We start from the raw sequence: 62,255 nt of genomic DNA, 5'->3' as shown, positions 1-62,255 counted from the left end.
TCTCATCTCCTGAGGAGCGCACGTGATGGGGAGGGGGGGTAAGTGAGGCGACACAGGTCACCCCCAGCCAGGGCTCAGCCAGCCGCAGCTTGTCTTCTGCAACGTCGGATGCTGCGTTCTACGTGTGTCTAGTAGTAACTCAAGCTTTTAGTTAGGTTGTTCAAATCTATATGTAGGGCTTTGGATTTGCTTGCTCTATCAGTGACCCAGAGAGGAAAATCTCTAACTACGATTGTAAATTTTCTGTTTCTTCTTTTACTTCTGACAGGGTTTTTAAAAAATTACATGATTAAAAAAAAAAGATGTCACCATTTTAGAGTATATAATTCAGTGGTTTTAGTATATTCACAGTGTTGTACAACCATCACTACTGTCTAATTCTAGAACATTTTCATCACCCCTAAAAAACTGTACCCCTTAGCAGTCACTCCCCATTCCCCCATTCCCCATCCCCTGGCAATCACTAATCTACTTTGTCTCTGTCTCTATGGATTTTCTCATACGTTATGTTTCATATAAATGAAATCAAATATGAGGGCTTTTTTGTCTTTTTTTTTTTTTTTCCACTTAGCATGTTTTCAAGATTCATCCATGCTGTAGTGTGTATCAATATGTCATTCCTTTTTATGGCCAAATAATCTTCCATTAGGAATATACCATATTTTATTTATCTGTTTATCAGTTTATGGACATTTGGGTTGTTTCTGCTTTTTAGCTATTGTGGATAATGATGCTCTGAACTTTTTTGCACAGTTTTTTGTGTGAGCATGTGTTTTCAATTCACTTACGGCAAGTTTTCTGTTAGAATTGTTAAAACTTCCTGGTTGGTTGACCCTTTTATTTTTATGAACTGCCCCTCTTTATCTCTAGTAGAGATCTGGCCTTAAAATCTACTTTGTCTGATAGATCAGTTTTCTTTTGGGTAGTGATTATATAGCATGCCTTTGTTCCTCTTTTACTTTCAACATATCTGCCTTCTTATATTTAAGGTGTCCTTCTTGTAGGTATATAGGTGTTTTGGGTTTTTTTTCTTGCTTTAATCCAGTTTCTAATTTTTAATTGGAGTATTTACTATGTTGACTGATATATTTACGGATATACTTGGAGTTTATCTTACTCTTTGTTTTAAATATTTATTTTGAAATAATTTCAAACTTACGAGACACTTTATATTTATTTCTCTCCCCCTCTCCCCTCCCCTCCCCCCCCCCAATGTCTGCTCTTTGTGTCCATTCATTGTATGCTCTTCTTGTCCACAGCACTGGGAATCTGTGTCTCTTTGTTGCATCATCTTGCCACATCAGCTCTCTGTATGTGCGGCACCACTCCTGGGCAGGCTGTGCTTTTTTTGTGTGGGGCAGCTCTCCTTGCAGGGCACACACCTTGCGCACAGGGCCCCCCTATGTGGGGGACACCCCTGCGTGACAGGGCACTCCTTGTGAGCATCAGCACTGCGTGTGGGCCAGCTCACCACATAGGTCAGGAGGCCCTGGGTTTGAACCCTGGACCTCCCATATGGTAGGCGGATGCTCTATCAGTTGAGTCAAATCCGCTTCCTAGGATACTTTAAAAAAGAATACAAACCCCATACAGAGAACACCAACATCCCCCAGCTCCCAGATACCCAGATCCACCAATTTTAATTTTTCCATCTTTGCCATTCCCTCTCTCCTTCCCTTCCTCCCTTCCCCTTTCTCTACCATCTATCTATCTACTGAACATTTGAGAGTAGGTTGCACACATCAAACGCCTTGAACACGTAATACTGTAATACTTCCATTTCCTATGAACAAGTATAATCACCTTAAGTGTAGTTATCAAATTCAAGAAATTTAACATTGATAAAAAGCTTACATTCTGTATTCCCTTTTTTCTTATATCCCCTTTTGAACCTTCTCTCCTCCATTCTTAGATCCTTTCCAGTGTCACTTATTGAATTTAGTTGTCATTATTTCTTTAGTCTCTTTTTTAAATTGTGGAAAAATATGTACAATATAAATTTTCCCATCCCAGCTCCTCCCAAGCATACCAGTTCATGAGATTTATCATATTTACAGTGGTGCAGTATCTTCACTACCATCTTACTAGAACTTTCTCTTCATGGCAAATAGAAATCCTATCTCATTGTGCATTAATTCTCCATTGCCCCATCCCCCTACCCCTGGTAATCTGCTTTCTGTCTTTATGCATTTGCATGTCCTATGATATTCTTTGTGGTTACCATAAGTCTTAAATTTTATGTCCTAAATCTCTATCAATCTCATTGTTTTGATTATTTGTTTTCTTTTGATCTCTCCTTTCTTGTTCTTTTTGGATTTTTAAAAAAAGATTTATTTCTTTATTTTTTCTCTTCCCTTCCCCTCCCACCCCAGTTGTCTATTCTCTGTTGTCTATTTGCTGCGCCGTCTTTGTCTGCTTCTGTTGTGGTCAGCGGCATGGGAATCTGTGTTTCTTTTTGTTGCATCATCTTGTTGTGTCACCTCTCTGTGTGTGCGGCACCATTCCTGGGCAGGCTGCACTTTCTTTTGCGTGGGGCGGCTCTCCTTACGGGGCGCACTCTTTGCGCGTGGGGCTCCCCTACGCGGGGACACCCCTGGGTGGCACGGCACTCCTTGCGCGCATCAGCACTGAGCATGGGCCAGCTCCACACGGGTCAAGGAGGCCTAGAGTTTGAACCGCGGACCTCCCATGTGGCAGACGGATGCCCTAACCACTGGGCCAAGTCTGCTGCCGATTTTTTTTTTTTAATTTCCCTATCTTAGGCTGTTGGTTATATATATATTTTTAGTAGGTACTCTACGAAAAGAAGTCCATTTTAAATGAATACTTTTACCACTTCCTAGACAGCCCAAGAACATTAGAACACTCATTGTTCACCTCTTGTGCTATTTTTTGTCATGGATTTCAATTCTCTTTGTATTTGAAACCACAAAAGACATTATTATTAATGCTTTATACAGTCAGTATTCATTTGTTTCCTTTTTAGCTCCTTATTTTTATTATTTTTTATTCATTATTTCTTCCTAGATTTCTCTACATCTATCTAGGTTCATTCTCCTAAATCTATCTTTACTATTTTTTCTTTAGTATCTGAAATACCTTTTCCATATCCAGTCCATATCTTTTGGTGACAGTTTCTCAGTTTTTGTTTGCTGAAAGAGTCTCCATTTTGTTTTTCCTTTGAAATATATTTTTTTAAGTCAAGAATTAGAGGTTGGTGCAGTTATGTCCTTTCAACACTTTGAAGATGTCATTAGCTTTCGTTGTTGAGAGGTCAGCCATCGGTCCTACTTTTGCTGCTTTTAAAATTTTCTCTTTCCTTTGGTTTTCAGCAATTGTATTCTGATACACTTATATTTATCTTGCATGAGGTTCATGGTACATCTTAAATCTGATGTGTCTTTCATCATAACTTCTGCCCTCTTCTTTGTCATCTCCTTCTGGGACTCTAATGATATGTATTTAGATTTTTCTACTATGTCTCTCCATTCTCCTGGCTCTTCATGATTCAGTTTGAATATTTTCTATTAACTTCTAATTCATTACTCCTGCCCTTGTTTGTGTTTAATCAGTTGCCTATTGTGTTCTCGATTTTAGCTATGGTACTACTTGGTCGTAGAATTTTTTTTTTTTAAGATTTATTTTTATTTATTTCCCCCCCCTCCCCCAGTTGTCTACTCTGTGTCCATGTGCTGTTTGTTCTTCTGTGCCCACTTGTATTCTTATCAGCGGCACCGGGAATCTGTGTCTCTCTTTGTTGCATCATCTTGCTGTGTTAGCTCTGTGTGTGGCCCCACTCCTGGGCAGGCTGTGCTTTTTTTCGCATGGGGTGGCTCTCCTTATGGGGCACACTCCTTGCCCTTGGGGCTTCCCTACATGGGGGACACCCCTGTATGGCATAGCACTCCTTGCGCACATCAGCACTGCACATGGGCCAGCTCCACACGGGTCAGGAGGCCCTGGATTTGAACCTTGGACCTCCCATGTGGTAGGTGGATGTTCTATCCATTGAGCCAAATCTGCTTTCCTGGTCTTAGAATTTTCATTTTACTGTCAAAAAGTTTCCAGTTCTTTACCAAATTATTGATTATGTCATCTGTTTTCTTCAGTATATAATTGCACTGGTTTTAAAGTCCATGTCTGTTGATTCCAGTATCTGCTGTTTTTGTACATCTGGCTTTGTTTTATTTTTTCTTGCTTTGGGTCAGTTGGTTTTATCTTGTATTATTCCTGGTAATTTTTGATTGTATGGTAGACATTTTATATGAAAAACTGAAGAGATATAAAGGACTGTGAATCTTTCAGAGAGGATTGACTTTTGCTTTTGGCAAATGTTGGGTTCGGATAGATTTGATTCTGGGATTCATTCTTTGTGAGGGCTGATGTATTTCCGATTAGCCTTTACCTCAGGGTATAGCCTTTTAGGGGTTTTAAATGAAAATCTGTTAATTTTTTTAAACAATGGCTCCTCCTTCAACTTCTGCTCAGCCTTTAGCCTCTAAGACCCTGCTTATGATGTGGCTGGTGCCTTGGAGACATCGCCAGGCCTGGTCGTCTATCTAATCTCTCTCAACTTCCTTTTTCTCTGGGATTTTAGCCTCTCAAGTCCTTGCTGCATTGGTAGCTCTCTGATGCCTTAAAACAGATAAAAAATATATAGAGAGATTTTTAAACTTCTCTCAGCAGGAAGGTTGGTTTGATACAAACTAGTCTGGCATAGTCAGAAAGAAAGTCCAGCTATAGCTTCTATTATTAAACTTGTTGGGGTTATTTGAAAATTCTTTAAAGAAAGACGTCACTGAGACTGAAAGCCTTTGACAAGTTCATAGGATGGGAGCCTCTTCTCAGCCCTTCTGTGAAGAGGCTTCTAAATTAAGGAGCACCTTTTATGTGCAGAGCACCTGCTGTGAGTTGCAGGAAACAGTTTCAAGCCATGGAACTGCGGGTGGAAGCAAGTGGGACCTTGGCATAGGGGGTGGTAAGGAAGGTCTAAGAGAGTCAGAGAACCCCGGGCCAGAAGACAGGTCCAGGGGATGCAGTGTGAGAACTGGCAGTGGAAGAGGACCCGGACATTGAGACCCCAGGAGAGTGATCTGTGTCTCTGCCCCACTGATGCAGGCGGAGGTTCTCCCCCCACGGGGAAGAGGCACTACAACCTGGTGAACGGATACGTCACACACGTCAACGAGCCCCCTGGTTTTTTCTAGCCGTAGGGTTTTGTTTTTTTTTAAAGCTTCTGCTAAATATTTCTAACTTCCTTCTGAATGTAGCCCCTGGTGGTTCCCCAGGCTTTCCTAGCTTGACATAGCCCAAATGAAATGATCTGTTGTGTCTTTTCAATTTGACCTCATCACCACCTCCTCCTCAGTTCTCCGCATCGTAAGAGAAGTCAGGAACTTCATTTCCCAGGATCTCCTTCCCTGAACGGCTCCAAGTTAGAATTTGCCGGTTTTACTTGAGAAATATATTTTAACTCTGAGGTGCCCCTCCATCCTTCCCACTGCTACCCTAGTTTAGGGGGATGGCCCCTTATTGATGTCCCTCAGTCAGGGTCCCATTAGAAGACTGAAACCACACAGTAATGTCAGCAGGCAAAGTTTAACATGAAGAAATAGCAACTAACAGGATTGGAGTAATGTGGGAGTGGTGAGTAAGAAGTAAAGAGGACTCTAAGGAATATAGGAGAAGCATGTAAGGAACAGCCACCACCCTTGGGCTGAGATAGTGCACTCTAAGGAGGTGTGCCCCCCCCATCCCCTGCTAAGCTCTCAGCCTTGTTAGGGAGGGCATGGCTGTGGCCCTGAACAACAGAGAAGTCTCTGATGTATTACCCTGGCAGGATGTGCTAGAAATCTGCCCTCTAGGATGCCAGGGAAAGCAGTGCATGGAGCTGTCTCACTGGAAGCACTCCCCCATTTGTGGGGGCTGCCGGGAGAAGCTGCTGGCTGCTGCATACTGTGGGATCTGGGGGCTCAAGGAATCAACCTGTGCTACAGAGCCTGATGTTAGAGAAGGTGCCTGCACTGCAAGAGCTGGGTTTTGAGTAAGCTGTGGGCTCTGCATGCACGGCAGGAGCTGGGCGTGCTGCAGGGGTCTGCTGAGAGGAGCCCAGGGCAACTTGAAAGGAAAGCCCCTTCCTCCTCCATTGTCTCTCCAGCACCCCCTACTGACAAAGCTTAACATTGCACTAGCAGGCAAAGACAACTTGTTTAAAGGGCCCAGTTCTGATTTTGAATAGCAGGCAATGAAGGCTTGATTTGGAGCTGAGAGCAATCATTGGCATGCTATCATTCAGCCATCATTCAGGCATCCTTGTGAAGGGCAGCATAGCTGAGTGATTGCGTGTGGACTCTGGAGTCAGGCTTTCTGGATTCAAGTTTCAGCTCTGCCAGCCACTATTAGTGTAATCTTAAGAGATTTATTTAATCTGTCTCAGTTTCCTAAGTAAAACTGGGGTAATAATAGTACTAACCTCCTGGAGTTATTGTGCTGGTTGAGTTAATATTTGTAAAGCACTTAGTACCTGGGGCCGAGTGAGCAATAGAACAGCCTTTATATTTTGCTACTATTACTCTCTCAAATCCATCCTTCAAATTGCAGGGTGCATGCATTTTGCTCCATAAGAGTGTGTGTGGCATAGACATTATATTCCTTTACTCCTCTCTCCGCTGAGATGAGGACAGGCACGGGGTGCTAATATAAAAAAATGTCTTCTTAGTAACTCATCCTTCATATTGCAAGAAACCCCAGCAATCTGGCTTTGTCATTTTGTTGCTCAGAACCCATCTGTGGCTCCCCATTATCTTCGGGAGAGAGTCCAGCTCCACTTCCCTGGCCAGGAGGCTCTCAATGCCCTGCTCTGCCCACCTCACCTCTCACCACACCCTGGCTCTAGTGTTCCCTGGTCATTCCAAGCTTCGAAGTTTGCCACCTTGCGCCCTACCAGCTTCGCCTCTGCCCACCTTTGCTGATTTTCTTCCCTCCTGGAATATTGTCCCTCCTCCTCTTTCCTTGGCTACTTGCCCTTTAACCCTCGGAAAACTCAAGCATCCCCCATCCTCCCCCGAGCTGGTTGCAAAGTGCTCTTTTTCCAGTCGTTCCTGAAGCTGTCGTCTGCTGAGTTGAATGAAGTGCTTCTCTTCCCTGGGGTCTCCTGCGTGTCGGGGATGTCCGCGTGCCCTGAGCTTAGGTACCTCTGTGCTGTCGGTACCCTGCCCGCTCTGGGCTGTGGTTCGTGGTTTCACAAGACTGCGTCACTGTTCGCTGTGACCCTGAGCACCAAGTAGTGCCACACGGAGATGAATGGAACAGTGCCCTGCAGCCCTAGAAATGTACTTAAGCATCGGTTTAGAGGGCCTGCTGGTGTAATCTAAAACTCCTTAGATTAACTCAGAGTGACCGAACTTGTTTTAAATTGATAAAACTGCATTTCTGGAGGAGATGTCAGCTTCCGATGGCTCTATATTTGTGGGCATCCCAGAAGTAGGACCAGGGAAGGGGGAAAGAGAAGGACACAGCCCTGCGATGTGACCAAGGACTTTAATTGGGGGCAGCTGCTCCCACAGGGGCTTTCTCGGAAGCTGCAGTGCGTCTCATTGGTGGCACAGGGATGGCTCAGACGTCTTCTCCTCCTCCAGGGGAGTTTCCGAATTGGTCCTCATGACTCCTGCTCACCGCCCTCTTCCCGAGGAGGAGACGCTCCCGGCAGCTGTGCAGCCTCAGAGACCCGTGCGGGTGCCGCCGGCTACATCTGTCAGGGCCTCGCAAGGGTGCACATTTTGGTCAGCCCCCAGTTGGGGTAGGCGTAGTGTGGGGGCCTCCTTTTCAGGCTACTCCTGCGCAAGTCTGGATTCAGATCTGGCAGAACGAAGGGAAAACTTTTTCCTGGGCACGGGCTTGGAGGTTTGCATGGATGAACCATCTTGGTCCTATCCTGCTCAGGTGATTTCTCAATTATTAATAGCCCTTACACACACACACACACACACACACACACACACACACACACCTGCTTGAGCGAAACCTGACTCCAAACTGGGTTAAGGAATTGGGGTTTTAGAGTCTTACTTGTTACCTCTGCGTCATCTCATTCCATCCTCCTACCAACCTGAATGGTCGGCAATGCATCCTTATCCCCACTTTATGGATTAGGATGCTGGAGCTCAGAGAGGGGGCGTGAGGCTCAGTGATTCACCCAAGCTCAGGAAGCAACAGGGCAGGATTCTTCTGGTGCGTGGGACTCGAAGGCCAGTGCTCTCAACTACTATCTAGTCTCGTTCATAGGTTTGGGTGACTACTCCCCTTTTCCACCCCCAGAAAGCTGAAGGAAGCCCGAGCGTGTCCCAGCAGGAGGTGGCTGGGGAGGCTGAGGGCTGGAGAATTGACTCAGGTGTTCTTGCCAGCAGCCATACTCCTGGTTCTGGAACCTACCGAAGGACCGTGGCTGATGATTCTGTTGGGACCTCCTTTGGCTGTGGGCATGAACAGCGGTAGAGGACCCCTCGCTGTCCTGGCAGCAGCAACAGAAGATCTTTGAAGCCAGGTTTTGATGGGCTGTGGGAGGAAGAGAGGGCTTGGGTGCTTCTGGCTCTGCAGCCCCGAATTCCAGAAGCCCGTGGGTATTTAAGCAGTGAGTCAGACTGGACCAGTCTCGCCCGATGGGTCACACCCCTCCCTTCTCCCCAACCTCCCTGTGACTGGCAGGTCCAGTCCCCTCTGCCTGGGCCACATCTCCAAAGTCCAGTTCCTTCTCTTCTGGACAAAGCTGTCTTGCCTGTGGAAAGATCTTGGAGCCTCTACTCTGCTAGCCTTTACCTGTAGGGGTGCCTTGTTGAATCAGCTGATCTCAGGGTCCAGCACAGTACTCTGGGCAGGGCTGTTTCCTAAATGAACATAAGACTGCTGCTGAAGAATGCCAGGCTCTTCTCGGCCAGCTCCTACAGCAGAACCCAGCACATGTGGCCGTGCACACGGCTCAGCTCTCATGCAGGAGTCAGGTTTGTGTGCTGCTCTCTTGGCGTGGGCTCCGGGGCTGGTGCCTTAATCTCCTTGAGCCCCATGTTCTTATTGAGAGAATGGGAACAGGCGTACCCACCTGTGTGTAAAGTGACCGCTGCGATGGCGGATCCACGTATGCGCAGTCCATGCTCCTTCTCTTTCCCCTTCTCTCCCCTGCATGTGGCTTCATGGCTTTGATTTATTTCAGCTGACCCCAGCCCCATGGGAACATGACCGTGAAGCTTAGCCTCACAGGTTCAAGCCCTGGCTCAGCCACTAAGCTGCTGCGTGGCTTAGGGCTGGCCTGTCTCTGGGCCGAGGCTCTCCATCTGTTGCTGGAGCTGCATCAGCTTTCCTAAGACCCTTCCAGCTCTGATCGCCCAAGGTTATAAGCCCTTGTCTTACTCCCAACCTCCTTTCCCTCCAAGCCCTGGGCCATCTCCTACTCTCAAAGCCCCACTCTGAATTTTCATCATGGCCTTGGTCACCGGCAGCACCCCACTTCACCCCATGGCCTCGTCCCTGGGCACCAGCTTCCTCTCCTCCTCTCCCTCCCCCCCCACTGCTTCCCCTCAGGCCAGCCACCATCATCTCTCACCTGGAAGGTGCAGTGGCCTCCTAACTGGTCTCCCTGCTTCCATCCTTGTCTTCCTTAAGTGTCAACACAGCAGTCAGAGGAATCCTCTTAACAGCTGAGTCAGATCATGACATGCCTCTGCTCAGTCTCCCCGTGGCTCCCCATATCATGTGGAGGGAGCGAAAGCCCAAGTCCTTCCCGGGGCTCTCCTGAAACACTTCATAACCTAACCACACCCTCCCCCCAGTTCTGCCCCCACTGTCTTTTCTGACTTCATCTCCCACCTCCTTCTCCTGTGGTCCCTTCTAGCCACACCAAACAACTGCCTGTGCATTTTGCTCCACCTTCTGCCCGGGATGCTCTTCCCCTGGAAATCCACAAGACTTATTTCCTCACCTCCATTAAGCTGTTGCTGCAAGGTCCCCTTTTCTAGGAGGCTTTTTCTGGCTTGCTCAGACTACTACATTCACCCTATTTCAGTTGGGATTCACCTTGTTTCCCTGCCCCACGCTCTTTTCCACACCCCTTGTCGCACTGACATATTCTAGAACCGATTTATTTGTGTGTGCCCAGTCCTCCCCCACTAGTAAGCCACACAAGAGCAGGAAGTTTTGTCTTGTTTGTTCACTGCTGCATCCCCAGTGCGGGGCACAGGGCAGGCAGTTAACAGATGCGGAATGGCTGGACGAACCTGTTTTTATCTTCTTCGGGTTGTGGGATAAACAGTTGCTATCACTGTGGCCAATGGGGGCCAAGGTGAATTCCGGGACCGTCACAACTTGGGGGCCACTGCTTCCTCAGCCTCGTGTCAAGCGGATGGCTTTGTGGACGGCTGGTGGGTTTGCTTTCCAGCCTCCTGCTGGCCCCTCTCTTCCTCAGCGCCTTCAGCCTAAACCTAAATCCATGCTTCCTATCCGGGACAGGTCCCCCAGTCACCTTGTGTCTGGAGCCAGAAATGAGGAAGCCTCTGCTCTTCCTCCCACACTCAGTCTTCCATCAAGACCCCCGTCTGCAGCCCTCCAGCCCCACTGCCCTTACCAGCACCCCTGAACTTACACTCTGGTCCTTGCGCTCACCTGCAACCGGAAGACCTGCCCCTAATGCAAACGGCCTCAAAGCCCTCAGGGGCGCCCCTCTTCTGGGGCTCTGAAACACTTCTGTGATCTGATTCCAGTCAACTTTTCCAGTCCCATTTATTCCCAACCTCATGCTTTACTTCAGCCACAGGAGCTGCTGGCCGGACCCCAATCGTGCTCGCGTTCTGTCACCACTGTGCCTTTGCACAAGCTGTCTCCGCCACCTGAGCTGTTCTCTCCACGATCCTTCACACATCACATTTGAAGGCTCAGCTCTGGTGTCACTTCTCCAGGAAGCCATCTCTTAACCTGGGCTGGATTAGGGGCCTTTCCTTTGTGGTCCCGGAGACCCCTGTGCTTCCCTGTATCATGGACCTTCATTGTACACTCTCGGCCTAACTCATAGCAGGTGCTCAGTAAGTACTTGTGGAGTGGTCTATTTTATCACAGCCTCTTTATTTGCCTGCCAGAGTCTAGACTCCAGTCAAGGAGTTCTCATTTTCATTTGTTCAGCATATATTTATCAAGATCTTACTAATGCCAGGCACTGAGTTGCCGGGCTACTGCCGTGAATGAGAGAAGTGGATCCTCTGCTCTCAAGGAGGCAGGGATGGGTCCAGTTCCCCTCTGGATCCCAGCGCTCATGCAGGGCTGTGTACAGAGTAGGTGTCCTCTCGGTGGCTGAATGAAAGTATGAGCCTTCTCTGACTGTTGAACCACCCCATACCCAATTCTATTCCCATCCCCCCCTTGCTATCAGGTTTTTAACGCCCTGCCATAGAAATGGACAGGAACATCCGTCATTCTGGACTTCTCCATTTCTTCCAGTGGCTTCAATCTTAGAACTTAATAGGGGAAGAGAAACAGCTACGAGGTAAAGGACGAGGACGTTCATTGAGCATCTTGGGCTGGTCTTTTTACATCTTTGAGCATGTTTAACTCTCATCACCACATCCAAAGCAGGCCTTGGCCCCACTTTCCAGCAGGGGAACCTGAGGCTCAGGAAAGTAGTAGCCCCAAAGCTCATGGCCAAAGGAACCACCAGGATTTTGTCTGCCAGTGCTCGAGTCCTCCACGGTCTTACTCTAGAGTTAATGCCGCGGGAAGAGAAATGTTCATGACCACGTCTCCTCCAAAACTGGAAGGCAGGCAGTTTGTAAACAGAAAGGCTCCACCTGAAGCTTGGCTGAGCAGTGCATGTTTTTGTGTTAGACAGATTCAGGAATTAAATTCTTGCTGTGCCTTTCTGCATAATTTAGAGCAAAATAACTCTGTTGGACCTCAATTTTCTATTCTGTATGATGGGGATGGCAAAAACCTACCCTAGAATGTTGTAAGGATTGTGAGATAAGGAGGAAAAGGCTTAGTGGGGTGTCTGGCACACTGTAAAGGCGTAATAAGTGTAAATGATGCTGTATTAGAGATGCTGGCTGGGGAGGGGGTGGGTGCACTTCCTACGACCAGGGCCCCCCTCTAGATGGAAGCAGGTGCCAGAGGAAAGGGCCCTTGGCTTTTCCCCTGTGGGCCATGAGCTTCAGATCTCTGATGACCCCACAGCACTCCTACCAGAACAAGAAAGATAAAAAAAAAAAAGGCAACAGGAAGTCTTCCGGAGCCGGAGGAGTGAGCCCTTTGGGCTCATTCAGCACAGCTGGGGAGACTGAGACCAAGAGAGAGAAACAGTGGGGTGAGGTAAGTGAGGGGTGCTGTCTGCTTCTTGTAGCAAGTGACTGGGGGTCCAGGAGTGATGGAGACATCGTCCCTTTTGGTACAGAAGTTCACCCCCTCCCGCTGTTAGGGCTGAGCCTTGAGCCTCACTCACCTGCAGCTAGCAGAGCAGAGTAGAGAGCGCCTGTGATGTCACAGAGCTGGAGAACAGGGAATGTCGGGGCAAGGGGGTTTGCACTGGACCTCAGAGGCAGAGAGGAGGGAGGGAGGAGGTCTGTGGACTCTCACTCCAGGGGTCCTTCCCTCCGTCCTCGATGCCATGCTGTCCATCATGTCCAGCTGGTGGGCTGGGGTAGTTTCCACATGTCTCTTGTCCTCCTTGGATTATTGGGCTAGCTGGGGCAGGTTCTTCTCATGGGGGTGCTAGAGGCATAAAGAACAATCCCCACTGAACAAGTACATTTCCAGGCTCCTGCTGGTGTGCCATTTGGGGAAGTTTCCATTGGCCAAACCAAGTCACGTGACTGAAAGCCAAGAGGGAGGAATGCACATGTATTAATATTTACCAAAGTATATCTGGCAAAGAAGAGTGAAGAACTGGGGCCAATATTTCATACAATCACAGGGAGATACCATTCCTGTCCTCATCTTACAGATGAGGAAACTGAGGTACAGAGAGTTTCTTAGGTATATTGGTCAAGGTGACAGCAGGTACCTGGTAGAGTGCGGATGGGCAGAGGCTGGGGCATTTTAAAAGTGCAGGGCTGATACTGTTAAATTGCTTTACAAGTGGGTTGTACCAATTTAGTTCCATCTCCACTAGGACAGAAATGTTGGTGTCTTACCTGTTGCCATCACCACCCTCCTCCTGCTCTGGCCTTTGTGTTATGGTGACAGAAACCTGTTCCAGAGCTAGGCTGCAGAGATTCTCCCCATGTGATTAGACTGGGCCTGCCTGAATGATCAAGGATATTTTTTCCATCTTAAAGTGTGCTGATTAGCAATCTAAACTGACTCTTCAACCTTAAACATTTTTGCCCGATGAAGTAACATGTTCACAGCTTCCAGGGATGAGAATGTTGACATCTTTGGGGGGCTATTCTTCTGCTGTCACAGTCCTAATTCAAAAAACAGGAAAAAGGAAAAACAAAGTAACCAAAAGAATGCACAAGGAAGCAATAAAGGTAAAAACAAATTATTGAAGTAGAGTATGGAAAAACAGTGGACCAAATTAATAAGTCCAAACTTTTATGCAAAAAAAATTAACAAGTAGAAGTACTGTCTAGCTTAATCAAGAATAGAGGTAGAAAGCACAAATATATATATATATCATTAGGAAGGACAAGGGGGAAAATAATAATTGAAACAAACCTATGGAAATACATTTGAGATGCTAGATGTAGTAGATAATTTCCTAGGAAAACAGGTTCATGAATTGACCACATTAGAGAAAAAAATCTTAAACAGACCAATTTCCATAGAAGAAATAGAGAAAATTATCAAGGAACTACTCTCCCCCTCAAAAGGCAACAGGGTCAGATGGTTTCACAGGGCAATTTTACCAAACTTTCAAAGACCAGGTAATCCCCAAGCTACTTAAATTATTCTAGAGTATTGAGAGTGAAAACAACTTGCAGATTCTTTTCATGAAGCCAGTATATCATATTGATAACTATCTGATAATATGAAAAAGAAAATCACAAAGCAATATTACTTATGAATATTAATACAAAAATACTAAAAGTTTTAGTGAACAGAAGCCAACTCTATATTATGAAAGTAATACACCATGATCAGGTGGAATTTATTTGTGAAATATAAGTTTGGTTCAATTTGAGAAGGGAGATTATATGATTTTTCCCCCCATAGATGCTGAAAAAGCTTTTGGTAAAATTTAGCATCCATTCCTGATAAAACCATTAAGAAAGAAAATAAAAGAAAGAAGGAAAGAAAATGGAATTGGTGAATATTTTCTTAATATGATAAGATCTATATGCCTGCATCTATATCTGCATCAAGTACTTCTATGTCTGTATCTATATCTATATCTATCTATATCTTAGTTCTAAAGTCAGTTTCTTACTGCACGGACAGACACTAGAAGTACTTCCTTTAAGAACAAAAGCACAGATATCCACTATCCTCACCACTATTTAACATTGTATTGGCAGTATTAACCATTGCAATTAGGCAAGTCAATTATAGATATAAGAATTAGAAAAAGAAGTAGCTAAAATATCTTTTCCTGTACATGGTATAATAGTATTCCTGATAAACCATAGGAGTCAATGATGAAACTACCTCAAACAATAAAAGAATTCAGAAGGGTACCAGGACATAAAATTAATATACTGAACTCACTAGTCAATATGCACAAATAATGCCTAGTTCCAGGGATGATAGAGAAAATCCCATTTACAACAGCTACAAGAAATATTTAATACTTAGTAATAAATTTAATAAGAAATGTGCAAAATTTGTATGAAGAACATTTAACAATAGTCCTGAAATATAAAAAATAATTTTGAATAAATGAAAAGACATTTTTTTGTTTTCAGATAGGAAGAATCAACGTCACAGAGCTGTCAGCTCTCCTTAAGTTAATTTATAATTTTAGCACAATTACAATAAAAATACTGTTACAGTTTTTTTTAAAGAGTTAGAGAAGTTTATTTAAAAAAAATAAGCATGTAAGAATAAAACAGGGTGGTACTGGCAGATGACTAGACTGACCAGTAGAATAGAAGAGAGTTCAGAAAGAGATGCAAATACATATGAAAATTTAGTGTATGATAAAGCTGTCATTTCAAATGACTGGGCCAAAGATGGTCTTTTAAATAATTGGCTGGAATCACTAGCTAACCATTTGGAAAAAAGATAGTTAGATCCATACATCATACATACATAATAAACAGCAAATGAAACAGATCTAAATATAAAAAATAAAACAATACAAACATGCAAGGAAACATGGGTGGATTGCTCTATAAACTGGGTAGAGAGAAAGGCTTTTAAACTATAAACCCAAATCCCACATGCAATAAAAGATTAATAAATTTGACTCCAATACCCAAACACCATAAGCAAAATCAAAAGACAAATGGCATCCTAGAGAAATTATTCACACTTTTAGTATCAAAAGGTCTACTATCTCCAGTATATAAAGAACCCTTAAAAATGAAGGGAAAGTACCCCCCAAAACCCCTACCCAAACAATAGAAAAATGAGCAGAAGATATAAACACAGAATCCTTTATAACAACACATAAAAATCGCCCTTAAACATATGAAAAGATGTTAACTTTCTTTAATAGGAAGATAAATGGAAATTATTAAAACCAAAAGGAGATACCATTTCCCACCTATCAGACTGGCAGAAGTTAAACGTTGGTGAGGGTATGGGGAAATAGTCTCTCTCATATATCCCTGATGGGAATGCAAATTGGTACAGCTTTTACAGAGGGGAATTTGGTAACATCTATCAAAACTACATATGTCTTTACTGTTTGATTCAAAATTCCACACCTAGGAATTAACCCTAAAGGTACAATACCTAAACATAAAAATATGTGTGCAAAAGGTTATTCATCACAGCATGTATATAATTGCAAAATATTGAGAATAATCTAAATGCTTCTATGTAGGAGAATGGTTGAATAAATTATGGGACAGCCACACAGTGCAGACAATGTAATCCAGAAAAGAATCAAGGAGATTTCTGTGAATTCATCCTAAGTGTTTTCCAGGATATATTGGCAAGGTAAAAAGAGCAAGAGAAGATGTTTCTATAATATGCTACCTTTTATATAAGAAAGAAAAGGAAATAATGAGACATTTATATATTTGGCTTTTTTTTTTTTTTTGCCAGAAGAAATATAAGAAATATAAGAAACCAGTAAGATTGAGACTGGCTACCCCCAGGAAGTAGGTGGAAGGGTTTGGGGAGTTTTCTTTGCATGACCTTTTTGTAAAGTTTTGATTTTTGGAACCAGGTTAATCCTTTAATACTGAAAAATAAAACAAAACAAAAACAAAAAACACACTAAATCAACAAGGACCAGTGGAAAAAAAAATCCTGAAGTTAAAAAGAACAAACAAATGAACATAACTATTTTTCAAATGAACGTTATAGCCATGCTGACAGGGTTAAAATAGAAAGAAGTCAAGTAAATTTTGAAGGTGGTATTTGGCTACAAATCTTTAGACAATGTTCAAAAAGGGCTGCAACTGTTCTGAAACTAATTTCCATGTATTCCAGGATTGAGCAAATGGTTAAATATATTGAGTATAATGGAATCAAGATCTTTCATGGAAAAGAGAATGACAAATATGAAAAGGGGGAAATTACCCTAAGTCCTGTGGTGTTTGATTGGAATTAGAGGTATCAGAATGAAGTACTGGTTTTCATTCTTCCTCTCCTTCTCTGTCATCTATGTATAGACATATGTGTGTGTGAATTTCCTAGCGCTGTCCACTGAAAAGGACTAAAAGTAGCAAAGAGCTTCTTTAGTGCCTAGATATTGGCTTCTAAATATTCTTCTTCACTAAAAGGAACCAGGGCTCCTTGAAGAGATGGTTGATTCCAGGAAAACGTGTCTAATCTTATGTGTCAAAAAATAAATTTAAAAGGATGGGGACATGTTAAAAGAACACAGGAGCCAGCTCCCAGGAGGCTTCCAGTGGTCAAATCTAGGACAATTTAAGCATCAAAATAAATAGTGACAGTAAAGGAGTGTAGCCAACTTAATAAAATAAGAATTTCATGCATCTAAACGTATATAGACAAGGAAGCATACAAGCAAATAGATAAAGGGGAAGAAGGAAAGTTTTGCCTTACAATAGAAGAATGACCACCCAACATGGAATGATGGAGCCAGAAAAATCACTGACAAATAGCATGGTAACAATGAATTCTGGCAAGAACCATTTATGGATGTGTAAACTGATGGGTAAAAGTTAGATATTCACAGAGGCTCTAAGTATCTTCCCCCAAATTACTTAATTACAAAGGGAAAAATAGTTACTTGCAGTGGAGAAACCTGGCAGCAGACCCCACTTTCACCAAGTTAATTTCACCAGTGATGGGACCTATTTACATTCTGTGCCTCCTGATATGATGCATCGAGAACAGAATATCCCTTTGATATTCCTGCCAAAAATGCAGATTTGACTCTAATCATAAGAAAATGTCAGATAAAACCAAATTGAGGGACATACGGTAAAGCAATTGTGTCTTCAGAAATGTGAAGCTTGTGAAGACAAAGTATGTTTCAGATTAAGGAGACTGAAGCACCATGACAACTATATGTAATTCCTTGGTCGGGATCCTGGCTCAGCAAAAAAAAAAAATAGTCATAGAAGACAGTTCTGGAGTAACTGAAGAAATTTGAATAGTATTGGTCTCAATATTAATTTTCTTTTGGTAATTGTACCGCAGTTATGTAAGAGAATATCCTTGTTGTTAGGATATATACACTAGCATTCAGGGGTAAAGGGGAATGATGTGTGCACCTCTCAAGTGGTTCAGAAAAAAATATGAGAGAGATGAGAGAAATGATAAAGCAAAGGGGAAAATGTAAACAATGGCTAATTCTGGGTAAAAGGTAAACACTAATCTTGTAACTTTTTTGTTAAGTTTGAAATTATTTCAAAATAAAAAGTTACTCTCTACCAACCTCGCCCCCCCCCCCCCGAAAAAAAAGCTATCCAAAAGGTTAAACAAATTATTAGGTTAATTAAGTGTAGAATATATTTTAAAACGATAAAACTAAGAGTTACTGCTTGGTAAGGGGGAAGCGGGAAAGAGGGGGGACACAGTCCTGTGATGTGACCAAGGACTTTAATTGGGGGCAGCTGCTCCCGCAGGGGCTTTCTCAGAAGCTGCAGTGCCTCTCATTGGTGGCACAGGGATGGCTCAGACGTCTTCTCCTCCTCCAGGGGAGTTTCTGAATCGGTCCTCATGACTCCTGCTCACCGTCCTCTTCCCAAGGAGACGCTCCCGGCAGCTGTGCAGCCTCAGAGGCCCGCGTAGGTGCCACCACTTAGAATGCTCACGGCCTCCCGATGAGGCACGGCTGGAACGGCCACCGGCCCTGGGAGTAGCGGTTTAGGTCTCTCTTGTGAAAACCTTTTTGGGAAACCTGATCATTCAGATCTGAAAGAAGGAAGGGGAAAACGTCCGGGATAAAGGCCTCTGAACTGGGTCTGGATGAACTGTCCTAGTTATATCCATCTCAGGTCACTCCTTAGATTCTCAAATACTGCTGGAGACAAGGTGGACCCCAGCCTGGGACTCGGAGGTCCCTTATGATAGGGAGAGTTTCTCGCAGTAGATTTTACATTGTGCTCTATCGGTGATTCAGTGAGGACAGGGTGTCTTGCAAAGTGCAGTGGCATGGAAAGTGGGACACTTGGGCACATCCTGGCTTTGGCACGGACATCACTCCCTGATTGGTTTCTGGAGAGTCCCCTCCTCTGCTCTTTGGGACCCTAGATCTCCCTTAAGTACAATGAGAGGGTGGGTCTGGAACCATGGAGCCCTGAGATGGGCAGGAGGGAAAGAAAGGGAGCAGAAGAGACAGCGGGGCTGCCAGCACTCCACCCTCTGCTCAAGCAGCACAGGTCTCCTTTGGTCTTCCATAGGAATTGGACTTTGTGTCAGATTTTATTTGCAAGGAGGGTTGAGCAGGTAAGAGCTCGAGAAGGACTGGACTGGGTGATCATTAGCCCTCAGCAGTCCAGGCTCTTAGGCTGAGCTACATGATGTGTTGATGCCCAGCAATGTGAATACATTCTCTTCCTGGACTGTGCCTCTGCGCTGGACAGAGCATCTGCCCTTCCTGGACCCAAAGGTACCTCACCCCCAGCTGAACTTTTCTCAGCCACAAGCATTTACAGGCACTGTTCACATGCCACACGCCTGGCTGGGCTTTGGGGGGACAACAGTGAACAAAACCGACGTGGGATCTGCCTTCCTGGAGCTTGGTGTTGAGTGACTGAGGTTGATATAAACAAACAATCACACAGAACGAATATGTGAAAAAGGGCTCAGAAGAAAAGGTATGGCTGTGTGTCCTCTCCCTTCAGACCAGCTCCTCCTCATGGAATTCCTTCCTTGGAAAATCTTGGAGTCAAGTCTCCCTTAGACAGTGGATATCCCGATGTGCCCTAGACTGGCTGCAGCCTCTGGGTGGGAGATGTGCTGTCTCTTCTACCACCGCACTTAGGTGAGCTCAATTATCAATGGGGTCTGGCCTTCAGGATCAGGCCCCTGCCCCTGGGGGTTCCTGGTTGGTTTTGGGACCCCCATGACGACTTACCCTCAAACTCACTGCTGCTGGAAGAGATTCTCTTCTTTGGATGGATCAGGGGTTGTCCCAAAGGCAAGGGGGATGTTTCCTTGGTGTGCTTGGAATTTTGTTTGTCCAGCTCATCCTTTTGAAGCTTCAAATCTGGCAATGATAATTCCATGTTTTACATAGGGGAGGCTCCGGAGAGATAATGGAAGTGAAAGAATTGTGCCAACTCCGATATAGTACATGTAAGCAAATGGCTATTATGGGGTGGCTGGGTACCTGAATCTACCTCCTCTCATCTCCAAATGCTCCTTCTCATAGGCAGGTGCTGGATTTAAAATATGTATTTACTTTTAGACATCATTTCTTTTTTCTATTTATAAATGTTATGCATATTCATTATGGAAAATTTAGGAAAGAGTATAAAGTAGGTGAAGATGCCCCCAAACACCCCTTCCTTCAGGTATAAAGCAGCCTTTCCTATGTATGTTTTTACATAGTCTATCACATATTACATAGTCTATACATATTATGTATGCCTTTTAGTTTTTCACATATCATAATAAACATTTTTCTCATGTCACTAAAATTTAAGAAATGATGGTTGCCTACCATTCTATTTTATGGATAGGTCAAGATTTTATTTAATCTTGGATGTAGAATGTTTAGACTGTTTTCAGTTTTTATTACCATAAATAATGTGATAAACATTATTGTATAAAAGTCTTTTTATACACTTACATTCCTTCTAGTAACAATCCAGGAGTATAGGATTTTGTCAACAGATGTGGCTATGTTCTGTAATAAATAACTCTGCTATTTACTAGCAGCAAATCTTGAGAAAATTTGTTTAATCTCCCTCTGCTTCTATTTTCATACTTACAAAATGGCGATGATGGTAATATCCACTTCTTAGAGTTATTGTGAGGATTAAATAGTATTATTCTAAAGGGTAAGCTCTGAAGCAGTATGGAATTCATGTGATTATAGCAATGTCCCTATTGCATGTGATTGGAGCTCAATAATTATCATTATCTTATTATTATTTTTATTGATAAAATACTTCCAGGGGAAGTATTTTAAGGTCCCTTACCTGTAGATTTCTTTTTTTTAAAGATTTCTTTTTTATTTATTTCTCTCCCTTCCCCCCACCCCCGTTTTCTGCTCTCTGTGTCCATTTCACTTGTAGATTTCTGATAAACTATACTGTAAGAATTTTTTTCTTTCATTACAGAAATGTAAATGTTATCTCATTTACTCCTCCCAATGACCCTGAAAAGTAGTCATGTTTTAGGCGTATTACCATTTTACAGGTCAAGACAGTGAGGTGCAGAGTGAGAGGTTAAGTGATTTGCCCAACTTCAGTGGCAGACCTGAGATTTGAGCTAGCATGTTTGGCTCCAAAGGCAAGGATCTTAAGCCCTATCTTAATAGTCTTTAGGCAAGTGCTTCTCAAATTTTATTATACATTCAAATTTAACCTGGGGATCTTGTTAAAATGTAGGTTCTGACTCAGTAGGTCTGGAATGGGGCCTGAGAGTGCATGTCTAACAAGCTCACAGGTGATGCTGATAATCCATCTCATTTAGATTGGATTGCCACTCAGAAGCTGAAGGAACTATGGGGGTATCCCAGCAGGAGGGAAGCTGAGCAAACTGAGGTCCAGGAAGGCCATTCATGGTACTCTTATCTGGTACCTACTGCAGGTTGATGGTTGATGCTCTTGGGTTTGACTGGCAAGCTTGGAAGCCTTGATGTCCCCAGGCTCCTCACAATCCCTGCAGCATAAACAGAAGATCTTCGAGGCCAGTTTTTGGTGGGCTGCTGTAGGAGGAAAAGGAATGGGAGCTGTGGACTCTGGGACACGAATCCCAGATGCCTGCTGGCAATTTCCTGTCGAGGGTGTCATTTGGACCAGACTCTCCCAAGGTATAATACCCTCCTTCTCTCCCAAACCTTCTGTAGCTCCCCGTGGCCAACAGGTCCAGGACTTTCTGCCTGAGTTATCTTCTTTTAAGGCCGTTTTCCTTTTTTTTTTTTTTTTTTTTTTAATACAAAATGTTCTTACCCATGGGAAGGAGTTGATGCCTCTACTCTGCCAGCTCTACCTGCAGGGGCACCTTGTTGAACCAGCCGATCTTGAATTTGAGCTGAGTACCCTGGCAGGGCTGATTCCTAAATAAACAAAAGACTGTGGCTGAAAAGTGCTAGTCATTTACCTGCTTTCACTCTCTAGATAAGATCTGAACACAGTAAAGCCCTAGCTCATGCAGAAATCCACACAGCCATGCTCAGATTTTAGATAGATCTATTCTACTCTCTTTCTGGGTATATACTCTTGGGCAAATTCCTTAACTTCCTTAAGTCTCACTTTTTTCATGTGGAAAATGGGCATAGCAGTATCTACTTTGCAGAATTAAAGGGTTTAATACATGAATAGGGGCCACTGTGATGCTAGGTATGCAGTAAGTGGTCAATGTTCATTCTATTTCCTTTTTCTCTTCATTTGCTCCAAATTATTTCAGCTGGTCCCATGATGTCCCATGGCAGGGCATGGTAAAGTCTTGTAAATTCAAGTTCTGCTTCTACATCTAACTTGCTGTGCAGCCTGGTAACTCAATGTTGGTCTCTGTCTCAGGCTCCTCCTCAGCAATAAGAGGCAGTTAAGACAGAAAATTTCTTTGAGGAGCCTTCTAGTTGTGATGATTTTATTTTAGTCTAAACTCCTTTCTTTATGTATTAACTTTTCCAGGTCTCTGGACACTTCCTGTTCTCACTCCCCTTCCTGTGGCAAAACTCCCTTTCTTACCATGCTGTCAGTCAGGTGTCCCTCACAACACCCAATCCACTATGCCTGTGGCCTTGCACATGGCCACTTTCTTCTCTCTTCTACTGCTATACCCTGATCTAAGCTGCCATCATCTCTTGAATTATTGCAAAAGCCTCCAAACTGGTACCCTATTTTTTTTTTTTACTTATTACTAATACAAAAGTTAGGTCAGTGCAGTTTAAATATATCATGTCACTCTTCTGCTAAAAATTTCTAATGACAGGCTAAGATGTATAATGGATGAAGAGCTATAGTATTCAAGAAAGAAACAGAAATTATACAATAGAATTAAATAGAAATCCTAGGTCTAATAAAGTAATGTCTGAAATAAAGATTTATTGGGTAGGATTAACACCAGACTGGACCCAGTAGATGAAATCATTAGTGAATATGAAAAAGGTCAGTAAAAATTATCCAAAGTAAAACATAAAGAGAAAAAGGTTTAAAAAGAATGAACAGAGTATTGTTGACCTGTAGGAGACTATGAAGCTGTCTAACATAGATGTAAAAAAAGTCTCGGTCAGAAGGAGGGGAGGGCAGCAAAAATACGTGAAGAACTAATGGCCAAAAATTTCCCAAGTTTGATGGAAAATATCAAGGCAAGTTCCCAGTGAACCCCAAGCAGGAAAAACATAAAGAAAATAACACTTAGGCATATCATAGTCAAATGGCTAAAAGACAAAGAAAAAAATCTTAAAAGCAGCCAGTGTGAAAAAGACATCACACATTGGGAAAAACACAATAAGACTAATAGCTGGCTGTGTATCAAAAACAAAGCAGACAAACAAAAAACAAAACAAAGCAAAAAACCCAAAAACCAAAACCAAAACAAAACAACCAAAAAAAAAAACCCAAAAAAGTACAAGCTAAAAGACTATGGGAGAGTAATATCTGAAAGTGCTGCAAGAACTAAAAAAACCAGAGAAACCTTGAAAAAACCAGAACTCCATATTCAGTGAAAATATCCTTTAGTAATTAAGGTGAACAAAACTTATTTTCAGCGGAACAAAAACTGAGAAAATTTGTCTCTAGTAGACCCATGCTCCAAAAAATGCTGAAGGAAATTCTTCAGGCTGAAGGAAAATGATACCAGATAGAAACTCATCTACAGAAAGGGATAAAGAGCATCAGAAATGGCTTAATTACCAGAAATGGTAAATATATGGGTAAATGTAAAAAACTGTGTTTCCCCCCTCTTTTTTCAAATCCTTTCAGTGGCTTCTCATATCCCTTGGAAGAAAAGCCAGACTTTTCCCCTGGGCCTTGAGATACTCCTGAATTTAATTATCATCCCCAACCAGCCATCACTATCAACTATCTGACTTCATCTCCTGCTACTCTCCCCCTAATTCCAATTGACACCCACTGGCCTCCTGGCTGATTTTTAAACACACTAAGCTCTCAACTGCCTCCGTTTGTGTTTGACCTACCCTCTGCCTGAAATTCTGTTCTCTTAGAGAACAATGTGGTTCATTCTGCCATTCCCTTGAAAATATTGCTTAAATGTTACCTTTTCTAGTGAGGCTCTCTCTGTCCATTGTATTTAAAGTTGCATCCCCTTGTCTTGGCCAGAACTTAATTCCTTCACCCACTAATTTTTATTTCCTAACACTCTCTATATAACTTACTTATTGTGTTTATGGTATGTTTTATCCTGTTAGATTGTAAGTCATGTAGGGATATGGATTTTCATCTGTTTGATTTATTCCTCTATTCTCAGTGTCTAGTGTAGGCTGTCAATAAATAGTGTTGAATGAATGAGTGACCCAGCATTTATTCGTGTTTTGTCTTGCAGGCACTGGGGAACATTGAGGGTTGGGTGGTAATTTCTCTACCAGGTACATCTCAATCTTTAGGACACAGCCCACTTTATGCACATATTTAGCTGACTCTGATGACTATGAGATAATTTTGGGTTTGCTCTCTGCTGGTTGGGATTATGTTCCTTCTCTGCCTACCTGCAAATCAAGTTTATTTTTCTTCTTTCCTTGTTCCCTATTTTGGGGAATGGTCCAGTCACTTCTGCTCCTCCCACGTTCACCAGTGCTTTGATTTACTTATCAAATATCTTTCAGTCTGGTCTGCTGCAATTGGTTCTTGTTGTCCTCACTATAGTCTAAACCACCATCACCTCTCACCTTAACAACTGCTAAAACTTTCTCACTAGCTTCCTCGCTGCCACCTAAAGTTAGATTATTTGGGTAAAATACAAATCCCACCTTATTGCTTCTCTGTCTCAAACCCTTCAGGGCACCCCAAGTCTATTGGTCCAACTCTTCTTGTGCCCACCACTGTCAATTTCTTCTGCTTTATCTTCCCTTTGCCTCACCTGTGCTCCTACAGCCATAAGAAGTGCTGTATAGGCAGTTCTCTCCAATGACTCTTTTAATAAGTGGTGCCTTTTTAAATACTGTTCTCTCTACCTGGGAGTTCTCACCTCACTCCTTCACTTATCAAGCCTCATGATTGAACTCAGGGGTTCCTTTCTCCAGGAAGCCATCTTTCACCCCTGGGATGATTTAGAGCTATCTTCTATGTCCCTCCACAGCATCTCCCATCATGTTTTCCTATAGCATAGCCCATTATTTGACTGCTTATCTTATGGTAAATGCTCAGTAAATACTTGTTGAAAGCACTGTATTGTAAATACCTATTTATTTTTCAGCAGTCTAGATGTTAGTCTATGAGCTCTTTTCATTTGTTTGGCACATGCTTATTGAGAGGTGCTGGAGATAGAGCAGGGAACAAGACAGATAAATCCTTCACTCCTATGGTGGCTGGGTTAGTGTCTTATTCACTTTTTTATTTCCAGCATTCAACCCAGGGTTAGGCACTAAATAGGTACTTTATAAATATTTGTTGAATAAATACTTGAATCTTCTCTGGACTGATGGACAACAACAATCTGCCAAATACTACCTCCTTTCTTCCACCCACTAACTGGATTTTAACTTCCTATACATAAGTTATTTCTTGTGGACTGACATGTATAGCAGGATAGACACATAGAGATGTCCTCATTTGATGGGATCCTTGGACAAAGATGGAAACTCATTGGGCTCCTTCACCCAGTCTACTTAGTCTTTGGGATCTGCCAGGTCAGTTTTCAATATGATCTGAGCTCTGACTTATTTCATTGAGCTCTCTGTAATGGATGTATTTTATTTTCCTAGGATGTAAATTGAAGAAAAAATATGTATAAGGCAATTGGGCCTATCTCCAGTTGTTTTGGAGAGGAACCATTTAGCAAGTATGGTGGGATGAATTGTGAATCCAGTTTGGACATGTTCTTGGTCTTGGTCTGCATTCTGGAGGACATGGACTCATTATAAATAGAACCCCTTGAAGATGTTATTTCAGTTCAGGTGTGGCCTAAATCAGGCTGGGCTTTGATCTGGATTACTGAAGCGCTTTATAAACAGAATGAAATTCAGACACAAAGAAAGCCATGGGAAGACACCAGAAGTCAATGGAAAAAGGAGAAGATTTCGTAATGTGCATTTCCACCTGACAGAAAATCCAAGGACCAAGGATCTCTACGGCCAGTCCCCAAACAGCACAATATTAAAAGCTTTGCTTTGCTGACACCTCAATTTTGGATTTCTCCTAGCCTCAAAACTGTGAGCCAATAAAGTCCCATTGTTTAAGCAATCCCGTTGTATGGTATTTGTGATCACAGCTGGAAAACTAAAACAGTGAGCACTTCTTGTCACCTATCTGCTTATTCTGCCATTGTTTGTTTTCTCTCAGTTTTCTAAATCTCCTTATACAAAGTCTTACCCCGAGGGGTTTTGCTTTGTTCTGGGTTGCCTTGTATCTGTTGAATGTAGAAGAAAGTGCTCCATAAGGAAGGAATGGAAGCATAGACTTGATAAAATAAGTTCCTACCACAAATCAGCCCAGAGAACTAGTGGTTGGAGGCCTGCTAGATTGCTGACCAAATTGTGCAAAGGTAATTGCTAAAACTTTGCCTTGGGTGCCCTCAAAATCTTCATGAACACACATACTCTTACTTGTTACAATATGAAAGAAGACCACTTTACTTAGCCTACATTCTGGGGCCAGCAATTTCCAGGTTGATTACAGGCTCCTTTGTAGACTTTGCTTGGCGGCTGCGTAATAACAAATTTTGACCAACCATAGTGTCCTCTTTCCTATTTGTCATGGTCTCATCTACATTAATTTTGCTGCCTCTTCTTGGAAAAATTCTTGCTCTGTATATATGCTCTCATTATGTGTACTTTCACATCCTTATCTTAATAAATGGCAAATTACACTCCGATGACTTAGAATTACAATGACCATTATGGTGAAAAAAAAATTTTAAGGTGAAATTTTGACATTAAAAATAGAGATTTAAGAGGTGCTATAGAAAAGACAAAAGACAAAGATAACATTCAGTGAAGAGCTGCTTTGATTGTTATGCTCTGGCCTTAGGGGCAAAAAAAAAGATTTTACTTCCACTTGAACTCTCTACAACCTACTTTCTTTGCATCTCTCTTTTTCTCTCCACCCAGCTTCATCCTTACCACCTACTCATACTCCCATTCCTTCCCTTGACCTCCCCAAACAACTTTCCTCGGGGGGTATTTCTCTAGATAAAAACAATCATATTGTACAACAGCCCCTTAAATCTCCTGTATTAGAATGGCCTGGAGAGAGGTTGAATTTAAACCTTGGGTAAGATTTAATTTGAGTGAGAATATTTAATATCTGCCCAAGTTTTAGAATGACAGGAAGTTGCTCTATAAACCAGTTATAGAGTTAGTTATTGTCCTGTTAGTTACTTATTGCCCTGGACTATCATATTTATAGCAATTAGTTCACTGAATTGTTGACAATCAGATAGCAAAAATGTTTAAAAGCAGCAAGGTGGAAAATACCAGAAGATTTAAAGAAATGACCTACTCATAGATCAAAAAACAGACTTGGGAAGCTAAGCAAAATAGGCAATGCACCCCATAAACCATCTCAAAAGACTTTCTCTTAAGAATATATTGAACAAAGGCGTAAAATTGCAAACAAAATGAAGATAAATCAATAGGAGACTTAAAAATAGATTTTAGGAAACTTTCAAATGCTTCGGGAGCTGAGGGGGACTTAAGTAAAGAGAGTCTTTTTTTCTGCAAAAGGCTCAGACCTGAAATATGGGATTTAGGAAAAAATAAGCTGTAAAAGTAAATGTCAGTTTAGAAGATCTGATCATTTTCAAAGAGCCCTAGAAAACAGGCAAGTTAGAAATCAAAATAATCTTATGGCCTCCTGCATAAAACAACTTGCTCCTGAAATAAAGACAGGGCAAAAAATTCCTCTCTTCTTTAAGATCAACACCCTAAAATCAGTAGTGTTTCTGTATCTAAGCAATGAAAAATCAGAAGAAGAAATCAAGGAAAAATTCCATTTACAATAACAACTAAAAGAATCAAATATCTAGGAATAAATCTAACCAAGGATGTAAAGGATTTCTACAAAGAAAACAAAGCATTGCTGAAGGAAATCAAAGAAAACCTAAATAAATGGAAGGGCATTCTGTGTTCATGGATTGGAACACTAAATATTGTTAAGATGTCAATCTTACCCAAACAATTTATAGATTCAATACAATCCCAATTAAAATTCCAAGAACCTTCTTTGCAGAAATGGAAAAGCCAGTCATTAAATTTATATGTACGGATAAGAGACCCCAAATAGCCAAAGTCACCTTGAAAAAGAAGAATGAAGTTTGAGGCCTCATCTTCCCGGTCTTAAAACTTATTACAAAGCTACAATAAGCAAATCATCATGGTACTGTCACAAGGACAGATATACAGACACACATTTATGGCTAACTGATTTTTTTTAAAAAAAGATTTATTTATTTATTTACCTCCTCCCCGCCTTGCAGCTTGTTTTTTTGCTGTCTGTTCTCTGTGTCCATTTGCTGCGCATTTTTTCTGTGTCTGCTTGTCTCCTGTTGTTGCTTAATCTTGCTGCATCAGCTTTCCATGGTGTATGGAACAGCTTGCCTTCACAAGGAGGCCCTGGGATGCGAATCCAGGGCCTTCCATATGTTAGACGGGAGCCCAACTGATTGAGACACAGCTGCTTCCCCCAACTGATTTTTGACAAGGGGACAAAGACCATTCAACTGGGAAAGAATAGTCTTTTCAGCAGATGGTGCTGGAAAAACTGGATCTCCATTTGCCAAAAATTAAAAAAAAAAAAAAAAAAAAGGAGGACCTTTACCTCACATCTTATAGAAAATTCAACTCAAAATAGATCAGGGAAGCAGATGTGGCTCAAGTGATAGAGCTTCCACCTACCATATGGGAGGACCTGGGTTCTATCCCTGGAGCCTCTTGGTGAAAAAGAAGAAAAGGAAGTGTGCCTGTGTGGCAAGCCAGTGCCCACACAAGTGCCTGCATGATGAGCCAGTGCCTGCATGAGCGCCTGCGTGGTAAGCCAGTGCTCCACACAAGTGACTCATGCAGCAAGATGATGACACATCAAAAGAGAGACAAGGAGAGAGTCGAGGTGAACTGCAACAGAAACCAGGAACTGAGGTGGCGCAATTGACAGGGAACCTCTCTCCCCATCAGAGGTTTCCAGGATCGAATCCCAGTAAATCTTAGAGGAGAGGAAATGAGAAGAGAAGACAACACAGACAGCAAAAACAGCAGGGCAGAAGGAGGGGAAGGGGGGAAATAAATAGATAAATAAATCTTAAAAAAAAAAAAGATCCAAGACCAAAATATAAGAACCAGAACTATCAAACTCCTTAGAAGAAAACATAGGGATGTTGTTAGATAATGGTTTCTTAGACTTTACACTCAAAGCACAAGGAACAAAAGAAAAAATAGAAGGGGCCTCATCAAAATTAAAAACTTTTGTGCCTTAAAGGGCTTTATCATGAAAGTAATGTAACAGCCTATACAATGGGAGAAAATATTTGGAAGCCACATATCTGATAAAGGTTTAATATCCAGAATATATAAAGAAAACTTCAACTTAATAAAAAGACAATCCAATTGAAAAATGGGCAAAAGAGATTTTAATAGACATGTCTCCAAAGAAAATGTACAAATGGCCAGAAAGCACATGAAAAGATGCTCAACATAATTAGCCCTCAGAGAACTGCAAATCTAAACTGCAATGTGATACCATTTCACACTATTAGAATGGTGCAGCCTCTGTGGAAGACAGCTGGGCTGTTCCTCAGAAAGTGAAGTATAGAATTTATACGAGGTAATCCTGTTACTAGGTATATACCCCACTACTTTGGAAATCAGAATTGAGAAGTAATTCTGATTAGATTTTAGACTGAGTTTCTCCACAGAACCTCCAGGAGCAGATGGTCCACAGAAGTTGATTGCTGATCCAAGATCTGAGGAACAAGGTGACAAGCATCCTGAAGTAGAATGCTTCTGCCCAAGACCATTGCAAGTTTTTCTCAGGTCCTGGGACTACTGACGGAAATCGCTTCTGCAATAGTTTAATTATTTATCCTTTACCCATTTGGTCATATTTACCTCTTGTTTAAGATTATAAACTTCTGACTTAGCCTATCACATTCTCCTTATTAATAATAGTAACTATCTTAGATCTGGGCTTTACCGGGACATTCACCATCCTAACTGTACAATTCAGCTCTCACAAGCTGGTGCTAGTGAAGCCATTTTCAAGAATTTGGGTATGTCTCCCCCTACCTATTTCTGGAAAAACCCCAATAAAGTGAATTTTGATTAAGGGGTTCTAGTCAACAAATAGCTATAAGAAATGTTGGATTAATATTTACTGATAAACATTCAGGATAGGGTTGCTACAACTCTACCTACATAAAGACCATGGCTCAAGCTGGTTGTAATGGGGTAACTCCAAGTCATACTTCCCTTTGACAGTTGTCTATGGCATTTTCTTTGTAGTAATACTACAAAGCAAATTCCAAAAGACACTCAAACATTTGAAACAATTAGCTATTCCTATAAAATGAAAACCCACCATGTTCAGATATAGAAAAATTGAGGATAGAATAAAAATACATCACACAAAGCTAACAATAATGATGTGCATGTAGACAATGCATATATGAAATAAAATGTCTTTGGGCAGAAAGATGGTCTTACAAATATTTTTGTGATGTAACAGTGACCATATTAGGATAAGATCAGAGACAATCTTCTTACATTTATCACTTCTACCATGTACCTTGTGGGTTCATTCTTTATGTGGAAAGTAGACTCTTTGGTGCCAAATGGAACCAAGACTGATGGTTCTGTTAGACCATTCCAAGTATATGACTATGCAACACTGTCAGTGGACTATGTCTTCTTACATGGAGCCTGGAGCTTGGGCTAGAAATGCCAATAGATGGAAAAGACCTCTCAGGACAGTGAACCCTTCACTGACACTGTCCAACTCAAGGTGCTCATTTTGCATTACCCTGGTTGACATAGGAAATAAAAGCCCATATCCCCTGGGGCACAACTGACCAACTTAAATTTGTAGCTTAAGTAATTGCAGATAGTAGACTATATTTCAATTATATTTTGGCTAATGGGGGTGTCTACACCATTGCTTCATGTTACTATTGGTGAGGTTCATCTATATCTAAGCCAAAAGGATTGTAATCTGGTGATCTAAAGTAGAACCAGAGAGTGGTATGAGATTTATTTTCTTGACCATGCCTTGGAAACCACGGGTCATGATTCTAGAGTGCCTTGCAGACCCTTCCTAAAATACTGTTAATTATTATTGTTTGTCTCACAGTCATTCAGTATTAGTTGTTCCAAAGAGTTAAATGCTTTTGTGCAGCATCTGTCCCATCAGAAGATGTTCAACAAATGATTCAAAGCCAAAAACAGGAAGAAATCATGGTGACCGATATTCAACCTGAAAATCAAACCTTTGCAAATGGAACTGTACCTTCAAGAAAAGTCAATAATTGTGAAGATCTAGACAATCCTTGAGGTTCTTTCCTGCAGTTTTGGTCAAAGGGGGTCCAAAAAGGAGGAGAGACTGAGAGTAGCAAAAGGAGTCCCTACAGTCCTAGGTAAAGCCTGATTTGTCTGTAACCATGGTAAAAAATAATCACCAGCACCTGTTCTAAACCTTTTAAAATATCAATGACAACTTGCCTTGGTGACCACTTTTCTGAAAGTAGCAGACATATGCCAGTGGTCACACCTTCGTATCTATAGATCTACTATTTCTAAATACTCCTGCCTCTCAATTGCCACCAGTCCATAAATTTAAAATCCCCCAACACCTTTTACTTATCAGCCATTAGTTGTGTTCTTAGAGGCTTTGCCATCCTAGTTCTTTCTTGTTTAAGCAGAAATAAATTCAGGTTTGGGCTCAGATAATTGAATGGTAGTCTCTTCCTTGAAATCAGTTTATGCAAATATGTATAAATATTCAAATCCCCCCTCTCAATCACTCTCCCTTTTAATACACATGGCAGTTTATTACACACAATGTGTTGCACCTTGGTTTTAAAAATTAAATATATAATCTTGAGGAGTGTTCCATGTTAGCAGTGTAGCATGATTTTAATGTAGGTTTGACTCCAGAGCCTACTCTGACCATTGCTTTACTCTAGCAGTTCCAGCAGGAAAAGACAGGGTTAGAACCACTTTCTCCTCTGAGCGTTGATAGCAGGGAGTCTTGATCTTTTGGACCCTCAGGAATGGAAAGACTGAGGAAGAAGAGTGTAGCAGTTACAAGCACGTGCTTTGGGTATAAGCTTTGAAGATATGTTACTTCTTAGTGACAAAATTTAGAGGAATGTAACCTCCTTGAAATGCAGTTTTCCTATTTGTAAAATGCGGATGATAATAATAACTACCTTAGAAGGTTGTTGTGAGGATTAAACAGTTAGGGAAAGTCCTTCACACAGTTTTCCAGCACATTTTAAGAACATAATAAGTGTCAATGTAGGTGGTGCTGCTGCTCCTGGCTGGGAAGCGGGTGGGAGAGGAGTTTCTTGCACTACCTGAGCCCCCCTCTAGATGGAAGCAGGTGCCAAAGGAAAGGGCCCTTGGCTTATCAATAACCCTGTGGGCCATGAACTTCAGATCTCTGGTGATCCCACAGCATTCCTACCAGAATAAGAAAGTTAAAAAAAAAAAAGAAAAAAAAAGAGGCTTCAGGAGCTGGAGGAGCCCTTGATGGACATTCAGCACAGCTGGGGAGACTGAGACCAAGAGAGAGAAACAATGGGGTGAGGTAAGTGAGGGGTGCCGTCTGCTTCTTGTAGCAAGTGACTGAGTCCAGGAGTGATGGAGACATCATCCCTTTTGGTACAGAAGTTCACCCCCTCCCGCTGTTAGGGCTGAGCCTTGAGCCTCACTCACCTGCAGCTGGCAGAGCAGAGTGGAGAGCGCCTGTGATGTCACAGAGCTGGAGAACAGGGAATGTCGGGGTGGAAGGGGTTTGCACTGGACCTCAGAGGCAGGGAGGAGGGAGGCAGGAGGACTGTGGACTCTCACTCCAGGGGTCCTTCCCTCCGTCCTGTCCTCGATGCCACGCCGTCCATCACGCTCTCTATATGGGGCTCTTGAAGCGAAGTCCTGGTGCCTCAGTGGAAAGCGCCTTGAGGATGGCTAGCCCAGAAGGGGGCAGCATAGCATCGGACTCAGACAGACGTGGGTCCACATTCTGTCTCCATCAGCTGGGTGGTAACTTAGCCAAATGTACTTCATGTCTGGGTTTCTTTATCTGCGAAATGGGAACAATAATAATTTTATGTCCTACATATATTTTTAGGATTAAATGAGAGCATGTAGATAAACATTTAACACGGTGTCTGGATGTAATAAGCATTCAACAAATGGTAGTTGTTAACAATACATCCAAAAATGAAATGACGTTTTCCTCCCAAACTAGTTTCCAAAAAAGAAAGTCAGGGGGAATCGCTTTGGATTTGAGCCCTCACAAGATTTCTCACCTTTCAAATGGCTCATCTGAGACAACAAAGTACTATTTGGCAAAGTGAAATCAGGTTAAGGTACTCTCAATCAGTGGCACATTTGGATGCTTATAGAAGTCCCTGGATATCTTGGAAAGAGGACAAAGAAAGGAAATTCAGATCAGTTTCTGAAGTTTGGGGGAGCTGTATGTGGAGAGGGAGTTGTAACCTTAGCATCATAAGTAGATAAAACTGCCTTTTGAAGCTCATTTGAGAAGCAACAATCTCACGTGGTAGCATTGAAGGTTCTCAGTCTGCCTTCAAATGAGAATCAGACTTCTCCCAGATGAATTAGAATCTTTGGGAGTGGGGCTTGAGCATCTGTCCATAGGTTTACTAAGTGTTGCAGGTGGTTCTTATGTGGAATCAAGGCTAAGAACTATAACATTGTGGAGCTCACCACTTACATAGTGGTTCTCAGCCCAGGCTGCACATTGGAGTCTTGGGAGGAGCTTTAAAAATATTATGTCTATGGGAATGTGAAATGGTGCAGCCGCTGTGGAAAAATTTGGCAGTTCCTCAAAAAGTTAAACATAGAATTATCATATGGCCCAGCAATCCCACTCCTAGGTATATATTCAAAGGAATTGAAAACAGGGGATTCAGATACTCGCACAGCAATGTTCATAGAAACATTATTCACTGTAGCTAAAAGGAGGAAATAACCCAATTGTCCGTCAACTGATGAATGGATAAACAAAATGTGGTATATACATATAATGGAATACTATTCAGCAGTGTAAAGGAATGAAGTTCTGATATGTGCGACAATAATGATGAACCTTGACAACATTATTCTGAGTGAAATGAGTGAGACAAAAATGGACAAATATTGCATGATTCCACTTATATGAAATAACTAGAATAAGCAAACTCATGGAGACAGAAAGATTAGAGGTTACCAACGGCTGGGAGCTAGGGAATGGGAAGACATTGCCTAATGAGTACAGAATTTCTGTTTGGGGTGATGAAAAAATTTTAGTAATCGATGGTGGTGATAGCACAACATTGATGATGTAACTACTACCACTGAATCGTACACTTAAAATAGTATATGCTACATATAATGTCACAACAATTAGAAAAAATAATACCATGCCTAGTACCCACTCCAGGTCAGCAAAATCACTGCCCCTGGGGGCAGGGTCCAGACATTGGTATGCTTTCAGAGCTCCCCAGGTGATTTGTCTTTAGGTTTAATTTCTGCCTTTAAATTTTTTTAAAATGGAAAGTCATGCATTGAAAAATTAATCTCTGAGGTCTTAGAGGGTTTGAACCAGATACCAAGACATTCAAGAATGCTGTGTACATAGTAGGTTTTAACTATATATTTCTATATATAATGAATTGAGTGCTTCTCTTTTATTATTGTCTTACGAATGTGTTTTGACCACATAGTAGACTTTTGGTGTTTAGAAAAGAGTTTTCAAACCCTTGCTAAGAAATGAACAGTCAAGATAGAAGGATACCAATTTCCTTGGTTCACATGCAAACCCAATACTGAATATTGTTAGAAAAATCATTTCGATCCAAAAGAAAATATACCTAACTTATTATACTTTTAGGCTTATGAATTAAAAACTAAAATAAAAAAAATGTGCTACATTCCTCCAGTAAATTTATTTTATAGCCAGAGTTGAGAAGCACTGACCTATGAGCCAATTAAAATTTTTTTCTTGGGGTTATACGAATGGGTCCTCTTTGCTTAGGATGAGATTTTTTCAGTGACAGCATCATAGAAGGATTCAAAAGTACTATTTTTCAAATAGCTTGGAAATGAAGATAATGTATTCTGGAGACCTCTGTTAGATGAAAATTGTCTCTGGTGATGGGGAAGACACTGATGTTAAAGGTGTGTATATAGCATTTGAATACATTTGAGAACATGGGAGAATGAGAAAGGCAATGCTTCCAAATTAACATATTTTATGGAACATGCCACTGTGAACACATATCATAATGAGTCTTTGTAAATAGATACCCAATTATTTCACTCATAGCACTAACAGCTTATATATTCAAGTTGACTAAAATACTTTAAAAAATATTCTGGTGGGGAAAATGGGAAATTGCTTTCTTTTTGGAGTGGTTAACATTCCTGCAGATGTAGACTTGTTGCTTACCTCCTCTTGGGTCTGGGCTTGGAGACTTGTCAGCAGGCTTCTGTCCTAATTTCCCATCTAGGTAAAGCATAATGAAATCTTGAACTTAGGCACCGTACTAAGATGAGTGGGTGAATTTTGAATATGGTAATTCCACAGTATATGGGCTCTGGAGTCAGACTGCCTGGATTGAAAGCCTGCCCTCCTAACTTACGGTGTGACCTTGGCCATATCCAATAGCCCCTCTCTTCACTTTTTTAATCTTTAAAATGGGGGATAATAATAGGCTTGATGTGAGGAATAAATTAGGCCAGCAAGTGTAGTCCCTGGTACACAGGATGTGCTCAGAAATGTTGCCTATTATTGTTATTCTTCTTTTTATTGTTATTCTTAGATGCTGGGGTAAAAGATAAGGAGGATTAGGTGCTGATGCTAATGTCTCTGGCTCAGACAACACTGAGGATGTGAAATTAGGGAATTCAGGAAGGGGAGGAAATTTTGGAGAAAGATAAATTTGTGTTTTTAAAAAATCTTTTAAATTTTGAAATAAGTATCGATTCATAAGTTGCAAAGAAATGTACAGAGAGGGGTCTCCTGAGCACTCAACCCACCCTCCCCCAGTGTTAAAATTTGGCATAACTATATTACAATATCAAAACCTGGAAATTAACATTGACACAATTCACAGAGCTTATTTAGATTTCACCAGGTAAACAGGCACTCATCTGTGTGTGGATGCACCTGTGTGTGCAGCTCTATGCAGTTTTATCACATGGGTAGCTTCATGTAACTACTCCTGCAATCAAGACACTTAACTGTATCACCACCACATGGCTCCCTGGTGCTACTCCTTTATAGCCACATCCAGCCCCTGTCCCCACCATCTCTAATCCCTGGCAACTGCTGATCTGTTCTCCATCTCAATCTTGTTATTTCATGGATGTTATATAAATGGAAACATGCAGTACGTATCCTTTTGAGATTGACTTTTTTCACTCATCATAATTTCCTTGAGGTTCATCCACACTGTAGTGTGACTCAATGGTTTGTTCCTTTATATTGCTGAGTAGTATTCCACGGTATAGATGTATCATTGTTTGTTTCACCACTCACCCACTGAAAGAAATTTGGCTAGTTTCCAGATTTTGGTTATTATGAATAAAGCTACTGAGAACATTCCACTCCTGTACTAGCTTTCTGCGTGAGATAAGTTTTTGTTTCTCTGGGATAAATGCCTAAGAGTGTAATTGCTAGATCATATGATAAGTCCATTTTCAGTTTTAAAATGAATTGTGGAACTATTTTTGAGAGTGACTATGTTTTATATTCCCACCAGCAATGTTTAAGTGATTCTGTTTTTCTACATCTTCTCCGCATTTTTTTGGTTCCCTGTTATGATTTTAGCCATTATTTAAAGAATGTGTGGCCTGATATCATCTTGTGGTTTTAATTTTCATTTTCTTAATGGCTAATGATGTTGAACAGTTTTTCATGTGTTCATTTGTCATTCACATATTCTCTTCGGTGAAAAGTCTCTTCGTGTCTTTCTCCCACTTACTAATTGGATTATTTTAAAAATTCAGCTTTAAAAAATTATAAACTAATTGAGATAGAAAATTCACCACCTTAAAGTGTTCAATTCAGTAGTTTTTAGTCTGTTCACAGAGTTGTGCATCTGTCACCACTATCTAACACCAGTATATTTTCATTCACCCCCAAAGAAATCCTGTACTCAATAGCTGTCACTTCCATTTTCTCCCATCCCCCCAGCCTCTGGCAACCACTGATCTACTTTTGTCTCTATGATTTGCCTATTCTGGACATTTCGTATAAATGGAATCATATAATATATGGGCTTCTGTGATAGCCTTATTACACAGCATATTTTCAAGGTTTATCTATATTGTAGCATGTCTCAGCATGAATGTAGCATGATTCATTCCTTTCCATTGCCGAATCATATCACATTGTATGATTATAACATATTTTGTTCAACCATTTATCTGTTGCTATATATTTAATTTGTTTCCATTTTGGAGCTGTTATGAATAATGCTTCTATGAATATTTGTGTTCAAGTTTTTGGGTGGACATATGTTTCCATTTTCTTGAATATATACCCAGGAGTGGAATGGCTGAGTCATAAACTTTGTTTAACAATTTGAGGGACTGCCAAACTGTTTTCAAAAGTGGCTACACCATTTTATAATCCTTCCAGCAATTTCTGAGGGTACTAATTTCTTCATACCCTCTACACTTGTTATTGCATGTCTCTTTTTTCATTGGAGAAGTTCTGAATTTACAGAAAAATCATGTATAAAATATGGGGTTCCCATATACCAGCCTATTATTAACACCTAGCATTACTGTGGTACATTTGTTACAATTGGCTAAAGCACATTTTTTTATAACTGTAATTTTTCAAAAAACATTTTTTTAACTAGAGAAGTTGTAAGTTTACAGAAAAAACATGCAGAAAATACGTCCATATATTCCTTCCCCCTGTCATTAACACTGCCTTAGTGTGGTACCTTTGTTACAAGTGATGAAAGAAAATTATAATTGTATTTTTAACTGTAGTCCATGCTTTCCCTTAGGGTTCAGTTTGTGTTGTACAGTCCTATGTATGTGTGTTTTAAGGATTTTTATTACAGACATCTTTACAACCTAAAATCTCTGCTTTTAGCCATATTTAAATATATAATTCAGTACTGAATTATGTTCACAATGTTGTGCTATCATCACCACCTTTGATTACCAAAATTTTCCATCATCCCAAATAGAAGCTCTACAGTTTAAGCCTAACCTCCCTATTCCATACCTTTTCTCCTGGTAATATATATTCTAAATTCTTACTCTATGAGTTTGCTTATTCTAATTATTTCATATTAGTGAGGTCATACAATATTTGTCCTTTTGTATCTGGGTTATTTCACTCAACATGATGTCTTCAGGTTCATCCATATTGTGGTGGGCATCAGAAATTCATTTCTTTTTATGCCTGAATAATATTCCATTGTGTGCATGTACCACATTTTGTTTATCCATTCCTCAATTGATGGATACTTGGCTTGTTTCCATCTTTTGGCAATTGTGAATAATGCCACTAGGATCATAGGTTTACAAATACCTGTTTGAGTTCCTGCTTTCAATTTTTTAGATATATACCTAGAAGTGGGATTTCCAGGTCCTATGGCAACTTAACTTTCTGAGCAACTGCCAAATTGTCTTCCACAGTGGCTGCACCATTTTACATTCCCACCAGCAATGAATGAGTATTCCTGTTTCTCTACATCTTTTCTAATGAAGTGATATCTCATTGTGATTTTGATTTGCATTTCCCTACTTACTAATGATGTTCAGTATCTCTTCATATGCTTATTGGCCATTTGTAATATCATCTTTGGAGACAATCTATTCAAAACACTTGCTCCTTTTCAAATTCGGTTGTCTTTTTATTATTGAGTTAATATATTCTGGATACTAGACCTTTACTAGATATATGATTTGCACTGATTTTCTCCCTAAGATCAGATCTCTGTGGGCTGTCTTTTCACTTTCTTGCTGGTAGTCATTTGAAGCACAGAAATTAATTTTGATGAAGTCCAACTTATCTATATTCTCTTTGTTGCTTGTGTTTTTGGTGTCATATCAACCCAGTGCCTAGCCCAAGGCCATTAAGATTTACTCCTATGCCTTCTTCTAAAATTTTTATAGTTTTACCCTTACCCGTAGGTCTTTGATCACTTTGAGTTAATTTTTGTATGTGGAATAAAGTAGGAGTCCAATGTCATTGTTTACTCTGTGGATATGCAGTTGTCCCAACAGCATTTGACTGTTTTTCCCCCATTGAGTGGTTTTAGTGCCCTTGTTAAGAATCAGTTGACCATAAATATAATAATTTAAATTGTTTTATCATGTTTTATTTGATATTGTTAGGGACAGTCAAATGGAGGCTTCCAGAATGATAAAATGATACAGATTGCATTGTTGGTCCCAATTCTTTGCCCCTACCTACAGCCAGACCCTTACCATGGATTTATCATGGGCATTGCATTTCACTATTTTTTTATTGCAGGCTTGACTAAGTGACTTGCTTTGGCCAATGGTTTATGGGCAAAAGGAACAGTGTAAAAATTCTGAGCTTAGGCCTTAACAGGCCTTGTAAGTTGCCACTTATGCTTGTATTCTTCTACTGTTGTCTTGAGAACATGCCCAGACTAACCCATAAGTCACCAGAGAAGGACGAGAGGTGCAGAGCATTTACCAGATAAGAACCCCAGTAAACCTAGCTTGGATCAACCAAGCCCCCTGCAACTCAGAGATATGGGACAATGAAAAAGGTTGTCCCTGAGTTTTGGGGTGGTTTGTTGCACAGCAGTGGTTAACTGATAACCAGGGCAGGATGTCTTTATATACTACTATGTGTTGTCCACATGAAAAGAATGATTGAAGTTACTCATTCCATTTTCTTTCAAGCCACTTCTGCTTGTAAATAAGCGCTCTGATGAACTAGAGACCTTTTGGACATTTGCTAGATGCAGGCCTTAATGCAATATCTTCCCACATTTTGGGGCATAGCCTCCTGATTGGAAGTGAGATGGTTTAAGATGAAATATGGACATGGCATTATATGGCATTGACTCACATCATGAGAGTGATTCCTTTATTGGTCCTTTCAATTACGTTGAGGGAAGTGTCTCAGTTGAGGGTAACTCTGCCCTTAATACCTATAAGCAGTTGCTGATCTCCCTTTATAACAAAGAGAGAGCAGCCCACTGGCTAAGAGTCTTTTGCAGGTGATAGTGTCGGCTCAGAATTTAAGCACATTCTTTTGTTTTTATTACATATATTTTTCTGTTGACCTTTTTCATTTATGATCATGTTATGTGCTTTTGTTATAATGTAAAAAAATGAGATGGTTTAAAGACAAATATTAAGGAAATAATAGAGATGGTGTGCAGCACCATAGCTCATATGTGAATAAGTGACATTGGAAAGACTGATTTGATAAACACTATATAACTATGACTTTGAGGGGTTTCTTTACATATAATGAAAGCCATGGTGTGCATTTACACTTCTGTTCTAAAAAGCCTATGGAATGGCCATCATCACGGGTGTAACATCTCTTTTCCTTGCTTTTGGAGCTGGAAATTTGGTTTGTTCTTTCAAAGGATTTAGGGTTCTCAATTTCCAGGAATCCTAACCCCTGGACCCCCTTCAAAGCCCCTAAATGATAGTCCCGTGTAAATTCTTCTGTGGCTCTTACATAATTGATACTTAACCTTCTGGAAAAACTCTCCTTTGTAATCTCACATTCTAAAAATAGTATTGACCTCTGAAAGTTTTCTAAATAAAAATATAGATCTTTCGATTACACTGGAGACAAAGAAAAACAATTTCCAGCTTCGATTTGAGACTTGTGGGAAAATGGAAAGCCGAAAAGCTTCACCGTTCTTGTTGAAGGTTTTGGTATTGAACTTTTGTAACATTGGCTGATTTCTGGTTGTGGTCGGGTGGGGAGCAAGGAAGGGTGAATGCTCTTACCAATCATTTAATATGCCCCTTATTACTCAGATCTGACACCAAGTGCTACGCTTGTAGCAGGAAGGCAGAGCTCACATCACATATAGGCTGTGGTGAGGGAGAACATCTCTATGGTTTCTGTGAGTAATTACTGAACCATTCTTTATTACAGTGAAACTTCACAGAGACTTTATTTGCCAGAAAGCATCGTTCTGTGCCTTCTTGGGCAGCATCCAAAAGGACTTAGGTTCTGAAAAGACCTGTTAGAGCCCTTCTCATGTCCCTCTCTCAGGGCCCACAGGACAGTGCAAGGGTGGCCAGGCATCTCTCAGGAAAACCTGTGGGCAATCCCTCCTAGTGGCAGATTTTGCCTTCCCTCCCTCCTCTTTTGGGAGAATGGGTAGGGAAGAAGGAGCCACAAGCATCTAATTCAGGGTCAAAATGTGGGCCTCCCCCACTCCTTCCAAGTATGTCTCCCCTCATCACCAGGTCACCTGGTTTAACCTCACCTTGAGTTTGATTAGGACTCGGGGCAAAGCAGTTCTCTTCTCTAAGTCTTGTGAACACATCTCCAAAATGGGACCCACAATTCCTTGCATCTTGCATTCCAGTGCAAGATCAACTGATGTGTGTGAAGTGACTTATTGAATAGGACAGTGTGGTGTATATTGGAAGGACACTCGTGCCTTCCTCAGTGCCACATTGTGCTGCTCCTGGCTCCATTGTGCAGCCACCCACCTCTTCCATGCCTTCATTCATTCCCAGGCCCTGCCATGCCACCAGACTTGGGACAGGGATGGGGTCACTGTATCCACTGAAGGAATAATGGACACGCTTGAGGCCCCACTTTTTAATGGTGACTCTCCCCTTTGTCTTAGAACTGATTTCAAGGCAGTTTGCGATCTCCCCAGGTATACGGCAGAGATTGTTTTTAAGACTCTTGATGAAATCCTAAAAGTGAAATCAACATTTTCAAACACCGATAAGACAAGACAAATCGTCTAACCTTTGGCAGATACGCTGGAATGCTGCAGGAGAGCTTCTGAGCTTGTGGGTGGAAGGCAGCTAGACTGTGCATTAGGGGATCCTTGGGACTGCCTTGACCAAATGTAGCCAAGAGAATCATTTTTGGGGGAGTCTGTAATAGCAACATTTATGAGACTACGTGCTGGTCACTGTACTAAGTGCTGTGTTCTGGAGATGGACTACCTGGGATGGACCCCTGGCTCAGCCATATGTTAACTCTGTGAGCTTGGATATGCAATGTAGCTTCTCTGAACGTCAGTGTCCTTGCTTGTAAACTAGATCTTAACACCTAGCGTGCAGAGCTTCTCTAGGATTAGTTGAGACACTGCATTCAATGTTTTTATTTGCCAGGCTCAGAGTAAACACTTAATTCTTAATGTTGCTGGTTTTTTTTTTTTTTATTCTTCATATGTTTCATTCAAGAAACATTTGTGACTTTTGTGGCAGGTGGATGTTTCTGCTGTCCATTATGGAATTTGTTTCTCCCATGGGGAGAAATCAAAACTTGAGTTTTAAAGTTCAAGGATTTCTGAGTTGTAAATTAGGTGAATCTGCTTTATAAAAATGTAATAATTTTGAATAAGAACCTAACAGTGATTTCAGAGTTGATAAAGATGAAAAGCCAGAGACCTAGGCTTATTTTGGAAGAAAATGTTTTTATTTTATTAGATGGAAGAGACTTCTGCTCTGTTAGATTTGGGAGCCCATGGTATTGTCCCAACCCACAAGTGGCAGTTTCTTTCATCACAGAACTAAAAGGTTTTTCAAGACTTTTCAGAAGGTCTTAATTATATTCTGAGCAAAGGTTTCTCCCTCTCTAACATGCATGTATGGACTAATTAACTTGATGGTGGTAAACTACTGGAGTTAATTTTGATTCTTTCTCCTAACAGGAACGCTTAAGTTTTACCTGGGTGGACATTGAATGTCTTACTACTCGTTTCCCAAGTCTTTTTGGATCTCACAGCTTCCTTGTACTGGGTTTAGGGCAGGAGTCAATCAGCATAACTATACTTTTGTTTTCTGACTACCTAGGTTTGTTTGATCCACAACTCGTTTCCACTTGCAGTGGAAACTACTAAATGTTTCCCAATTTCCAATCTCTTCTCCCTTAAAAAAAACCTCCAAATTTTTGTCTAAGCATGTGGCTGTCTGGATTAAAGACTATATTTGTTGGTCTTCTATGCAGTATAGGTAGCTATGAGATTAAGTTCTGGTTAATTGCAAATAAGTAGTAGCATCCTGTGTGACTTCAGAAAATGTTCTTGTTTTCTTCCTCCTTTCTGTTGACTGGAATGTTGATATTATGGCTGGAGCTTCAGCAGCTACCTTGGATTATGAGATGGAAGCCATATATTGAGGATGCCAGAGCCTTCAGAGAGCAGAATCCTGGGTGTCTTACTTTGCAGAATACTAAATCAGCCCTGGAAATTCCACCTCTTGGCTTTTATGTAAAAGAAAAAAAATGTGTTTAATATCTGTTATTAATTTATTTATCTATGTATTTATTTATAATACATTAGAGAAGTTGTAGGTTTACAGAACAATCATGCATAAAACACAGAGTTCCCATATACTACCCTATTATTACACCTTGCATTATTGTGATACATTTGTTAAAGTTCATGAAAGAACATTTAAATATTGTTCACAGAACAATATTTACATTAGGGTTCACTGTTTGTATTGGATAGTCCTATTTTTTTTAAAACTTCTATTAACATTTGTACAACCTAAAATTTCCTCTTTGAACCACTTTCAAATATATAATTCAGTGCTGTTAATTACAATCACCATCCATTACTCAAACTTTCCCATCATCTCAAATAGGAGCTCTGTACAATTTAAGCATTAACTCTCTATTCTTTAGTCCACCCCTCTCCACCCCACCCCTGGTAATCTATATTCTAGATTCTGACTCCATGAGTTTGCTTATTCTAATTGACTCCATGAGTTTGCTTATTCTAATTATTTTACATCAATGAACTCATGCAATATATATCCTTTTGTGCCTGGCTTATTTCACTCAATATGAAGTCTTTAAGGTTCATCCATATGTGTTTAATACCTGTTATTATTTTTTAAATAGTTTTTTTCCATTATGCCTGGACCTAATCTTTATGGATAATATACTACCTCATTCTGCCTCCTGTTGCCTCCAGATAAGTTCTCTTGTTCCCAAGGGGACAGACGTTAGGTCTTGTGAATTCTGCGGGGAGTGGAGAGCTAAGATCTTCCCCGATAAAGAAATGCATTGTATGTCTCTCCCACCAGATCATTATACTGATGGGGAAAGGATTGTGACATTCTTCTCTGTGGCCCAGAATCCAGGATACGACTTGCACATAGATGACACTGGTAAATGTTGCTGAATCTTGTATCAGTTACTTATTGCTACAGTAATGCTGAGTAACAAATGCTGACAAAACCTCAGTGGCATATGATAATAACTGTTCCTCATGTGTCTGGATAGTCCGCTGGTCAGCTCTGCTGAAATTGACTGGGTTTGATCACAGATCTAGGGCTATGAGGAAGGCTGTGGCTAGGACAACTGGGTGACTTGGCTCTGTTCCACATGTCTCTCGTCTTCCAGCATCCTAGCTCATGTCAGTGGAAGAGACCTACAGGCAATGAGCAGAAACATGCAAGGAATTCTTCTTGCTTCTGCTTGTGTCACGTCTACTGTCATCCCATTGACAAAGTAAGGGCTCAGAGTGGGAGGACACATCATTGTTAGATGGTAAAGGCATGTACAGAACAGGTTGAGAATTGGGGCCCTAAGGCAACCAATCTACTACTGAGTCCATCAATGCATGAAAGTTGGGATGAAAAGAGAGGAAAAAAAAGGTAGACAAGAGGAGGAAATTCTGCTCATGGTGTCCAATATATGGGGAGAGGAGGTGCCAAAGTTCAGTTCCCCAAGTTTCTAATGCTTTCTGGAACTAGCTACCCTGGGGCCATCTTGGCTTGGGGACTGCCAGTGGCACACAGAGCTTGAAGCTTTGGCACAGACCCAGCTGTGGGGCGTTTGTATTATGAGTTGCTTCTCTGTGGAGAATCTTGCTTCTGAGTGAGTCATTGTGAAAGGCTTTGCAAGCTGTACCTTGGGGTTGGGAAGAGTCTGTTTTGGAGATGAGAAGTCTTTTCAGAGGCCCTGAGTTCCTAATGTGAAGATAGTTGTGCTGTAGCCTGTGAATTGGACTGGGAAGCGATTGCCCTAGGTTTCAGTTCTACCTCTGCTAAGTCAGAAAAAAAAAAAAGCCCATCAATAAATATGATTTTCTCTTGGGAAATTTCTAAATGCTGTAATACTTATCAGCAAGAGAGAAGGCTTATAAAATAAAAGTTTTAAAGAATACATTTTCTCCCGTTCAAAGTGATTCTTTGAGCTTGTGATAATGTTTTTCTTTTTTTAAAGAAGACAAAATTCTCCTGGTCCAATGAATTTGGTGATTTAATTATCTGTTATATACATCCTTTAACATTCATTGCTTCAAATACCTTCAAAATAGTGTTCGAATATTTATGTAAGTCATAAAACAATGTTTAGCATGAAAATTAAACTCATAAAATGTGGTGAGTGGGAAAATTAAAGTAAAATGTTGATGTGAAGGTAATGATTTTAAATTTCATGCTAGTCAATGCAAAAGAATTAGCAATTAGTGTAACCAAGTTTCCCTCAAAGATGGGAGAAGCTTAATTTGTTTTGATGGTATTAGGATGAACAACTCACTTGGCCATTTTCCTCCTGTAGTAGTCATAAAAGTGTATCTGACAGTTTTCCTGAATCTTAAACACAAAGTAAATGCTGCATTTGCTTAATTGGCCTAGGCACAAGCAAAATTAGGTCCAATTCCTTGTCATCTGCTGATCCTGCTGGTTTTCCAGGGTCAAGGTAAAGGGAACCAAAGCAGACCCATATCTGAAGAGAGCCCTGAGATGGGTCTCTCTGATCTGTTTTAGAGAAAGCAGAATGTGATCATCACTAAATCCCAAAACGTAAGACCAGGGGTCCCCAAGGAACAATATTTTCATCCTACTGCTTTCTCCCACCCTGGAATTCCTGGGAATACTAAGGACGGGAGGAGGAGAGCCTTGTGTATGCCAGTCCGTTTCTGGGCACATTACCCTGGATCACCTCCTTCCACCCCACACAGCTCCTGTCCCTTTAAATGGTGACTGGCCAGTTTTTAGACACCTTAGCTCTGTGTACATCTCTAGCTGCTTTCAGAAGAGAGGAAACAATCCGATGCAATGTTGCCCCAGGGGAATGAGGAGCATAGATGTTTCATTTCCTCATTACTCAGTTAAGCTCAGCCTCATGTCCATGGTTTGCTCGGTGGATCTGGGGTCTGTCTCATTCTGTCTCAATCCTTTTATCTTCTTCCTCCATGGCTTGCACTGAAATATATGGAAGAGATGCCTTCTTTTTCCTGGTGCGTGTGGTGTCTGATTTCACTTCATTAAGATTTCAAGATGGGCAAGAGATTGGCAGTGTTAGCACCAGGCGTTGGCAGCTGTAGGAGACACGGGGCTCCCTGTGAGTGCCTCCAATTCCCTGTGATCAGAGGCCAAGTAGATCTTGGAGTGTGGCCCAGGGATGCTGGCCCTGCCGGTTTGATTCATAAGGGATGATGATGTCTGTGGGCAGAAAGATGGCTTCTAGTAGGGAAGTGATCTAGAGATTTGTCCTTTGCTTCCTTGTGTCAAAACCTTGCAGCTGCAGCCCCACTTCCATAGGGAGAAGCTGTGCTCCCTGCCCAAGTGCCTACCATGCCAAGGACTGTGGGTACCTCTGGGATCAATGACTTTTTCCCTAATTTCTTGTGTTTTTCCAACAGGATGAAGATGGTTTCCTCCAGATTATTGGATTGCAAGCCATTTAGGGTGCTGGGATTTGGGATGTATCTTTAGAGACCCTAAAGTCCCATGGTTTTCTCACTGGATTCTGTAGAACCTCAAGGATCCCCCGAGTTCCCTTTGAGACTGAATGGAAGGGGCCCTGGCCTCTTGCATGGGTTTCTAGCAGGGCCTAGATCTCATAAAGTGTGGCTCTGCGTAAGATTGTGGTTGAGCAAAGGGTTCTGCCATTGTGAAGGAAGCCTCAACTCTTCCCCAGCCCTTTTACAGGCATGGCCCATGCTTGGTATCTAAGCTCTTCTGTTTTAAAGACAGGCTCCGAGGAAGATGTGAGGAGGTGGGGAGGAAATAGAATTCCCCCAATACTTCATTGACTCTGACACCTCAGCAGTGAGTGGACTTTTGCAATGATTTTGCTTCTCTGTATTTATGTATCCTTTATTCATCTCTCTCATTATTAGCCCTGGCTTGTCCCCCTGTGGATCCCACAGTTCAGATTTTTTCAGCCTGCTAAGTAGTTAAGGAAGACTTAATTTGCCCAAGTTCGTTAGAGACTGATATACAAACTTGATGCCATGAGTTAATTTACAATCTATATAAATAAAAAGTTATGTCCGTTTGTTTATCACATGGTATAGAAATCTCGAGTTTACAGATTATGGGTTTTTTTTTTTTTTTTAAAGATTTACTTATTTATTTTTCCCCCTTCCCCTCCTCCTTCCCTGCTGTTTCTGCTGTCTGTGTTGTCTTCTTTTCTCATTTTCTCTCCTCTAGTATTAACTGGGATTTGATCCTGGGGACCTCTGAAGTGGAGAGAGATTCCCTGTCAATTGGGCCACCTCAGTTCCTGGTCTCTGCTGCACTTCACCTTGACTCTCTCCTTGTCTCTCTTTTGTTGCATCACCATCCTGCTACGTGGCTCACTTGTGTGGGTACTGGCTCACCACGTGGGCACTTGCATGGGCACTGGCTTACCACGCGGGGACACTTTCTCTTCCTCTTTTTCACCAGGAGGCCCCAGGGATCGAACCTGGTCTTCCCACATGGTAGGCAGAAGTGCTATCTCTTGAGCCACATCTGCTTCCCTACAGATTATGTTTTAATGGAATAACCTAAATAATAGAATCTGTGTCTGAATCGGTCAGGTTTTTTTTTCTTCTTATAATGCTGAATACAAGTTCCCCCTCCACCATCTCATGGCTTATGATAACGTATATTTTTCTCACTCATGGGTCACCAGGGCAGTTTAGGTGGCTCTGTTGACTTAGCTTGGGTCTGCCATACTTGGCTGTAGGGTGAGGATCAGTTCAGCTCTGTTTCACTTGTCTTTATTCCAGGGTCTAGGCTGAAGGCGCAGCAGTTGTTTGGGGGAAGATCTCATCAGAGAAAATAGCAGAAATGTGAGAGAGGTGTGCAAAAACAAGTGACAGCCCTTGAGATCTAGTTTGGAATTGCCACTCTGTCATTTCACTCAAGATCCATTGTCTAAAACAAGTTCCATGACCAAGTCTGTTATTAATGGGCTTGAATACATACTTGGCCTATTCTTCTTGGAAGCACTGTCAGGTTGCAAGGCAAAAAGGATGCATAATCTTGATAATAATTACAGAGAAGGGAAGAAGTGAGAATAGTCATTCAATCTACTACAGAGGCAGAAGTTAAATTTACTCGGTGGGGGGCACTGGCGAGGAGCTCAAAGAAATAATCATTTGCTTCCCAGAGGAGCTAAAACTGAATAGTGAGATACCATATTCTCCTGCTCCCAACAGTCATGCCACACAAGAAAACAAGTAGTGATTTCAAATGTGAGTTCCAAATAGAAAATTATGTTGACAAACACTCTGAAATGCCGGTATTGATTTTCAAGTGAGCTCTTTCTTTCATGGCAACTCAACTGTGTTCCAGGGTTGGTAGCAGCAAGTCCTGTTGGAGACCACACCCGAGCTATGAACTCTGGGTTCTCCCAAAAAAGATTGGACTTCTTCTAAAGATGGCAGATCTCAAGAGTTCTATGTCTGTTTGTCTTATTTATTTTTTTTGAACAGCACCCAATACTTTTTTATTTATTTTTTATTGAAGTCTTTTTTATATTAAATCTTTATTTATTTTTTCATTTAGAGCCTGTTCTTTTATTTTTTTACACTTTTAAATTGAAGTTAGTAGATCACAAAGAACACTACGTTAGAAAACATAAAAAAAACATAAAAAACAAGAGATTCCCATATAACCCACTCCAAATCCCCCACCACATCATTTTCATAAATTGTATTTTTTTGAAGATACATACATCACAAGAAAAGGTTACATTATAAAAAACATAAGAGGTTCCCATATACCCCCCACCCCCCACCCCACTCCTCCCACATCAACAACCTCCTCCATCATTGTGGCACACTCATTGCATTCAGTGAACACATTCCGGAGCACTGCTGCACCATGTGGATAGTAGTTTACATTGTAGTTCACACTCTCCCCCAGTCCATTCAGTGGGTTATGGCAGGATATTTTTTATTCTCCTGGTAGAAAGAAACGGGGATGTTTCTTTTTGTCAACCTTGTGTACTGCCTACAGCAATGTCACTCAACAGAGGAGAAGAGGGAGTGAAAATGGAATCCAAACAAGGACAGGAAATTGGGAGTGACCTGTGTATGCTACTCATGGCAGATCTTGTTAATCAAGCGTCCTCTTTGCTGCTGAGCTTACCTCTCCCTGGAGATGAGTTCCAATAAAGAGGTCCACATGGCTACCAACACTCCACCCCTTAAGATGAGAACCCTTTGCCAGCTTTGTCCTGAAAGGACACACTCATGGCGTCACAGGTGGAGTTTCTGTCCTGAGACATCTTGAAGGAGAGACACGAGGAGGTAGAAGGAAAAGAGCTTCGGATCCTGGCTGTGCAACTCACCTGTGGTGCACCTTTAGGCAAGTCCTTTTCCCTTCTCTGACCCCAGTCTCCCCATCCCTACAACTGATACCCATAACCGAAGATGTGGGCTTTTGTTCTTGCTCAGCTGTGTGTTCCCAGTCAAGTGATCTGGGCTTTCAGAATCTCACTTTTCACATCTGGTAAAATAGGGTCCAATGGTTGGGATGGGAAAATATTTGTCTAGACCCTTCATCCAGGGTCTACATTGTAATCAGTTCTGCAAGGGCTGGGATTCTGCCCTGGAGGGGTTTTCCAGTTTTCCAATGGTCAAACGCAGAGGATCGGCTCCTTTGAGGTCCAATTCTGGAGATTTGGGGTCCATTCTTGTCTCTTGGAAGATTTTGCAAAACTTCCTCTTAGAGAAGGGGGAAGGTCCTGTTCCATATTGGCGTCAGCAGGCATGTTGGGGAGAAAAACAACTTTCTAGCATGGCCTCTTTTGAGTTTCTCTGAGGAGAGAAATCAGGGATGCCCCGAAATTGAGAATGTGGCAGAGGGCCGAGATCAAGTTGCTCACAGCCTGGCTATGTGACGGATGCCCAGTCATATCAGGACTCAGAAAACGCGTAGAGACCTGCACCGCAGGCCGCTTGAAGGTCACCCCGACCTCGCGGTGCTGGGAAACCAGCTCAGTGTCTCTGTTTGCAGGCTCCCTGCGCAAAGGGTACAACTCACCGGGGCTCCGAGGTCCCCCATCCCAGCTGCTGCCTGGAGGGCTCTACCCCCTACCCCCTGTCCCCTTATACCGTGAGCCCCTCCTGATGGGGGTGATTGTATATATCATAGTTTTGTGCTTCCATCTTTTTCTGTGTTTTTTTTTTTTTCCTCAAAATTTGTTACCAGGGTACAGGATTTACAGGAAATGTGTGGCCCCCAGGACCCAGGGCTTGAGATCATCAAAGCACTTTCAACGCTAACTGACTCACTGTGGGCACGAAGCTGGGGTGGTTTTGTTTCACTGCAACCCCCTGGAGGAGTGAAAGCAGAGTGACTCCTGTCACCATCCCAGGGTCACAGGGCCACTCAGGGAAGGTGGAGGGAAACCACGTCTATTGGGCACCTGCTGTTGGACAAAATCATCTCATGCAAACCTCACGGGGCGCAGTGGGGGAGGTACTGTCACCACCCCTGTTTTTACACATGAGGGCTCCAGCCCAGGGAGGTTAAATGATGCATCTAAGAGGAGAGGGTTCCAGTGGCCACTCTTCCTCAGGTCTCCTCCGTTCTCGGGCTCTCTGCCTTACGAAGTGTGTGCTGTGGTGGATGTGTGGTCATCCCCACTCTACTGCGTGTCTTTAGGAAAGTCCCGTTTCCTCTCTGGGCCTCAGTTTCTGCTTCTGTAAAATAAAGTCCTTGGTAATAGGTCTCTTGAGCTCAAGAATTCTCTATTCCATGCCCTCCTCTTTGTGATTGCATCTGTCCTCCCAGGCATGCAACTTTCTAGGAAGTTGGTGTCCACTTCCAACAGAGAGCCCAGGTAGACAACTGTGCAGCTAGCAGGTGAGGTGACAGAGATACAACCTAGATATTGTAGGGAAAATTGTGAATGACTTCGAAAAGCACCAGAAAGATTACTGAATGTCTTCGATGGAAAACCAGATGTTTCTGTGGGAAGTCATCACCTCTCATTGCCTTTGTGCTATTTAAAAACTCTGGTAAGCAATGCAAATGATTCTTGTCCATAGATACGCATTTGATTTTTCCTGGTGGAAGTACAATTAGTTTACCACATTCCCCTGTGGGATAAGCCAGTTTTGAATCTATTTGAAAATTCATTTCAGCATTCTTTGTTGTTTGTGTAGATGTGGTTCTTTGAATTCTCTCTGTAACATCTTATTGGTTCCCTCACAAATAAATAAATAAATAAAATCTTTGATGCGTGTTCCCTTTATATTTCTATCAGTCATGATTTACTCTCTTTTAGAAATGATCCTGTAGCCTTATATGGCTAACTAACATGCAAATCTGTTCTGCATTGTTGGTGGATAAAGGGTTGAACGTGGGAATATATCAATCTTTCTTTATGATTCTACCCTAGAGGCTGTTTTTCTAGTCCAAACTGTTTCTCACAACTTCCTCCCTTCCAACAGGCTTCATGTGGCTTCATCACACTGGCCCCTTGGTTTTCTACCTCTGTGTCCCCTGAAAAAGGAACCCAGTCGCCCCAGCACCCCACTTCTAACCACCTTAAAAATATAGCCCACCAGCGACTTGTGTGCTCAGGTTTGACCCATCGTGATTGGAGGGTCTAAATACCTACCATAGGGCAGAATAAGAGTTCAGTTACGCTGCGCGTGTCTGAGTGTCCTGAGCCACAGGCACACCAAGTACCCACCGAGAGGCCACTAAAGGGATGGTGCCTCGTGCCTGCTCCATGGTCACTGGTGAGAATTAGGACCCGCCCGCCCCAGGCCCTTCCTTTCCTCCCAACTGCCCCTTTGCAAGGTGGGTGGATTCTCTTCCACCTAACAATGAAATCTGGACTTGCAGAGCCAACCAGCAGGGGATGTAAAGTGCTCCTACCGTGCGCAGAGCAGGTCGGGCTCCCAGGGGCAATCCTCTGCAGACCTTTCTATTTACCTCTATTCTGAGTCGAATCCTACAAAAACTCCGCTTCACACCCCAAGGACATGAACTTGAGAGAGAGGAAGTGCCTTCCCTGTGGGGCCTGAGTGAGGGTGTGGCAAGCTACCCGCTAAGCTTCGCTCCTATCCTAGGCTGCCAGCTTCCCACAACCTTGGCTTTTCAGAAGTTTCTACCTTTGGTCAGAAGAGATGGTCTGGATGAGGGCGGGGAGGATGCTGTCAGACCTCCTCCCTTCTGCTTGGGAAGTGGAGACCCTTATCTTCTTGATGGTGCATCTGTCAGAGAAAGATGCTCTTGCACCCTCAGTGTTGGCTGTTATTAACTGCCCTTGGAGTTGCAAATAAAATGAACTTCATGGGCTTGAATATTATTACCCCATGGGCTGGGGGATCCCTGGGGCTCTCCCACTCTCCCTGGTAGGATCAGTTATTATGCATTTGGCTGCAGGTAACAGAAAACTCAGCTCATAGTAACCTAAAAATTAGGGATTTACTTTCTTACATGACAAGTCTTGAGATAGGTGGCTCAATGTCAGGGTCAAGAGATTCTGGGGGAAAAAAAAAAAAAGAGATTCTGGGATTCTCTAACATGAACTGTCCAGTCGATTGGCCACTAGCTGCATGAGACTATTTAAACTTAAATTTAGCTTAAATTCATTAAAATGAAATACAACTAAAATTAAAAAGTATTCAGTGAAGTTCTGATGCATGCTACAAGATGGCTGAACCTTGAAGATATCATGTTGAGTAAAAAAAGTCAGGCACAAAAGGATAAATATTGCATGATCTCTCTTATGTGAAATAATTAGAATATGCAGATTCATAGAGACAGAAAGTGGATGACGGGTGACCAGGGGCTGGGGTAGGGGTGGGGAATGAGGAGTTAATGCTTAATGGGTACAGAGTTTCTGTTTGGGGTGATGGAAAAGTTTTGTTCATGGATGGTGGTGATGGTAGTCCAGCACTGTTTGTGTAATTGACACCACTGTATTGTCTGTTTGAAAGTGGTTAAAATGGTAAATTTTATGTTGAGTATACATTACCATGATAAAAATTAAAAAAAAAAAAAGAACACCACCAAAATATTCAGTTCCTAAGTTGCACTAGCAACATTTCAAGTAGCTAGTGGCATTGGGTCAGACACAGAACATTTTCATCATTGCAGAAAGTTCTATCGGGCAGTCTTGACCCTTCTATCATGGCAGCAGGACGGCTTCTACAGCTCTTTCTTCTTTCCTCAAGGAAGGAAGAAGGGAGAAGGTGATGATGCTAGTTCTGTTTGTCCCTTTTTATCAAGGAAAAGACCCTGTCCAAAATTCCTATAAGACTTCTGGCAGTGTCTTACTAATCAGAAATATGCCACCTGGTCCCTGCTCTCTACAAGGGATCCTGGGAAAATGAGGATCTTGAATGGGGCTGGGCACTTTGTGGGCCCAGACAGAACTGGGGTTCTGGACAGCAAGAGAAGTGGGGGAGGTGGGGACATGGGGTAGGCGAGTCCTAGTATCTACAGACACTGTGCCATTCTATGGTGGGGGTGGGGTGGGGGGAGGCTTCCTGGGTCACCTCTGCTCTGAGCTGCCATCTGCCTGCATTTTATTCACTGAGCCCCTGGCTGCCTCTGTGTGTGTTGCTCCCGTCTGCCCCACTTTCCCCAGCAACTCTTGCTCAGTTTCCTCCAAAAACAGAAGGGCAATATCAAAACTAAAACTTCTCACACAAGGCTTTTGTGTGCAGTACACTTTATTAAAGGTTTGGAGGACAGGACAGGGGCTTAAATCAGATTACTTAGTGCTGACATTAGCTGGAGGCTTTCAGCGTTCCATCTGCACCACACTGCCGTGTTGCTCTGCTGTCCAGGTTGCCCCTAACTTCCCTACTTATCCATTATCAGGACCCCTGCCCCTCAGCCTTCCTGAGTCCTCTCCTTTTATTACATAGAGCTGATTTTGGCATGGGTGCTCCCCTTGCACACCCCAAGGCTCTGCATAGCAGAGCAGACTGCAAAGCAATGGATGCTCTTTAACATCTTCTCTTTTCCCTAGTACAGGAGAACCTGGGAAAGGCTTTGTAACCTCAGGTGAACCCTTTCTCCCTCCCTACCAGCTCGGCCAGTCAAGAGTGTGCCACACAGACATAGCTTCCCTGTGGTCGAATTTATACCACCTGCCCTTGGAAGGCAGCAGCAATCACAGCTAGTTTATTATTATTATCATTATTAGAGAAGTTGTGGGTTTACAGAAAACTCATGCATAAAATATGGGGTTCCCATATCCCACCCTATTATTAACCCCTTGCATTGGTGTGGTACATTTGTTTCATTTGGTTTTTAAATAACATTTTTCTTCTTTTGCATTCATATAGTGCCTTTGCACCACTGAACACTGAAAAAGCAATTCATGAGGCATTTTGATTAAGAACCTGGCATGAATGGATTTTTTGATGAAATCGAATCAATTATTCCTAATTGAGGAGGCAGGGAGTCAGAGCTGCGTGTGAGCGACAATCCTAATCACTAAGCTCCTCTGGAACTTGGTTTTCCCATCTGTGTAATGAGAGGGTGGGATGCGTCAGGGTGGCCCTTGGTCCTAATTCCGCCCCAGGCCTGTTTGTGTATGGTCCCCAGCTAAGCATGGTTTTTCACATTCTTAAAGGGCTTCAAAAAATGTAACAAAAGAGAATTGGGACAGTACCATATTTACTATTCGGCCCTTAACAGAAAAGTTTTACCCAGATCAGATGGTCTCCAGGGTTTCCCGCCCCCAACTCTGAGGATCTGAAGGTCAGGCATCCGGTGGCCCAGATATTCAGGGTGCGTTATTTAAGTTCAGGGACTTGGGGGGCTCAGCTAATGACAGTTGCTTCCTTCAGTTCCGGGGTCTGTCCGTCATCAGAGGCAAAGGGAAATGTCAGGGGACGTGAATAGTCAGAGCTGGGGACTGGAAGCTGCCAGGTGACTGACTTTACAGTAAACCTGATGACATGGTCCTTTGAGAGATTTCCCTCAGCGGGCGGGCAGCATGTGTGCATCAGATCCTGGAAACTGTGGGGCACAACTTCCTGGCTTTCCGGCCACAGTGGGGGCTGCCCGACCAGAGCCCACAGAGCGAGCTTCCGGGACATCACGGAAGGCCCATGGCAGCCTGTCTACGGGCTGGGCAGCAACGACCACAGTCACAGGGCCCTGCCCGGCTGGGAGGTCAGGATGGAGTCACGCCTGCTCCCCCAGGCAAGGGTACCGAGGATGAGGGCCTGGGCCGGCGTTCGGCCTCAGCAGGGGGCTTTGTACGGGGACTGGCACCCTTGGCCTCTGGCTCGGCTGCTGAGGTGATTTGCTGCCAGCTGCAAACCCAGCCCTTTGGTGCAGGCCTGGAAGGACCAGAAACTTCCCTTAGCCCGTTTCCAGAGGGCCCTTGACCAAGTCACAGCACTTCTCTGAGACTCAGTTTCCTCAACAGTACAATGGCCTGAATGAATCCTAATCTTCATACTTCTTGAGTTTTAAGGAGGGCCAAAGGAGCTGTATATGAGTAAGTTATAAACAGAAAAGCCCTGTAAGGCCTCAAAGTTTCAAAGGGAGATTTTTTTTTTTTTTTAATTACTGTCTATTGAACGTTTACTAGGGTAGACATTTGGGTAAGCCCTTTGTGCAGTTTACTCATTTAACCCTCACAACAACTCTCTGAGAAATGTGCTGTTATTCCTGTTTATGGATGGACAGACTGGCCCCGGATCACTCACCTCCTGCTGAGGCACTAGGCTTCATGCCTGCGTCTCTGGGATGCAGAGGCCTGCTGCTCCTAAATGCTAAGCTCTATCACATCTCAGAACCTACCGTTGGCTACAGCCACATAGTTAGAGACAAACTTCTGGGACTGACACTGTTCAGTTGCTCTAAGGATTTCTGTGTTTTCTCATTCTCTTCTTGAAAATAACCAGCATTGCTTTGGAGCAGCCCCATATTTTCTGTCCCATTGAATTTTATTTTACCTCCTGACTAATCAGATGAAGGATTTTTTCTGTTAAAAATCTCTTAACTGGAGAATTTATACTGTTTAGTATAACATTAAAGAAAAGAAAAAAAACACAAAAAACAAATATTCCATGGAAATAGAAAGACCAAAAAAAAAAAAAAATCCCTATCCCAAATTTAAAAAATAGTAGCAATAAAACAACAGCAACAGAAAACAGGGTTGAGACAGTAGTTCAGTGTTCTTCTTTGGGTGATTTTGTGCCATTTGATATATCAAAATCGTTTGATTTTATCTTACCTCTTCCACTGCTAATTTTCATGTCTTCTTTGCCTGCATTCTGGATAATAGTGAGATGAAAGGATTTTAGAATTATGGGTGTCCAGGCACATCTGAATAATATTTATCCTTTTATTGATTCATGCTACAGAGATTTCTAGCCACTTTTATTTCCATTATCTTTGTTGAATAATACATTGGTCTTCCGAGGTCTAGAGAGCATCATAGCTATTGTCTAGGAAAGGAAATGGAGGCTCGGGGAGGTTATGAATTGCTTGGGATCACACAGCTACTATGCAGCAGGGGCAGAGTTTCTAAGATTCATCCCACTGAGCCCCTTCCTCTTGGGAAGTCAGCCTACCCTGACTTCCCTGGGTATGATAGCAGAAGCAATCACCGCTAACACTGGCTAACTCTGTGCTTTAATTACGTTCCCTTTTTTAAACTTGGCAGCAACCCTGCAAAATAGGTGTTTATTATCATTGCCATTTTATAGCTGAAGAAATTAGAAGTTGAGGAGGTTGGCACTTTGCCCAGGTTCACTCAGCTATTAGGAGGCAGAGGTTGGATTCGAACCCAACTCTGCCTGACTCCAGTGCCTATGCTCTTGTCTTCCGTCTTCTGTGCTGTCACTGGCCAAGGTACAGCCAGGGAAAGCTTAAATGCAGGAGAGGAGGGTGCAGAGTATCTTCCTTCCAAAATCCATTGGGATTTTATCCGGCCCATCAGAGACCCAGGGAGTGAATCTGGTGGGTGCAAATTGGTGATCAGGATTGAAGGTGTACCCAGAACCTCTGTCATCAAGAAAGGGGTGTGTATTAAGCCAACTGAAAAGATGGTCTAAAAAGAGCAGGCAGGTGTCATCAGTTTGGGCAGGTGACATGTGGGCACAGGTGGGTGTCTCCCTTTTTATGTTTTAGTGCAAGATTCAGGAGTTAATACATATATTAAGTACTGCCTACATGTTTGAGCTCACTGTAAGGTGCATATTTATTATCTCCATTTTAAAGAGGTGGAAATGGAAGCTCAGAGATGTGGAGGTCTTGCCCAAGATCACACAGCTGGGGTTCGCATCCAGGACTCTCTAGTGTTGAGCCACTCTGCCAGGTCCCTGTGCCTGCGTTTTCATTTTTCAAGTAGCACTCGCTGCCATATTTCTAATGTGACTTGTCCCTGGTCTTAGCTGCCGGGAAGTCCATGATGAGCTTTCTCAGGTATGAGAAAACTCAGTTCCCAGAAACCGACTGCTGCTCCTGTGTCTGTGCTCCACTTGGGTCAGCTAGCTCTTATTTTCTGGCTCATTTTCTCACCAGCACCTTGGGTGACCTGGACAGGCTTTCCCCAAAAGGATTAATGGTCATGACAGCAAACAGTGACAGCTGTTCACTGGGTGCAAAGCTTGCTCATATTCATTATCCACTGAACTCGAAGGCTCAAATATTTCATGAAAGTTGCCTGTTTCAAGGTGAGTTCCTGGGTTCTAGTGTAAGCTATGCCAATTATTTTTGTATGACCTTTTTGGCTCCCAGGCTTCACCTTTCTGGACCTCAGTTTTCCCATCTGCAAATGAGGGGGCTCCTTGTAGAACTTCCAAGGGGCTAAGCTGAAATTTCCATGGCTTCTGTTCAAAATTCAAAGGTGTTTCTTGGCCATAAAATTTTTTTATCGGTGTTAAAAATACTATTGAATATTATGAAAACACTCAAAACAAACAAAGACAACCTTTGCTGTTGTTGTGGGGAGGGCATTATTTTCTCATTATAGTGTGTTCTGTGCCCACATGTAATTGATTATTCTCCTTTACTCTGCCCCCAAGAAATGGGGAAGATAATTTTAGCCTCATAGTGATTATGTCTGATCCAGTGCAATGTCTCCCTGCCATGGTCACGGGTTGAACTTGGAACAGCACATCGGAATGAGGACATGCACATTTTCCACCCAGGGACTGCGTCTATTCTGCAACCAAACTCACCCCTTACCCCCTCGCAGGATGCTCAATTCTTGGATAATTCTGAGAGCTCACTTTAGGGAAAAGCCTATTTTCTTCCTCACAGAAGAGTGCTCTTTTGGAATCAGCTTTGAAAACTGCAGCCCAGGGGAAAAGATTGGTCCCTTTTCTTTGCTAAATACATTTCCTTTCCCTTTTGGTTATTTATTTCACAAGCACGCCTCTACCCATCACCACCCCACCCTCACCTCTGTACTAACTGGAAGAACGGATCTGAGTGGTAAATGGGGCATCAGACCTGGAAGGGTGTCTTACCAGATTGCGAGGAGAGTGGCAGGGCTAGGGATCTTTGGTTCCATCCTTGGCACCTTGACCCTGATGTCTTCATAACCTCTCCTGGCCAGGATGAAGTGCTTTCCTCATCTTATCAGAAGCATTGCGAGGCGGCTGCCCTTTTGCCTATGCCTTCTTGAGCTCTGAAGGTTTGCAGAGAGGCCTGAGTCTACCTTTTGTTCTCAGGGGATATCCCCTTGAGGCAAGTAGATTTGATTTTTTAAAAAAGTGCAGAGTTGGCCAAGAATGGTCTGTTGAGGCTGTACTGTAATTACTAACAAGCTGCCTGTCCTGCCCACAAAGTCTAGGGCTGCTGGCTCTTCCTGGCTTGTGCTAGTCACCTGGGACTTTGCAGATCAAAAATCAATTTGCTATTTGGCCTGTTGGAGGCCACATGGACACCCGGTAAAATATCACTTCCACAGTGTCCCTACTTTGCTAAAGAATACTCAGTGGTTCCCAGTAATAGTTTCTGTGTAACAAATTATCCTCAAACATAGCTGTTTAAATAGAACAATAAACATTTTTTATTTTACATCATTGTTCTGGATTAGGAATTTGAGAGCAGCTTAGCAGGGTGCTTCTGGCCTCAAGAAAGTGATAAAGGGGAAGCAGACGTGGCTCAACTGATGGAGTGCCTGCCTACCATATGGGAGGATCCAGGGTTCAAACCCAGGGCCTCCTGACCTGTGTGGAGCTGGCCCATGCGCAGAGCTGCCACGTGCAAGGAGTGCTGTGCCACGCAGGGGTACCCCCGCGTGGGGGTGCCCCACCTGCAAGGAGTGTGCCCTGCAAGGAGAGCCGCCCCATGTGAAAAAAGCGCAGCCTGCGCAGGAGTGGCACCGCACACATGAAGAGCTGATGCTGCTAGATGACGCAACGAAAAAGAGACGCAGTTTCCCGGTGCTGCCAAGGGTGCAGGCTGACACAGAGGAACACATAGTGAGTGTACACAGAGAGCAGACAATGGGGGTGGGGGGAAGGGGAGAGAAATAAATAAAAATAAATCTTTAAGAAAAAAGAAAAAAAAGAAAGTGATAAAGCATAATGTAGGATGAATGTACCCAACCTATCCTAAGAAACAAAACCCCTGTGTATTCATTCCCTATTTTATCCTCCTCCCCACCAAATCTATACTTCACAAGTAACCATTTCCATGAATTATGTCTGTACCATTTCCAAATATTTCATTTATAAACGAATATGTATCCCAAAGCAATGTATAGAATTGTTTTAAACTATATGTAAATTATATCATACTACATGTATTTTTCTGCAATTCACTTTTTTTCCACCCAGCGTGACATTTCTACATGTGAATACTCGTGTTCATCCGTTTTCACTATTGTATTCTACTGTGTGATACCATAATTTCTATGTATCATTCTCTTGATGATGGTTACTTAGGGTTTATAATTTCTTTCAAATTCATTGCAGGAGCTCTCCTTGCTCTGATTAGTAGGAAGTCCCCAATGGCCTTTTAAAGGCTATGTCTAGGAATCTTAATGACCTCCTTAGCCTTAAGGGATCAGTCCTCTTAAGAGTTCAATTAAATACAATGGAATATTATTCAGCCATGAAAAGGAATGAAGTTCTGATACATGTTATAACATGAGTGAACCTTGAAAGCATTATGTTTGGTGAAATAAGCCAGACAGAAAAAGACAAATGTTGTATGATTCCAGTTCCATGATATATCCAGAAAAAAGCAAATTTGTAGCCAGAAAGCAGGTCAGAGGTTACCAGGGACTAGAGTCGGGGAATGGGGAGTTATTGCTTCATGGGGACAGAATTTCAGTTTGGGATGATGAAATGGTTTCGGTAATGGATGGTGCTGATTGTGTATTTAATACCACTGAAGAGCCCTTAAAAAGGTTGAAATGGAAAATATTTTTGTTTTCTATGTTACTACAATAAAAAGATTTCTGCTTTTTACAGAATGCATGCTCTATAAAGATGGTTTAAAAAAATAAAAAATCCCTGCAGCAGTCAAAAAAATTCATTCATTCATTCCATGGCTGTCCTTCCTTCTGTGACAGTCACATGGTGCCACTGCTCAAAACTTGTTCCACCTGGGCCTTTGTGTCCCTATTCCCTGACACGGTGGCACTTCCAGAAGAGCAGCTGAGCTTGTGACTATGAACCAAAGAGCTGTGACCTGGGATCTGAGCTGGTGTGTGGTTAATCAAGGCTGCCTCTGTCACAGGGCATAGGGAAAGAGATTCCCTGACCAGTGTCCCACTGCCCAAGAGAACAAGGATGCGGATAAACTATCATAACCATGTCGACGGCCACCCCGTGAGGCTGCTGAGGCTTCTAGAAGCACAGCTTCTGATGAGTCTGCAGCACCCCAGGAGCAGCTTTGTTTCTCTACGGCAGTCTCTCAGCCTTTCTTTCCATTTCAGTTTCCTCTCCTGTGCAGAGTAAATTATACCAGCTGCCCTTTTTACCCGCCGTGGTGAAGAAAATGATAGTGGTGAAGGTTTAGCTGGAAGCTCCCTCATCTAGTCCAAGCTCCTGGTCCCTAAATGTCCGCTCCCTTTGGAAGGAATTCTTGCCTGGGCTTCCCTGGTAGGCGGCTGATCAGCCTGGAAAGAACCTTTCAGGGGAAGGCAGGGCCGACGCGCTGGGCTTGGCATGAGAAGACGGCAGAGGCCCATCTCCTTCCCTGTCTGAGCCGTGGGCTCCTCTCTGTGCCTCAGGTTCCCCGTCTGTAAACACAGGAAATCACCTCTCTCTCCATCCAACTTCTGTGAGGCTCAACATGAGATGATGAACTTGAAAGGGTTTGGAAAAGGTAGGGAGATGAGGGTCTCATTACCTTCAGAGTGCGTTCTACGGTTGACAACCCTGCGTGCATTTGTGTCAGCTCCTGCTTCTCCAAAGCTCTCCTGAGCTCTGCCTGGAAGCTCCGTGGGCAGCCTCTGGACAGCCTTTTGGAAATTCAGTGACTCTCAGCAGGCTGAACATATCCCTACTGAGTCCTTTCCTAGGAAAATTTCCTTAGTTCCTTCAGAAAGGACTCTTTGGGCCTTAGTTTCCCTGAAACAAAACAGCATTGCAGAAGAGAAACTGCATGCAGAGGCATGAAATACCGCATGCTTCTAAGGCGATGTCATTGCTAATGAGGCCGTGTGCTAAGGTCACTTCGGTGAGAGTGATGACCTCTCCTGTCGGGGGTAGGGGTCACTGGTGACTTCCATGGCTCTAAATCCACGGAACACTTTCCGCCCTCCTCTCACTTGATTTCCTGTACTTCTTAAAACGTACTTTTCTCTCGGCTCTTGTGACACGCCTGGGTTTTGCTCCTT

At 42.4% G+C, this 62,255-nt stretch overlaps 1 protein-coding gene and 1 long non-coding RNA gene across 3 annotated transcripts; both read right to left on the bottom strand.

The window, feature by feature from the left end:
• Positions 1–8,437: 8,437 nt before the first annotated feature.
• On the bottom strand, positions 8,438–32,802 carry LOC131279505 (uncharacterized). 2 transcript variants are annotated; one of them, XR_009186916.2, is made up of 3 exons: positions 32,774–32,802; positions 8,815–8,882; positions 8,438–8,553 (listed from the first exon to the last, which is right to left on the bottom strand). It is a non-coding gene; the product is annotated as an uncharacterized lncRNA (long non-coding RNA). The 2 variants fall into 2 exon arrangements; XR_009186915.2 differs by lacking the exon at positions 32,774–32,802 and adding an exon at positions 12,473–12,638.
• TEX48 (testis expressed 48) lies at positions 18,138–21,780 on the bottom strand. The gene is made up of 4 exons (XM_012527039.2): positions 21,681–21,780; positions 21,314–21,436; positions 19,637–19,768; positions 18,138–18,471 (listed from the first exon to the last, which is right to left on the bottom strand). The coding sequence occupies exons 1-4, from the start codon at positions 21,682–21,684 to the stop codon at positions 18,368–18,370; spliced, it is 363 nt and encodes a 120-aa protein (XP_012382493.2). The 5' UTR covers positions 21,685–21,780; the 3' UTR covers positions 18,138–18,367.
• Positions 32,803–62,255: the final 29,453 nt, after the last annotated feature.

Source organism: Dasypus novemcinctus, chromosome 8 (genome assembly GCF_030445035.2).
Source record: "Dasypus novemcinctus isolate mDasNov1 chromosome 8, mDasNov1.1.hap2, whole genome shotgun sequence".
In the NCBI taxonomy this organism is placed as follows: domain Eukaryota; kingdom Metazoa; phylum Chordata; class Mammalia; order Cingulata; family Dasypodidae; genus Dasypus; species Dasypus novemcinctus.
The sequence above is the reverse complement of the archived record's forward strand: the minus strand, read 5'-3'. Positions and strand labels throughout refer to the sequence as shown.

Excerpts from the sequence above, each read along its gene's own strand:
- TEX48 (XM_012527039.2), bottom strand. Across the intron at positions 19,769-21,313 it reads GCATCAACCATCAACCTGCA|ATTTGAAGCTTCAAAAGGAT; the intron begins GTAGGTACCAGA and ends TATCATTGCCAG. Across the intron at positions 18,472-19,636 it reads CAGCAGCAGTGAGTTTGAGG|ATCTGAATGATCAGGTTTCC; the intron begins GTAAGTCGTCAT and ends TCCTTCTTTCAG.